At 45.1% G+C, this 72089-nt stretch overlaps 1 protein-coding gene across 5 annotated transcripts; it reads right to left on the bottom strand.

The window, feature by feature from the left end:
• Positions 1-33959: 33959 nt before the first annotated feature.
• Positions 33960-49705, bottom strand: ZNRD2 (zinc ribbon domain containing 2). 5 transcript variants are annotated; one of them, XM_075836890.1, is made up of 5 exons: positions 49524-49705; positions 43510-43579; positions 41215-41363; positions 41037-41121; positions 33960-34552 (listed from the first exon to the last, which is right to left on the bottom strand). In XM_075836890.1, exons 2-5 carry the CDS (start codon positions 43520-43522, stop codon positions 34245-34247), a joined length of 555 nt encoding a protein of 184 aa, XP_075693005.1. In that variant the 5' UTR covers positions 43523-43579; positions 49524-49705; the 3' UTR covers positions 33960-34244. The 5 variants fall into 5 exon arrangements, with proteins under 5 accessions (XP_075693005.1, XP_075693007.1, XP_075693004.1 ...); XM_075836892.1 differs by having other exon boundaries at positions 43510-43576; XM_075836889.1 differs by having other exon boundaries at positions 49530-49705.
• Between the last annotated feature and the right edge of the window lie 22384 nt (positions 49706-72089).

Genomic DNA, 72089 nt, shown 5'->3' with positions numbered 1-72089 from the left:
AAATATATCTATCAATGTGATTGGTGCAAATTTTAATTACTTTTTGTGGTGTTGTAGGTAAGAGAATCAAAAGTAGGTTATTAGGAGGTCATTTCATAACTCCTTCTGACACTGAAGATACGAATGATTTACATAAGAAATGCAGATCTTTGGCCATCAAAGGATGTCCACTTGTAGGGGTGCACTCGTACTTACCTCTCCCCCTGGTGCAACGCAGGAACACAGGCTCGTCGGGCGGCACAGCAGTCGGCTCCGGACGGAGGAGCATCTTGGGCGTCATGGCAACGGCCGCGCTGCCGACAGCCATGACGCATGCGCCCAAACAGGGCGAAGTCTCGCGACGCCGGGACTGTAAGGAGGGAGGACCGGATGCTGGGGGGGGGGGCGGGAGCGTGGAAAAAGCGCGCAAAAAACGGGAGGGAAAGAAGGAGTAGGAGGAGGACGATCAGTGTCCGGACAGCAGAGAAGCAGGAGAAAGATACAGGGAGAGAAGCGGAGTGATAGAGAGAGAAGAGGCTGTAGAGGCTGTTGGACTCACAGCTGCAAAGAAGAGGGTTAACAGTGTGGCAGCAGGAGGACATTGAGAAGGAGGATCGTGCCTTCCTGCAGGGGAAAGGAGCAACAGGAGTGCACCAAACGGAGGACTGCCTGAACAAGAGTGGAGTGGAGCATCAGCATCCACTGCAGGTACCAGCCACACACACACGTAGCCCAACTAGGACCCTCAGACCTCCCCAGGCAAAGTCCATTAGCCGCATGTAACCCTGCATGGAACTGTTATTGCTAGAACACCGCATGTAACCCTGCATGGAACTGTTATTGCTAGAACACTGCATGTAACCCTGCATGGAACTGTTATTGCTAGAACACCGCATGTAACCCTGCATGGAACTGTTATTGTTAGAACGTCGCATGTAACCTTGCATAGAACTGTTATTTACGGGAGCAGGAGCAGACAGAAGGAACGGTCGGGTTGACGGGACTTTGTTGGACTATTAGCTGGACTTCGTGTAACTCGTAGCGTCAGCCCGCCAGTTCAGTTGCGTCCTAGGTGGTCCACCGTTCGGACCACCGACTGAGGAGAGAGAGGGTTTGTCATGAAAGGTAGCGGATAGCTCCGCAAGGACCCGTGACGGTGCTAGTAGGTACGTTAGTCGCTGATTCCCATGACGCGATCCGTGGGCCGAGAGTGTGACTCTTACCCTAGGGTAGGCTGCCAGTAGCGGGTAGCTCCCGCCGTGACTGACAGCGGCGTTTCCTTAGCCAAGCCGGCAACGTGGGGTCAGGCACAACCTCTCTCCGGGGGACTTCCAGCGGGATCGAAGTCCTCAACCTCAGGCTTCCTGTCTGCTCCATAGTAAAGAAGTTATTGTTATTTGTCCGCTGCAGTAAAGAAGTTGCCCAAAACCGAAGGTGTGTCTTGTTCATTGCGTACCAACCGCGGTAGTTCCTCCTACATAAATTGGCGTAGTCGGCAGGATCCGAAACCTCGCCGCGATGGAACCATCCAGCAGCAGGACACTACCGCCGACCCCGACCGTCATGATACCCATGGGGGCCGCCCTGATGAACATTCCCAAGTTTGACGGAAAGAGTGTATCGATCGCAGACTGGACGGAACGAGTTCGTACTGCGGCCCGGTTATTCCAGGTACCTGTGACCCACCAAGCCGACCTGGCATTTAACTCACTCGAAGGGGACGCGAGACAAGCTGTCTTGGTTCTACCGCTAGAACACCGCGACACGCTAGAAGCAATCATCAGCCGATTGGAATCCCTCTATGGAGACGTCACGTCAGCCGCCGATCTCCGGAAGAAATTCTATACCAGGGTACAGAGGAACGGAGAATCACTCCAACAATTCGCGGTAGGATTACAAGGAATGTGGAGTCGACTCGTAAGGAAGGATCCAGCGGGGTGCGCAGCCGTAACGGAGCCGGACCGAATAGTGCGAGACCAGTTTGTATCCGGGCTGGACAGCCGGACCCTGAGGCGCGCCGCGAGAGACCTCGTCCGGGTAACCCCCACCGCCACGATGAGTGAGGTGTTACGAGAAGCGCTCGAAGTTCATCGAGAGGAGTTGGGAGAGGCTAGCATGGCCCTTCAGAAGGTGGGTACCCCCGAGCCATCTTGGAAAGGTAATGGACGCCCAGAAGCAGTGTTCACCGAGTTCGCCCGGGATGTCAAGGAAGCTATCCAGGAATTAAAGACAGATGTCGCCCAACTGAGAGTAATGGCAGATCGACCGGAACAGCTCCCTCGGTCACCCAGAGCGACACAAGGAGGGCCTCGACGCTGTTGGCAGTGTGATCAGCCGGGTCATTTCGCCAGAGATTGCAGGTTGAGACGCTATCCAAGACGGGAACAGCCACCTTTAAACTAAGGTACCCCGCCGCTGAGGGCCAAGCTGCGGGCATTCCATCGACGGGCCCGAAAGGAAGGGTGGAACTTTTGACAGGAAAATGCCCCATAGTTACAGCCATGATCGGGGGGGTTAACGTTCCTTGCCTTATTGACACTGGTTCGGAGGTAACCACCATGACCTATCAGTTGTTCCATGAACAGTTCCAAGGTCGACAGACTCTAGAAGCCCCTTTGATTGAACTTACGGCGGCTAATAGCCTGCCAATTCCCATTGCCGGTGTTACGTGGTTAGAATTAGACGTGTTTAATCGTAATTTTCCCCGTGCTGGTATTGTGGTAGTACATAATTGTGCAAGGCCGGGTATACCTGTTATAATTGGCATGAATGTGTTACAGGAAATACATGGCATGATGTTCAACGAGACGAGCGGTAGCCGGTGGGAGGAGCTAGCAGCCGATCGGACCGCCCGGCAAGCTTTATTTCATGTGCATCAAATCTGCCAACGACAGGCTGACTTGAAGACGCTACAGGGGCGAGTGGGGTCGTTGAGGGCCCCAGGTAAAGTGGTGCTGCAAGTACCACCTCTACAGGAAGTCACCATTCCTCTCTCCGTAGGAACCCATCATCGCTTAAGGGATGCCGTGGTCATGGTGGAACCCATGCGAAGTCTCAAGAGTACGCCACCCTGGGTGGTGGGAAGAACGGTGTGTCGGATCACCAAAGGAATGGCGACCGTCAGAATGCTGAATCCGACCCAAGGGGTTGTCGAGATACCGGCCGGCACGGTGCTAGCTAATGTTGAGATGGTTAGGGCCGAGGACGTGACGGACCCGGCCATGGCCGAGACTTTACAAGAGGCATCGCCAAGAGATGAAAGGAGTGAGGCCGACGTGAACGAGCAGACTGATCGACTGTGGCGCCAACTTGAACTGGACGGAATAGCCCCGGATACCAAGTCGGAGGAGCAACTGAGGACGCTTCTGCAACGCTTCGGCTGGGTTTTCGCTCGGCATGAAGAGGACTTTGGATGCACCACTACCATCGAACATGGGATTCACACGGGGGCGGCGCCTCCCATCCGAGAGCGATACCGCAATATACCTCACGCTCTGTATCGGGAGGTAAAAGAGCTTCTGCAGAAGATGTTAGACGGGCAGGTGATCAGAGAAAGTCAGAGCCCATGGGCAGCCCCGATTGTCCTGGTAAGGAAGAAGGATGGATCGCTCCGGTTTTGTGTGGATTACCGCAAGTTGAACGCTTGCACGCATCGGGACGCCTACCCCCTGCCGCGAGTGGAGGAATCCTTAACAGCCATGCAGGAGGCGCGATACTATACGACGCTCGATTTAGCCAGTGGGTATTGGCAGGTACCTATGAAGGAAGAGGATAAGGAGAAGACGGCGTTCATTACTCCGTCAGGTTTGTTCGAATTTAATCGGATGCCGTTCGGCCTAACTAATGCGCCCAGTACTTTCCAACGACTAATGGAACATTGTCTGGGAGATCTAAACTACGAGTCAGTCTTGATCTACTTAGATGATATCGTTATTTTCTCAAAGACTTTCCCAGAACATTTGCGGCATCTACAGGTCGTGTTGGAGCGATTGGGAAAATATGGCCTCAAACTAAAACCCAGCAAGTGCCGACTTGGTCGCCGACAGATCAAATACCTAGGACATGTTGTGAATGCAGCGGGAATTGCACCTGACCCAGATAAGATCAAAGCCATACAGGAGTGGGCCGTTCCACAGAACACCACGGAAACCCGAGCCTATCTCGGATTGGTCGGTTACTATCGGAGGTACATCCGAGACTTCTCAAAAATTGCAAGTCCTCTGAATCAACTCCTCTGTGGACAACCCACCCAAAAGAAGGGGAGCCGAAGCCCCAGTATAGTGGAGCAATGGCAGGAGCCACAGCAAGCGGCATTCGAAGCGTTGAAGACACGGCTGGTGACAGCCCCCATCCTCGCATTTGCAGACTTCACCCAGCCATTCCGGCTCTACACTGACGCCAGTCTGAAGGGACTGGGAGCAGTCCTGGCCCAACAGCAAGGAGACGTGGAGCGCGTCATCGCCTATGGTAGCCGTAGCTTGCGTCCATCAGAACGTAACCCAACCAATTACAGCTCGTTCAGGCTTGAGTTATTGGCCATCGTATGGGCCGTGACCGAACGGTTTGCCGAATACCTGGTCGGAAGTCAAGTGGAAATTTACACGGATAACAATCCCTTGGCGTATCTTGAGACGGCAAAGCTGGGGGCGATGGAACAACGATGGATAGCCCGACTGGCCCGATTCAACTATACCATTCGGTACAAGCCTGGTAAGAACCATACCAACGCCGATGCACTCTCCCGACAGCCGTGTGAGACCCCGGTCGGAGAGGTGGACGATGAACGAGAAGAAGTAGAGATACCCCCACTACGCGTGGTTCATCCTCCAATGCAGCAGCAACGGGTAGTGACAGCAATACAAGGGATTGAGTATCTTGCTGAAATGTATGATAGAGGCGAGTGAGAGAAACGGCAACAGCAAGACCCGGACATCCAAATAATCGCCAAATGGGTACGTCAGCAGGAAAGGCCCACGGCAGCCGAGCGAAAGAGGTTGTCAGCACCAGCTAAAGCATTAGCTCGGCAGTTGGAACGACTAGGATACCATGATGGAGTATTGTATAGAAGAGTGTGGGCACCACGGGAATCTCGCGACATATGGCAGTTGGTATTGCCCATCGCAGATGTCAAATCCGTGTGCAAGTGGATGCACGAGAACCGAGGTCATTTTGCGGTGGAAAAGACTGTACAGATCGTCAGGAATCACTTCTATGCTCCAAACCTGGAAGCAATAATGAGAGATGTCTACAAGGAATGCACAGAGTGTGTCTTACACAAGGCGACAGAACAGCCGGAGAGGCCCATGACTATCGTGACTGGTGAGCCACTAGAACTACTGACGGTAGACTTCTTAACAATCCAAGAAGTCACCTCGGGGCAACGATATGCGTTAGTATGCTTGGATAATTTTTCTAAATTTGCCGTGGTGATTCCTACGCAGGACCAGACTGCTCCGACGACTGCAGCGGCGTTGTGGAAGCATGTGATCCGTCCGTATGGATGCCCCAGATGCATCTTGTCGGACCAAGGAGCGAATTTCGAGTCGGATCTCTTCCGGGAGCTGTGTATCTTACATGGAATCCGAAAATCCAAGACGACCCCATATCACCCACAAGGGAATGGGGCTTGTGAAAGGTTCAATCGCACCTTGCTGGGGCTATTAAAGACCATCGGAGACGAACGACAAGAATGGTGGCCTGAGTATGTGGACGACCTGGTATGGGCCTATAACAACACTGTGCATCGAGCTACCGGGTATACCCCATATCAATTGATGTTCGGCCGACCGAGCCGGGGTCCGTTGGATCTTCTGTTAGGGACACCGGAGGTTGAAGTCCACCGATCCCCCTCCCACTGGATCCAAGAACATCAACGGCGGTTGAGTGCAGCAAAGGGCGAAATGGAGAGAGCTCGACCCACAGAGAGCCTACCCCCTTTGGAAGAACGACAGCGAGCATTTCATACTGGAGATCGAGTGTTGGTGCGGAATCGCAGGGCAGCGCGTGGTCGTAAGCTGGAGCTCCGATGGGAGAGGAAACCATATGTGGTGGTAAACCGTGTTGACCCCGGGCTTCCTGTGTATGAAGTGAGACCAGAAGGTGACCAGGGACCGAGTAGAAGGCTGCATCGCAACCTGTTGCGGCCATGTACCTTTCTGACACCCGAACCAGTCACGTCATCAAGGCCAGAAGAACCGCAGAGTGCTCCACCGACAAATATTGACGGAGATTGGTGGCTGGTGGTTCCATCAGACGACCCTAGTGTATCCTGGGCATCACAACCAACAAGGACGGAAAACCTAACGGAGTGCGTGGAGGCACCTGCAACGGAATTGAATCGTGGACTGCGTTACCCCCAGAGGTGTACTCGCAACCGACAACCGGCCTATTTGCAAGACTATGAAGTTTAGTGCAGAGGACTGCACTTGATAACCAAGGGGGAAGTGTAGGGGTGCACTCGTACTTACCTCTCCCCCTGGTGCAACGCAGGAACACAGGCTCGTCGGGCGGCACAGCAGTCGGCTCCGGACGGAGTAGCATCTTGGGCGTCATGGCAACGGCCGCGCTGCCGACAGCCATGACGCATGCGCCCAAACAGGGCGAAGTCTCGCGACGCCGGGACTGGAAGGAGGGAGGACCGGATGCTGAGGGGGGGCGGGAGCGTGGAAAAAGCGCGCGAAAAACGGGAGGGAAAGAAGGAGTAGGAGGAGGACGGTCAGTGTCCGGACGGCAGAGAAGCAGGAGAAAGATACAGGGAGAGAAGCGGAGTGATAGAGAGAGAAGAGGCTGTAGAGGCTGTTGGACTCACAGCTGCAAAGAAGAGGGTTAACAGTGTGGCAGCAGGAGGACATTGAGAAGGAGGATCGTGCCTTCCTGCAGGGGAAAGGAGCAACAGGAGTGCACCAAACGGAGGACTGCCTGAACAAGAGTGAAGTGGAGCATCAGCATCCACTGCAGGTACCAGCCACACACACACGTAGCCCAACTAGGACCCTCAGACCTCCCCAGGCAAAGTCCATTAGCCGCATGTAACCCTGCATGGAACTGTTATTGCTAGAACACCGCATGTAACCCTGCATGGAACTGTTATTGCTAGAACACCGCATGTAACCCTGCATGGAACTGTTATTGCTAGAACACCGCATGTAACCCTGCATGGAACTGTTATTGTTAGAACGTCGCATGTAACCTTGCATAGAACTGTTATTTACGGGAGCAGGAGCAGACAGAAGGAACGGTCGGGTTGACAGGACTTTGTTGGACTATTAGCTGGACTTCGTGTAACTCGTAGCGTCAGACCGCCAGTTCAGTTGCGTCCTAGGCGGTCCACCGTTCGGACCACCGACTGAGGAGAGAGAGGGTTTGTCATGAAAGGTAGCGGATAGCTCCGCAAGGACCCGTGACGGTGCTAGTAGGTACGTTAGTCGCTGATTCCCACAACGCGATCCGTGGGCCGAGAGTGTGACTCTTACCCTAGGGTAGGCTGCCAGTAGCGGGTAGCTCCCGCCGTGACTGACAGCGGCGTTTCCTTAGCCAAGCCGGCAACGTGGGGTCAGGCACAACCTCTCTCCGGGGGACTTCCAGCGGGATCGAAGTCCTCAACCTCAGGCTTCCTGTCTGCTCCATAGTAAAGAAGTTATTGTTATTTGTCCGCTGCAGTAAAGAAGTTGCCCAAAACCGAAGGTGTGTCTTGTTCATTGCGTACCAACCGCGGTAGTTCCTCCTACACACTGTCTGACAAATGTTTAATTGGCTCTTTCCTCACCAAGGTGTGAGATGTGCTGATTAAGAATTTGTCACCAGGGCATGTATCTAAAGTTAGATAGCATTCTCACCTAGGGCTGACCAAACATCCTGACCAAACATCTAAAGCTATGCAGATGTGTGCCTGTGGTGTGTCTGTCTGGGGACCAGGAGAAACATGGGAGAATGGCATGGTGTTCAAAGAAAGTATGATACATCAAGGCAAACCCCATCATAACTTATATTTGTAATGACCCACATAGCTAGTTATGATCGGGGAAAATAGCCCTCATATATATGTCAAATTCACATCCCTACACTCAGAGGAACTACCTGGGATTGGCTATTGGCTAAAAACATGGGCCTATTATAGTGGTGTTTGATATGCCCTGGTTGGTAAATGTCTGCACAGGTGAATGCAGGTAATATTATATTTCTAGGGGATTCCTGCAAGGACACATGATCACTTTTATGTTTCTCTATAGAAATACAACTGTGTAATGGGAGGAGTATGCTTCATTATCATATGAACAGCCTCCTCTCAGTGACATCACCAGCCAGTGAACTGGAGGGAAAAAACTGGGTTTAAAGGGCCATGAGAAGGGAGGGTCAGTGTCAGTCGATGGGGATCCATATCTCGGTTGGAGTGACTGCCCATATTTTCAGCTGTCCCCACAGCCAGGATATCGCCGCTGTACATCAGTAAGGTTTTGTTCTGTTTCTTTTATCCCTTTTATTTTCATAAACTGTTGATTGCATTGTAACTGTATGTATATTTTTTATCTTTTAATCTGACAACTATTTTATGTATTGCACTGCACTATTGTGTATTAAATTTGAAATATTTATAAGTCTCTTCCTTGTAGTCTTACAGAATTTAATCTTCCGAAGGTGAGGAACGTTACCTGTATTTTATGTTCAATTTAGATAACCTGTGTTATTGGAACTGGTGTTAAGGGAACATAGAGACTTAGGCCCCTATTGCCTAGATAAGTATAGGTGGTGGTAGCATACTGTGGTATAAATTATTGGGGTGTTGGAAACCTATGTGAGTAATTTAGCATAATCCTGTCATCTAGAGTAGGTGGGCGTGGATTTATGAGGTAAATTAATAAACTCAGTAGTGTAATTCACCCCTGTGATGTGACCTGAGATCGGCGATCGTCACACTTTTTATTGAAAATAATTTTTACTTTTTGAGATATAGCTGCTTTGTATCCTGTATACAGAGCAGCTGTATCTAGTGCTGAGACCTGAATCCATTAAGTTGCCTATTATTGATCACATCTAAGTTATGAACTTAGATGTAATCGGTAACAGCTCAAATCCGTCAGTCCCGCTGACCTGGCGGATACAGGATTCAGCGCTATATACAACTGCTCTATATACAGGATACAAAGCAGCTGTATCTCAAAAAGTAAAAATTATTCTTAATAAAAAGTAATTAGAAAGTTGCACCAATCACACTAAAACCCCTCCCCTTGCAGTATAATAACAACTGGGGGGATTATACTGCAAGGGGGGTACTGACTCTGACTGCTGTCGGGGGGGGGGGAGCTATACTGCATTCAGCTTCCTGCCCCCACTAATTTAAGTGATGAGGGGGTTGTCTGAGCATCTTACTGACAGCCGAGGGCTCTATGGGGCTGAATAATCCCCCCATAGAGCCCTCACTAATTACTATACTGCAAGGTGGGGGTCTGGGTGTCTAACTGACTGCTAAGGGCTCTAAGGGGCGGATTCCCCTTAGAGACCTCATCAGTCAGTTAGACGCTCAGAATCCGATAACCTTGCAGTATGGTAGCTAGTGAGAACTCTATGGGGAAGATTATTCCCCCCTATAGAGCCTTCCGCTGTCAGTAAGATGCTCAGACCGCCCCTTGTAGAACCCCCCGCCCTTCAGCATCAGCCGATCTCTTTTAAATTAGAGGGGGCAGGTTTATGGGGAAGGATTATAATGCGCTCAGTTTCATGACCCAACTAATTTAAAAGGTTGTCGGCCAACGCTGGGGGGCCGGGAGTATACTGCAAGGGGGGGATCCCCCAGCTTCGGCCAACCGACCCCTTTTAAATTAGTTAAGGCAGGAACATGAGCGCTGTAAGTGCCGCTCAGTTTTTAATATAGGCCACCGCTCACCTCGTGCGTCTCGTCACTTCTCTTCTTCACTCGATCTCTCCTCCTGCAGACCTGCTCCTCTCTGGCGGCGCAAGCTGTGTACAGCGTCAGAGAGGAGGAGTGTTACAGACGTGCACATCATGTGGCACGTCTGCTAAGTAAAATAAGGCATGCCCCCTCCCCCCCGGTCCAGTCTGTCCCTGGCTGAAAATGCCGCCCCCCATTTTCGATGAAGGATCAGCGGCGCCCGTGCATACTCCGCTGCACAAAAATAGGACACCATATGTCTCCTTGCTGAAGCTCGTGGTCCTGAACCGCTGCTCCAGGACTCCTAGTTCCGCAGTGGCTCCTGGCGGCTCGTCAGGGACTTTCGAAGTGAGGGAGATCCTGGCCACAAAGAAAGTGGGAGGAAGGACGTTTTATTTGGTGGATTGGAGGGGATTTGGTCCAGAAGAGAGGTCTTGGGAGCCAGAGGAGAACATTGATGCCCCTGTCCTCGTGAAGAGATTTCTCTCCCGCTCTGGCCCCAAGAAGAGGAGGCGTAAGAGGGGGGATACTGTAACGTCCATGGCCGCGGACCGTAGTTCAGACTTACCCTCTGACGGCCGCGGCCATGGACGTCTGTGTTCTCAGCGGCACTCCCTTCCGGGTTCTGAGACTGTTTCCCGCGGCCACGCGTGCACGGCCTTAAAGGGCCAGTACGCGTCCAGTTGTTAAAAATCAGTAATTAGCCCAGAATGCTGCTGGACTACAAAAAGGGCTCTGCCCATTTGATCTTTGCCTGAGCGTTGTTGTATACCTAAAGTTTGTCTTGCAAAAGGTCTCCTAGTATTTTCCAGTTCCCAGTGTTACCCGTTCCTGCTGCCTGTACCCTGTATCCCTTGCTATCGTGCCTCTGTGCTACCTACAGTGAAAGTCAAGTTGTGTCTTCCGCTGCATCTACTGTGCCATCTACAGTGAAAGTCAAGTCGCATCTTCCGCTGCATCTACTGTGCCATCTACAGTGAAAGTCAAGCTCTGTCACCGCTACTGTCTACATTTCCTCAGGTACCCTTTCTGGACTATACACATTGTATTGTACCTAGTTGGCCAGCTGCTATCCCGCTACGCGGTACAGCCCAGTGGGTACACAACCCGCGCCGTGACACTAACATGTTCAGCTTTACCTGGGATAAAAACTCTCTCCCCTATTTGGGGAAAAAACTTACTTTCCACATTTCAAATTTATTTGATCTCAATTATGGTGCTCTTTTAGACAATATTGGCACGGACATTAAAAAACTGAAAACTCAGGGTATTTCATGGATGGGTAGGATCTCTACGTTTAAGATGGTTATACTGCCAAAAATCTTGTATGTATTTAGAAACATCCCCATTTTCTTGCTTATAGCTTATCTTAACAAACTTTAATCGATTGTACTAAATGTATATGGGGTAAGATGAGACCCAGAGTTAAAGAGGCTCTGTCACCAGATTTTGCAACCCCTATCTGCTATTGCAGCAGATAGGCGCTGCAATGTAGATTACAGTAACGTTTTTATTTTTAAAAAACGAGCATTTTTGGCCAAGTTATGACCATTTTTGTATTTATGCAAACGAGGCTTGCAAAAGTACAACTGGGCGTGTTTACAGTAAAAGTACAACTGGGCGTGTATTATGTGCGTACATCGGGGCGTTTTTACTTCTTTTACTAGCTGGGCGTTAGGAATGGGAGTGTATGATGCTGACGAATCAGCATCATCCACTTCTGTTCGTTAACACCCAGCTTCTGGCAGTGCAGATACACAGCGTGTTCTCGAGAGATCACGCTGTGACGTCACTCACTTCCTGCCCCAGGTCCTGCATCGTGTCGGCCACATCGGCACCAGAGGCTACAGTTGATTCTGCAGCAGCATCAGCGTTTGCAGGTAAGTAGCTACATCGACTTACCTGCAAACGCCGATGCTGCTGCAGAATCAACTGTAGCCTCTGGTGCCGATGTGTCCTCGCTTGTCCGACACGATGCAGGACCTGGGGCAGGAAGTGAGTGACGACACAGCGTGATCTCTCGAGAACACGCTGTGTGTCTGCACTGCCAGAAGCTGGGCGTTCTGAAGAGAAGTGGATGATACTTCTCGTCAGAACGCCCAGCTAGTAAAAGAAGTAAAAACGCCCCGATGTAACACACATAATACACGCCCAGTTGGACTTTTACTTTAAACACGCCCAGTTGGACTTTAGCAAGCCTCATTTACATAAATACAAAAATGGTCATAACTTGGCCAAGAATGCTCGTTTTTTAAAAATAAAAACGTTACTGTAATCTACATTGCAGCGCCTATCTGCTGCAATAGCAGATAGGGGTTGCAAAATCTGGTGACAGAGCCTCTTTAAAGGAAAGGTGTCATGATTTTTTTATTTTTATTAATTTGTGCTTTTATTTAACAAAATTTTATATGTACTTTATTTTTTTCACATGAAATGTTTTTGTTTTTTTTAATTAATACTTTATTGTCTCTTAACGACACATACACAGTTGCAAAATCTGGTGACAGAGACTCTTTAAGTCCAACATTTTACACTTAACTCACCATGAAGGGGGCTTAAACACTCCCTCTGTTCTCCACTATTACAGAGCAGTGACCCTAGACCAAATGAGGTCACTCTGGTCAAAAGATCGATCAAAATTGTGGGTTGATATTGAACTTTACTTCTTAGACAACCGCCTTTTGAGACCTCACTTAATTGCATCCACAACTTTTGGAACCAGTTTTAACCCCCCTCTACTAACTTTGCGAGCGATCTCGTTGGTTTGGAAACGAATTTCTAGGAGAGATGAAAACTTCGAATTTGACTTATATTCGGAACCTCTAAAGGTCTTAGAAGTGGCAATACCTGGGTTACGTCTCCCCCTCTGGAAAGAAAGGGGTATTCTTAAGGTAGGAATTCTTTGGGACAATGGCCATTTTGTATCTTTTAAATTTTTAAACACCACGTATAATGTTCCACCCACGGAATTCTTTAAATGTTTGCAAATTCGTCATCTGCTTCATGGTTTATCTCCTTCTTCTTCTCCGTTAGTACCTAGTCTTTTCAATGTTTGGTTACAGGCTCCTCACCTTTGTAAAAAAAGGCATTTCAAGATGCTATCAGTTGATAAAACAGGAGAAGATAGACCCAATACTTCATCAAAAAGAAATATGGGAACACGATCTGAAATTACAAATTTCAGCAGACCAATGGTTATATTCCTTCAACTCTATTATTAAAACTTCAAAATATCTTTCACATTTGGAGAACTCCAGAATTTTTTTTTTTGCCATTGACACTGCACCCCAGTAAAACGTCAAAAAATGTTTCCTATGTTTTCTTCTACTTGCTGAAAATCTAAGGCACTAGAGGGAACTTACCTCCATTTATGGTGGGAATGTCATGTAGTTAATGCCCTTTGGTTTGGAGTGTTTAAGCTATTATCAAGACTATATAAGGTTCACATATCCCCAGACCCAGCCTTGGCGTAATTAGGTTCAGGCCTAGAACTATTTCCTACTGATCATATCACAACCATATCCCACCCCTTAATCACGACTAGACTAAATATTGCTCAACATTGGAAGGATGAATGTCAACCAACATTGAAAATGCTAATTAAGGGCATAAATGATAACTGTTGGCATGAGTTAACATATGCCTGTGCTAATTCCCATGGTTTTGTACTAACATCTACATGGAGGTTATGGCTTGATAGCCCGCACAATACTACTCCCCTTTCTTGTTTCTAGATATTCTCGTAACTGTGGATAAGTACCCCTCCTCTTCTTCGTTCCAGGTTCTACTTTCTGTTCATACCAACCAAAAGTGTTATATATATATATATATATATAGGCGAATATATTTATCTGTCCATACAGATTTCCATCTGGTCTAATCTATACTTTGCTTTACATTGACCATCATTGTATTACCATTGACTCCTTTTGTTATGTAATTATCATTTGAATGTTCTCAAATGTACTTACCATTTTTTGTATTTGATATGTCTTTCAATATAAATCTAATGGGATAAAAAACAAAAAACTTTCCTGGGTCCAGCGCTTGAGATGCAATGTCACCGAGCTGGGCCCTATATCTAAGCCTATCATACGTGATAAAGTCTGCTGAGTCACTGTATCTAATCCTATCCATAGCTATAGGGTCGTAGTGCTTTAGATATGCTGTCTCCCATATACACACACATATACATACACTACCGTACAAAAGTTTGGGGTCGCCCAGACAATTTTGTGTTTTCCATGAAAACTCACACTTTTATTTATCAAATGAGTTGCAAAATGACTAGAAAATATAGTCAAGACATTGACAAGGTTAGAAATAATGATTTTTATTTCAAATAATAATTTTCTCCTTCACACTTTGCTTTGCTCAAAGAATGCTTCATTTATCAGCAATTACAGCATTGCAGACCTTTGGCATTCTAGCTTCTTAATTTGCTGAGGTAATTGGGAGAAATTTCACCCCATGCTTCCAGAAGGCCCTCCCACAAGTTGGATTGGCTTGATGGGCACTTCTTGCGTACCATACGGTCAAGCTGCTCCCACAACAGCTCTATGGGGTTGAGATCTGGTGACTGCGCTGGCCACTCCATTACAGATAGAATACCAACTGCCTTCTTCTTCCCTAAATAGTTCTTGCATAATGTGGAGGTGTGCTTTGGGCCATTGTCCTGTTGTAGGATAAAATTGGCTCCAATCAAGCGCTGTCCACAGGGTATGGCATGGCGTTGCAAAATGGAGGGATAGCCTTCCTTATTCAAAATCTCGTTTACCTTGTACAAATCTCCCACTTTACCAGCACCAAAGCAACCCGAGACCATCACATTACCTCCACCATGCTTGAGAGATGGCGTCAGGCACTCTTCCAGCATCTTTTCAGTTGTTCTGCGTCTCACAAATGTTCTTCTGTGTGATCCAAACACCTAAAACTTCGATTCGTCTGTCCATAACACTTTTTTCCAATCTTCCTCTGTCCAATGTCTGTGTGCATTTGCCCATATTAATCTTTTCCTTTTATTAGCCAGTCTCAGATATGGCTTTTTCTTTGCCACTCTGCCCTGAAGGCCAGCATCCCGGAGTCGCCTCTTCACTGTAGACGCTGACACTGGCGTTTTGCGGGTACTATTTAATGAAGCTGCCAGTTGAGGACCTGTGAGGCGTCTATTTCTCAAACTAGAGACTCTAATGTACTTGTCTTGATGCTCAGTTGTGCAGCGGGGCCTCCCACTTCTCTTTCTACTCTGGTTAGAGCCTGTTTGTGCTGTCCTCTGAAGGGAGTAGTACACACATGTTGTAGGAAATCTTCAGTTTCTTGGCAATTTCTCGCATGGAATAGAACTTCATTTCTAAGAATAAGAATAGACAGTCGAGTTTCACGTGAAAGCTCTCTTTTTTTAGCCATTTTGAGAGTTTAATCGAACCCACAAATGTAATGCTCCAGATTCTCAATTAGCTCAAAGGAAGGTCAGTTTTATAGCTCCTCTAAACAGCAAAACTGTTTACAGCGGTGCTAACATAATTGCACAAGGGTTTTCAAGTGTTTTCTAATCATCCATTAGCCTTCGAACACAGTTAGCAAACACAATGTACCATTAGAACACTGGAGTGATGGTTGCTGGAAATGGGCCTCTATACACCTATGTAGATATTGCATTAAAGACCAGACGTTTGCAGCTAGAATAGTCATTTAGCACATTGACAATGTATAGAGTATATTTCTGATTAATTTAATGTTATCTTCATTGAAAAAAACTGTGCTTTTCTTGCAAAAATAAGGACATTTCTAAGTGACCCTAAACTTTTGAACGGTAGTGTATATATATATATATATATATATATATATATATATATGTATATACACACACACATATACATACACACTTTTGGGGGGGGGGGCAGATGTATTGGGGCTATTGCCCCTGATGTTTTAAGACCATAGCGACGCCCCTGGCTGCTAGGGCTGCATGGTTGGGTCACTTAGGAGCCCCAGAGATGCAGCTGAAAGCTGCGGGCCGTCGGCCATAAGAAGAAGTGGGGGGGGCAAGAAGGACTTTTGCACCAGGGCCCATGAGCCTTTAGCTACGCCCATGGTATTGTATGAAGATGCAATACATTACATAGAGAACATAATCACACACAGCCGCATCCTTCTCCTGCCTTCCCTGGGTACTTTGCACATGTGGCCAGTAATGTGTATGTCTGTAATCCACAGAAAAGATTCCTAGAATATCTATACGTACACATATAAAGTCTGCTGTAATGTTATATACTTTTGAATTTTTTTGACAGGGACACTTAGGGTGTGGCTTCTTTAGTGGGTGTGTCTTATGGGGCATAAAAACAAGAGTAGATAGTCCGACTCCCATACTGCCCCCTGCAGAAATTTCCACAGTGCCCACTGTAGATTGAGAAAGATCCCAGTAAGCCATATTGAGACGGTGCCTACCTAGGTGGGGGGGGGGGGGGGGGGAGAAAGGGTAAACACATCACTTTTTTCATCCACTACCTTGGAGTGCTGCCTCAATTATTTTGCTTGCTATATATGTGTGTATATATATATATATATATATATATATATATATATGTATGTATGTGTATATATATATATATATATATATATATTTGTGTGTGTGTGTATATATATATATATATATATATATATATATATATATATATATAAATATATATGTTTGTGTGTGTATATATATATATATATATATACTGTATATATATATATATATATATATATATATGTATACTCTACCGTTCAAAAGTTTGGGGTCACCCAGACAATTTTGTGTTTTCCATGAAAACTCACACTTATATTTATCAAATGAGTTGCAAAATGACTAGAAAATATAGTCAACACATTAACAAGGTTAGAAATAATGATTTTTATTTGAAATAATAATTTTCTCCTTAAAACTTTGTTTTCGTCATAGAATGCTCCATTTGCAGCAATTACAGCATTGCAGACCTTTGGCATTCTAGCTGTCAATTTGCTGAGATAATCGGGAGAAATTTCACCCCATGCTTCCAGAAGCCCCTCCCACAAGTTGGATTGGCTTGATGGGCACTTCTTGCGTACCATACAGTCAAGCTGCTCCCACAACACCTCTATGAGGTTGAGATCTGGTGACTGCGCTGGCCACTCCATTACAGATAGAATACCAGCTGCCTGCTTCTTCCCTAAATAGTTCTTGCATAATTTGGAGGTGTGCTTTGGGTCATTGTCCTGTTGTAGGATGAAATTGGCTCCAATCAAGCGCTGTCCACAGGGTATGGCATGGCGTTGCAAAATGGAGTGATAGCCTTCCTTATTCAAAATCCCTTTTACCTTGTATCTCCCACTTTACCAGCACCAAAGCAACCCCAGTAGACGTTGACACTGGCGTTTTAATCGAACCTAGAAATGTAATGTAACCCTATACATTGTTAATGTGCTAAATGACTATTCTAGCTGCAAACGTCTGCTTTTTAATGCAATATCTACATAGGTGTATAGAGGCCCATTTCCAGCAACCATCACTCCAGTGTTCTAATGGTACATTGTGTTTGCTAACTGTGTTAGAAGGCTAATGGATGATTAGAAAACACTTGAAAACCCTTGTGCAATTATGTTAGCACCGCTGTAAACAGTTTTGCTGTTTAGAGGAGCTATAAAACTGACCTTCCTTTGAGCTAGTTGAGAATCCGGAGCAATACGTTTGTGGGTTCGATTAAACTCTCCAAATGGCTAGAAAAAGAGAGCTTTCATGTGAAACTCGGCAGTCTATTCGTGTTCTTAGAAATGAAGGCTATTCCATGCGAGAAATTGCCAAGAAACTGAAGATTTCCTACAACGGTGTGTACTACTCCTGTCAGAGGACAGCACAAACAAGCTCTAACTAGAGTAGAAAGAGAAGTGGGAGGCCCCGCTGCACAACTGAGCAACAAGACAAGTGCATTAGAGTCTCTAGTTTGAGAAATAGACGCCTCACAGGTCCTCAACTGGCAGCTTCATTAAATAGTACCCGCAAAACGCCAGTGTCAATGTCTACAGTGAAGAGGCGACTCCGGGATGCTGGCCTTCAGGGCAGAGTGGCAAACAAAAAGCCATATCTGAGACTGGCTAATAAAAGGAAAAGATTAATATGGGCAAAAGCACACAGACATTGGACAGAGGAAGATTGGAAAAAGTGTTATGGACAGAAGAATCGAAGTTTGAGGTGTTTGGATCACACAGAAGAACATTTCTGAGACGCAGAACAACTGAAAAGATGCTGGAAGAGTGCCTGACGCCATCTCTCAAGCATGGTGGAGGTAATGTGATGGTCTGGGGTTGCTTTGGTGCTGGTAAAGTGGGAGACTTGTACAAGGTAAAAGGGATTTTGAATAAGGAAGGCTATCACTCCATTTTGCAACGCCATGCCATACCCTGTGGACAGCGCTTGATTGGAGGCAATTTCATCCCACAACAGGACAATGACCCAAAGCACACCTCCAAATTATGCAAGAACTATTTAGGGAAGAAGCAGGCAGCTGGTATTCTATCTGTAATCAGGGCCAGCCCTAGGATAGATGGCACCCTGTGCAAAATAATCTTTCGGTGCCCCACCCCATCATTAAAAATGCCCCATAAAAAAATTATAATGCCCCTTTAGTGCCCCCATACAGTATAATAATAATAATATTTAATAATATAATATATTACAACCCCTTCAAGGACACAGTATTTTGTCCTCTAATTGTGCCCACATTATTATACCATCTGTAGTACCCCTACACAGTATAATGTCCGCTTATCGGCCCCCACACAGTATAGTGCCCCCCTGTAGATTTTGCCATATAACCTCCCTGTAGACAGTGCCATAATCCCTCACCTCCTTATTGTAGATCATGCCATACAGCCCCCCCATCTCCCCCTTGTAGACAGTGCCATACAGTCCCCCACCTCCCCCTTGTAGATCGTACCATACAGTCCCCGCACCTCCCCCTTGTGCCCCCAAACAAAACCAAAATTGTACTCACCTAGGCCCCTTTCCCATGACGAACTGAGCTGCTCCATGACGGGACCCTGTAGCCTAGTACAGAGTTTCCCAACCTTTTCGGACTCGAGGCAGCACTGGAAAAACAAAATTTCCTCAGGCCCCCCCTACCAAAAATTTTTTGAGAAAGACAGAAAACGGCTAAGAACAAGCACTCCCCTCGTAGGGCATGTGCACACACGTTTTTTGTAAGGCAAAAAAAATTTGCCTCAAAATTCCTTCAGCAACTGACAGCGTTGTGTTTTTTTTTTTTTGTGTTTTTTCTTAAGCTGTTGAAGCGAATGCAAAAGACGCAGGAAAAAAAAGCTCCAAACTGGCGCCGCAGGTATTTTCTGCCTCCTATTAATTTTAATTGCAGGTCAGAGGTGGAAACCACTTGGAGACCATCAGCCCCCCACTCACAGAAAAATGACCATCAACCCCCCCCCCCCCACGCACAGCAAAATGTCCATCAGCCCACCACTCACAGTAAAATGACCATCAGCCCCCCACTCACAGATTCCCCCTGTAGGTAGCACCACACAGCCCCTTGTAGGTAGCGCCACACAGTCCTTTGTGGGTAGCGCCAGACAGCCCCCTTGTAGGTAGTGCCAGACAGCCCCTTGTGGGTAGCGCCACACAGCCCCCTTGTGGGTAGAACCACATAGCCCCTTGTAGGTAGCGCCACACAGCCCCCTTGTGGGTAGCGCCAGACAGCCCCCTTGTAGGTAGCGCCACACAGCCCCCTTGTAGGTAGCGCCACACAGCCCCCTTGTAGGTAGCGCCACACAGTCCCCTGTAGGGAGGGCCACAAAGCCCCCTGTAGGGAGTGCCGCACAGCCCCCTGGTAGGAAGTGTCGCAAAGACACCTGGTAGGGAGTGCCACACAGCCCACAGCCCCCTGGTAGGGAGTGCCACACAGCCCCCTGGTTGGTAGTGCCCACAGCCCCCTGGTTGGTAGTGCCCCACAGCCCCCTGGTTGGTAGTGCCACACAGCCCACTGATTGGTAGTGCCCCACAGCCCCCTGGTTGGTAGTGCCCCACAGCCCCCTGGTTGGTAGTGCCCCACAGCCCACAGCCCCTGGTAGGTAGTGCCACACTGCCCACAGCCCCCTTGTAGGTAGTGCAAGGACTACGAAATAACCCTGATAGCTGGCTGGCAATAGACATTCAAAAAAGGACAACTGTGCAGGAGCACACAAAATACCCAGCTTTCCCAGCTAGCAAATAAATGTGTGGAAATAAACTAAGTTATAACTTTTATTTAGTCTGAGTAAAGGATTAATCCTTTTAGCTAGATTAAATAAAAGTTATATCTTAGTTTATTTCCACACTTTTTTTTGATACCCGGGAAAGCTGGGTATTTTGTGTGCTCCTGCACAATTGTCCTTTGTAGGTAGTGCCACACAGCCCACAGCCCCCCTGTAGATAGCAACCCCCCCTTCCAGTATAGATAGCGCCACTGTAGCTCCCTGAAGGAGCGGAAGCCCCGTGTGGCTGGGGATTTCGCTCCTGGAGCGCTGCTTGATGCCTCTGTCCATATATGGACAGTGACATCAGTGAAAACTCCTGAGGCGGAATCCCCGTCCACAGCGTTGCAGACGCTATGACCGTCGATTCCACTCCAGGAGAAGCTCCTGTCGTCTGTGTCCATGACGTCATTGGCTTCTCGTGGAGTGGAATCCCCGGTCATAGAGTCTGCAACGCTGTGACCAGGGATTTTGCTTCAGGAGTTTTCCCTGATGTCACTGTCCATATATGGACAGAGGCATCAAGCAGTGCTCCAGGAGCGGAATCCCCAGCCACACGGGGATTTTGCTCCTTCAGGGAGCTACAGTGGCGCTATCCTGGAGGGGGGGGGGGGGTTGCTATCTACAGGGGGGAACTATAGCAGAGCAGGAAGGTATCTCCCTGCTCTGCTGTCTACTAGCTCTGCTAACTTCGATACTGTTTCGATACTGTGCATCCCCAAACGGTTCGATACCGTTATTTCATGTATTTTGATACTGAGCTGTGCGGCTGCACAGCTCAGTATAGTAACACATTAATGTACGAGAGCGGGGCTGCGGCTGTGTAATACAGTCATTGCCCCGCTCCTGAGTCCTGACATGTGCGCGCTGTCAGGATGATGTGATGCGGCCAGCGCTGCACTAATGAGCGGTTGCACTGAAGACAGAACATGGCGGCCGCACTGCAAAACACCCCCATGTTCTGTCCTCAGTGCCTGAACCGCTGCTCATTAGTGCAGCGCCGGCTGCATCACCTCATGCTGACCAGGCACGCACTTAAATGTCAGTAGCGGGGCAATGGCTGTATTACACAAACGCAGCCCCGCTCTATAACGGCGGAAATGAGAGAAACCTCATCTCCGCCGTTATTTCCCTGAATGCTGCGATCAAAGCTGACTGCAGCATTCAGGAGAAAATGAGAACAGGGGATGCCCCTTGGATCGCATCAAAGGAATTCCTGTGACGCGATTGAGGGTCATACCATATATGGGCAGACAGCCCAGGGTCCATTGAAGGACCCCAGGGCTGTCCTACCATATTTCCTGTTAGGGAATACTTAGGTATGTCCTAACAACTGTCTGTGTACTATCCGTACACAGGCTAATGTACTGGGATATAGTACATTAAAGTTTAAAAATAAAGTAAAAACAAATTAATATTAAATAAAAACAATACACATACACATTTTTTACAATAAACATTAAAATAAGTCTCAATACATAAAATATACACATTGTAAAATATTTAACCTTGGCGCAGCCGTAATGACCTGCGCAACAATTTTTTTGCGTCATTTATGATGTGTACGCTGTAAGAAACAAAACAAAAAAAAACTGCTTTCTATCACTTATTGTGGGGCACGAGGTGTGATTAATTTAACCTCCATGTGCCTCACATTAAGTAATTAACCCCATCATGTACCTTACACATTAACCCATTATGACTGAGAAACATGATGGGGTTAATTACTATTAATGTGAGGCACATTCAAAATTCATCATCACACCTCGCGCCTCACATCAGAAAATGGAATAACTTTTTTTTTATTACTGTTGGTAAAGTATCGTTTTGGTATCGAAATCGCAACACTACACGAAGTATTGGTATCGAAGTCCAAATTCTGGTATCGTGACATTCCTAAGCGCCGCTGTAGCTGAAGGGAGCTACAGTGGCGCTAGTAGACAGCAGAGCAGGGAGATATCTCCCTGCTCTGCTATAGTGCCGTCGCTACCGCTATAGCAGCCACAGCAGCTGCTAGCGGCGCCACCGCCCTCATGCCCGCTGTCACCGCTAGCAGCCGCTATGGCTGCTACAGCAGTAGCGATGGCCACTAAGTGAAGCACCCGGGTCAAACTGCAGTTAGTGTGTGTATCCCCGCTGGTAGTTGCAACGGCGCGGGGATACACACACCCGCTGGCGCCCTTCTTGCCGTGTGGTGGCTGGCGCCCTGTGCGACCGCACTGGTCGAACATAGCTAAGGCCTGCCATGTCTGTAATAGAGTGGCCAGCGCAGTCACCAGATCTCAACCCCATAGAGCTGTTGTGGGAGCAGCTTGACCGTATGGTACGCAAGAAGTGCCCATCAAGCCAATCCAACTTGTGGGAGGGGCTTCTGGAAGCATGGGGTGAAATTTCTCACGATTACCTCAGGAAATTATCAGCTAGAATGCCAAAGGTCTGCAATGCTGTAATTGCTGCAAATGGAGCATTCTTTGACGAAAGCAAAGTTTGAAGGAGAAAATTATCATTATTTCTAACCTTGTCAATGTCTTGACTAGATTTTCTAGACATTTTGCAACTCATTTGATAAATATAAGTGTGAGTTTTCATGGAAAACACAAAATTGTCTGGGTGACCCCAAACTTTTAAACGGTAGTGTACATATATATATATATATATATATATATATATATATATATATATCCAAACACATACACGTATTCATATATACACACGCACACACATATATACACACGAACACACATACATATATATGTACACACATATATATATACACACACACACACAAATATATATATATATATATATATATATATATATTATTGTAAACAGTCAGTAGGAAGACTGGTAGAGGGTAGGTATGTGCCACTGAGATTTCTTATCTCAGTGGTGTAAATCTCAGAGAAGTTTGTTGCTCAGCAAAGTTACTTGGTGAGCAGGGGTTTTTTAAACTGGATTTCAGGGTCTGGGATTTAGGAATGGCTGTAGATATTCTGGGAGGGATGGCCATTCCCATATCTCCACTCCAGGTTTTGGTTCTAGAAGTTCTGAGTCTCAGCTGGCCCTGATTAAAAGGGAAGCTGACAGTGTGATGGAAAGAAGTGTGGCAGAGAGTCAGGGTATGTTCACACGCAGTGGTTTCAGGCGTAATTCGGGTGTTTAACGCCTCAAATTACCCACAACCTGTTAATTTACGCGTCGCTGTCAAAAGATGGCGCGTAAAATTACGGTTCGTCAAAAGAAGTGCAGGACACTTCTTGGGACGTTTTTGGAGCCGTTTTTCATAGACTCTATCGAAAACAGCTCCAAAAACGTCCGTAGAAAACGCAGTGAAAAACTAGAGTTGCTCAAAAAACGTCTGAGAATCAGGAGCTGTTTTCCCTTGAAAACAGCTCCGTATATTCAGATGTTTTTTGTTAAGCGTGTGAACATACCGATTAACAAAATTTTCAATAGAGTCTATGAGAAAACGGCTCCAAAAACGTCCTAAGAATTGTCCTGCACTTCTTTTGACGGTCCGTCATTTTATGCGCCGTATTTTGACAGCGTCGCGTAAAATGATAGCTCGTCTGCACAGAACATCGTAAGACCCATTGCAAGCAATGGGCAGATGTTTGCCGAAGTATTGGAGCCGTCTTTTCAGGCATAATTCGAGGCGTAAAACGCCTCCATTACGTCAGAAAAGAGGTCGTGTGCACATACCCTAAGGAGGAAGGAGACTCTGCTTCCAACAAACACCTAACAAAGGACACTTGCACAGTCAGGTGGTGGCTGCTACAGGGTGAGGAATTTCCATATTGTTTTTCCACAAGTTATATTGTTTCGTTTTTGTTTCGCTATGCCCGGTGGAGACAAGCTCTGTGCAGAAGGATCTGTTTTTTGTTTGGTGCAAATAAAAAGTACCCGCTGCAAATGTTTACCCCGTTTTCTTGTGCGTTCCTGCTCAATACAACACCCCAAGTGGGACGCCGGCTCACAAAATATATGTATATATGTATATATGTATATATATATATATATATATATATACACACACACACACACACACACACACTGTATATATATGTATACACACACACACACACATTGTGTGTATATACACACACACACATTGTGTGTATATACACACACGCGCACACGCACACACACACACACACACACACACATACATACATACATACATATTCTACTCATCTATAGTCCACAGAATAGATTCCTAGAATATCTATATGTACACATATAAAGTCTGCTGTAATGTTATATAGAGGAAAAAAAGGGAGATTCGATCCAGCGCTGTATGGTGGTTTAAAAAGGAATCCAACTTTTGTTGTAAAAAAAACAGGTAAAATATGAAGAGACAAAGTAGCGAGGTGGTTTATATGGTAGATGCCTACGCATTTCAAACACTGCTTGTGTCATTAATCATTGCATTTCGAGAGTCATAACTTTTTATTTTTACCTTGATGGAATTGTGTGAAGCCTTGATTTTCATGGGACTAGCTGTAGTTTTTATTAGTATGATTTTGGGGTACATGCAATTTGTTAAGCAGTTTTTGCAAAAATTTTTGAGAGGTGAGGAGACCAAAAACCAGCAATTTCAGCACTGTTTTGTATACATTTTACAGCGTTCACCGTGGAGTATAAACATGTTAACTTATTATGTGTTTCGATACAATTACGGCGATACCAAATGTATATAGTTTTTAAATGTTTTACTACTTTTACACAATAAAATCTCTTTTTTTTTTTTCTAAATAAAATGTTTTGGTGTCACCATATACGGAGAGCCATAACTTTTAAAAAATTTTGTCGACGGAGCAGTGTGAGGGCTTGTTTTTTTGTGTGACAACTCTAGCTTTTATTGGTACCATTTTGGGGTACTTGTGACTTTTTGATCACTTTTTTTTCCCTTTTATTTTTTATTTTTTTTTGGAGACAAAGTGACCAAAAAGGAAATTGTGTCATTGTTTTTTAAAAATTTTTACGAGTTTCACCATGCGGGATAAATATGATATTTTTATAGTTCAGGCTGATACGAACACGGCGATACATATTTGGTATATTATGTTTTCATTCATTTTTTTCTAATTATAAAGCACTTGATCAGGGAAGCGGCGATTGTTGTTTTTATTACTTAAAACTTTTAGTTATTTTTCTAAAACATTTTTTACACTTACTAGGGGACTTGAAGGTCTGATCTTCTGATCCCCTGTACAATACACTGCACTACTTATGTAGTGCAGTGTATTGTAACTGTCATTTTTCAGCAGTACCTAATAGGAATTCATACATGGCCAAACAGGAGGCCATTGTCTGGCTTCCAGGTTGCCATAGCAACCATCGGAACCCCGCGATAGTGCATGGGGGGCCGACGGGGTTCAGAGAGAGCTCCCTCCGTGTCAACCACTTAGACGCTGCGGTCAATATTGAACGCGGCACTTAACTGCTTAAACAGCGGCGAACGGCGATAACTAATCTCCGCCATTGCATTGGTATGTCTAATGTAAATTACAGCCAGCAGCCCCTGTACGCCATTTGCATTAAGACACGGTTAAAATGGGCGTACAGTTACGCCCATATGCGGGAAGGGGTTAAGGCATAAATAGAATAGTCTTCAATGGCCAAATGAGTCACCTGACCTCAAATCTAATCAAGCAGAAGGTGAGTGCAGTAAAGGCCTTACAAAGCATCTCAAGGAAGGAAACAGCATTTGGGAATATCCATGGTTTTCAAACTTAAAGGGAATGTGTTGCCAGAAAAACATGTTTGTTTTTTTTTAAATTAAACATTTAGTGTGTGGGTGATTAAACATTGTTCAAATTTTTTTTATTTTTTTCACGAGTCAGGAAATATTATAAATTAATTCTAATTTATAATATTTCCCATTTCTGGTCACTAGATGGAGCTATTCCCAAAATTGCAGCATTGCAAAATTGGGTAAAAAGCCCTCGCTCTAGTGAGCTCTCAGCATCCCCCACCTCCTTTATCCTGGCTAGTGCCGGGATAAACGAGGGGTTTGAACGGTGTAACCTCCTACACTGTGTGTCAATATTTTTTGAGCTAACACACAGTGTAGTAGGTTTACATACAGTAGTAAACACACACAAACACGAACATACATTGAAATCTCTTACCTGCTCCTGCCGCCGCGGCTCCCTCCGGCCCGTCCGCTCCGTCTGCTGCCGCTGGTCCAAGTGCACAAGTCCGGAAGCCGCGACCGGAAGTAGTAATATTACTGTCCGTCCGCGACTTCCGGTCCACAGGAAAATGGCGCCGGACGGCGCCAATTTCAAATTGGACTGTGTGGGAGCGGCGCATGCGCAGTTCCCACACAGACGCCGTACACAGAAGTGGATGGGACGGGACCCGTTCGCAGTCCCTATGGGACTGTGGCTGCCGTATTCCATGTCTGTATGTGTCGTTAATCGACACATACAGAAATGGAACAAAAAATGGCAGCCCCCATAGGGAAGAAAAAGTGTAAAAATAAGAAAAAGTAAAACACAAACACACAAATAAATATAAACGTTTTTAATAAAGCACTAACATCTTTAACATATAAAAAAAAAAATTGTGATGACACTGTTCCTTTAAAGGAAAGGTGTCATGATTTTTTTTTTTTATTAATTTGTGTTTTTATTTAACAAAATTTTATATGTACTTTATTTTTTTCACATGAAATGTTTTTGTTAATTAATACTTTATTGTCTCTTAACGACACATACACATTTGGAATACGGCAGCTACAGGGCATAGGACATAACGAATGGGACCCGTTCATTACATCCTCTGCCATGCATGTTTTTGTGTGGGGGGTGTTCGCCGCTGCATGTGGGGGGTCGGGGTTTGTGTGCATGGGGAGGGCGTGCTTTGACGGCACATAGGTTTACATATACCTAAATAATTTTTATGTCAGCTAGGATAATTTGGCCCTTTTGAGTCGGTGATGTGTGTTCTGCACACAAGGGTTGCTCTGCCTTTTTATGGTACAGGTTCTGCTGCTTAGCTAGAGATCCCGGAATGATCTCCACCATATACCTGTTTGTTGATTATATATCAGCATATTGGTTGAATGAGGATTGAGACTTCAGTCTCCCCGCAGGTTTATTTGTGGGGGAATCTTTTGTCTACAGGGACGCAATGCTTTTAATGCAACTTTTGACCTCTGGGATCTAATATGGATCTTAACATGTACATGTATTCTGTTGGCGAAGCACACTACCCCTGATTCAGATGCTGTCCCTATATGACGTAATCCATATAGATTAATGTATACTGGCATTTTGCCCTTAATAAAGATGGTGGATTTTAACACCATGTTGTTTTACTTTGTCATGGCAACCTTGGAACACGAGGATGACCTTACCCAATAGACAGCTAGGATGTGGGCATGTGCTGTCCGGCGTGTGAAACGCCCAGATTCAGGTAATTAGCACATGAGTCATTCAGTCCATGAGGTTTGCATTCAACTCAGTCTGGTGAGTGTCAGCTGTTTTTATGTTTTATTATTTAATCACTAATGACACCTAATCTACAGAACATACGTGTTTACATGGATATGGTAGATAGTACACATTTGTAATCTTTATTATTATATGTCCAGATGAGACTCTTAAATCACATGTTTTTTGGTACATGGTCACATTGTGCGATTTTTATGTTTTGTATAAATTGCTATTAATCACAAACTCTTGTTTTTTTAACTGTGTTCTCTGTATTTATACTCGTGTGACACTATCACTGTTTGCTTAAATGCTTCCATTGAGGAAGTGAAACGTTGCATTTGTTGGTTGAATAAACTTCACTTTTTCTTCGTGAGTGCTGCTTCCATGCTCTTGTCTTTTTGTTATACATCATATGGGGAGAAGTCACTCCTATCATTTGAAGCTTAGCACCGACCATTTATTTGGTAATTTGCACTTGTGCTGCTCCTACCTGCCTTACTATTTTTAATCCCATCATGTGATATCCTGTCTGCTCAGCCACTGTATCTAATCCCATCATGTGCGATACTGGCCGCTAAGCCACTGTATCTAATCCCATCATGTGTGATACTGTCTGCTCAGCCACTGTATCTAATCCCATCATGTGCGATACTGTCTGCTGAGCCCCTGTATGTAATCCTGTCCATAGCTATAGGGTCAGAGTGCTGCAGATATACATACATGCACACATATTTTTTCGTGAAAAGCGGCGGTGTGTATTGCATCGGGTAGTTGACAGAGTGCCGTCAAGTTTGGTGTGGGGTCGTTGTAGCGGTGGCGTTTTGTGTGTAGGTTGTGAGTAGCGGTGGCATGTTTTGTGTGGGGGGGGGTTGGAGATGAGCGGCGGCATGTTTGGTATTTGACACTCGTTCTCCGGAAACATTTTTTTTGTTGGTGACGGTGTTGTGATTAGCGGTGGCGTGTTTGGTGTGGGGTAGTTGGCAGAGAAGTGGCGGCCTGTTTGGTGGGTGGGGGGGTGTTGTGATTAGCGGTGGCGTGTTTGGTGTGGGGTAGTTGGCAGAGAAGGGTGGCGTGTTTGTATACAAATAACTAGAATTCTCCAAATGATCTGTAGATAATTGGTTTATTTGTAATTTTTTTTTCTTTTTTTAGTGTTCTTATTTTTTAGAAGGACTGCACCAGTCAAGAGTGAAGACCTTGAGACCGTAACTGTGGAGAGCAGATCAAGATGACCGCAGCAGCAAGCGGAGCGGCTTAGCACGGCGTGGACGTACAGGCGGCTATGAAGGATCAGCGACGCCCGTGCAGACTCCGCTGCAGAAAAATAGGACAGAGCTCTGTTGCACGCACGCACACACACACATGGGGGGTGGTCGCGAGGGGGGCTGTGAGAGAGAGAGACAGACACACACACCTTACCTGCAGTGCGGCCAGTCTTCATAATGGCGCCGGCTTTCCCCCTACAAATCAGTTTCTATGCCGGGTCGCTCTGAACTGCACTTGTACAGTACAGAGCCAGGTTGGCAGAGGCAATGGTCGGGAGCCTTTCATTGTGTCCTATGCACTGTAGCTGCTGATTTAGAAATGTTTAGTTTATAATACGGTACTTTAGAGTACTGTGGGATGAGGTGTATAAGCTCTGTCAAGGATGTGATAGGGGAGGTACATGTTAGGATGACATCATCCGCATTCAGACCTATTTTATGTTCAGACTGACCTACTTAAATACCCGAAATGTGTTGGGAACTACGTATAAGTTCTGCAAATGGTTCCATACAGAAAGTAAATATTAGAGGGGATAAAGGGCAATCCTGTCTAGTCCCATTAGTAATAGAACTAGATAGGAAACCAGAAGCGAGGACACAGGCAGGCGTGTGAAGAGTAAAGTGAAAGAATAGCCGTTTTACTGAAAGATTGAAAACCGAATTTATCCAATACCCCCTCCAAATATAGCCAATTAACCCTATCAAACGCCTTTTCGGCAACTAGGGAGATGAAAATAGACAGGGGTTGCAGAAACTTCAGCAATTTGAATAAGATATAAAATCCTATGAGTGCCATCACTTGCTTGACGACCTCTAACAAAGCCTACTTGGTACAATGCTATCAGGGATGGTAAATAGTCATTCAGTCGAATAGCTAGAAGTTTAGCATAAAATTTAGAAGGGATATCGGCCTAAAATTAGCTGGTGAGTCTGGTATTTTCCCCGGCTTAGGAAGGGTAATTATAAGGGCTTGCAGCATTTCTTGGTGGCTTTTGAGTAGAGGCAATTCCTATAAATGTATGGCGAAGGGATTTCTGAAAAAGCTTTATAATATTTATTCGGTAGACCATCAGGTCCAGGTTTATTTTATTTTGATTGAAGAATTAAGTTCTGTATTTCCTCCAATGTAATAGGGGCATTTAAGTCATTGAGTTGTGTTTCGGATAAGACTGGGAATTTTACTCGGGACAAAAAAGAATTAACCATATCGTTAGCCACTTCTGGGAGGCTTTTACCATCTTGGAGATTATATAACGAGCTATAATATTTTGCAAAACCTTCAGTTATCTTTTGAGGATCATATATTTTTGACCCTTCTGATGTCTTTAAATAAGAAATTTTAGTTTTGGATGTATACTATTTCACTCTTTTAGCTAGTATCTTACTCGGCCTAACCCCTTGAACATAGAAGTTCCATTTAAAGAGGCTCTGTCACCAGATTTTCAAACCCCTATCTCCTATTGCAGCTGATCGGCGCTGCAATGTAGATTACAGTAACGTTTTTCTTTTTCAAAAACGAGCATTTTTGGCCAAGTTATGAGCATTCTTATATTTATGCAAATGTACCTTTCTTATGGACAACTGGGTGTTTTTAATCTTATTTCCAACTGGGCGTGTATTGTGTTCACTACATCTGGGTGTGTTTACTTGTTTTACTAGCTGGGCGTTGTGAATGGAAGTGTATGATGCTGACGAATCAGCATCATCCACTTCTCTTCGTTACCACCCAGCTTCTGGCAGTTCAGACACACAGCGTGTCCTCGCTCGTCCGACGCGATGAAGTTCCTGTGGGAGGAAGTGAGTGACGTCACAGCGTGATCTCGCGAGGACACGCTGTGTGTCTGTGCACTGCCAGAAGCTGGGTGGTAACAAAGAGAAGTGGATGATGCTGATTCGTCAGCATCATACACTTCTATTCACAACGCCCAGCTAGTAAAACAAGTAAAAACGCCCAGATGTAACGAACACAATACACGCCCAGTTGGAAATAAGATTAAAAACGCCCAGTTGTCCATAAGAAAGGCTCATTTGCATAAATATAAAAATGCTCATAACTTGGCCAAAAATGCTCGTTTTTGAAAAAGAAAAACGTTACTGTTATCTACATTGCAGCGCCGATCACCTGCAATAGGAGATAGAGGCTCTGTCACCAGATTTTCAAACCCCTACGTTTTTTTTCAAATTTTTCTCACATGAGACAAGATGGTGTGTATGCAATTTATCTCAAACTCCTTATTCCTTTCCATTTTAGCTTTGGCTGCTGCTTGAATAAATAAACTCCTCACAAAAGGCCACAAAAGTTCCGGGGTGGAAGTCGTAGAAGAATTAATAAGAAAAAAATATTTTAAAGCATGTGCTATGGAAGATTGAAGGGAGGGGGATTTTAAAAGGAAAGTATTCAGTCTCCAAGTGGATCTAGGTATGGCATTATACTTATCAGAAAGCGTTAATTCAAATCGGTGCGTGATTTGACCAGGTTATCAAGCCAATCCTGGAGGAAAGTGAGTGTAGTGATACTGCCCTATCACTTAAAAAGAAATCAATCCTGGAGAATTCTCTATGAGAAGAGTAGAATGTGTAATCCCTCTCGGACGCATGTTGGTATTTCCAGATGTCATACAAATCCTCCTCCCTAACTAAGGACTTTAGTTCCGGCGGAATCTATTACCACCTGCAGTGCGATCTAGATCATCATTTAATCCAACATTGAAGTCACCACAAATTAGGAGACCGCCTTTTGTATGGACTTCGCCTTTGCGAGCAATTTTTTTATAAAGGGAATTTGTCCAATGTTCGGAGCATAGAGAGATAGTATGTATACATATGTTCACATATAAGAACTATGTATCTACCATGTGGGTCAGAAAAAGAACTGAAACATTTGAATGCAATTGTGTCCCTTATCGCAATAACCACCCCAGCTTTTTTTAACATCCTTAGATGCATAATATATATATTTCTTATTTTTTTTTAATAAAGTAGTATCTTTTGGAGATAAATGGGACTCCTATACACACAAGAAATCGCAGATTTGAAAGCCTCTTTCCAAAGAAGAGCTTTCTTGAAAGGAGAGCTCAAGCCGTGGGCATTAATGGAGAGGAATTTTACACCCATTGTAATATATGGGAGATGTCCTCAATCGGTTCATTATAGTAGGGAAACCAATGTATGCTTAATTGAAAGAGTAAAAGGAGAGGGTAACAAACGTAGCACAGCAGAGAAATCTAAACACAAACTAAAGAACAAAGTCAAGAATTTGTAGGTCAACATATTTACCACACAAAAAATTCCCTCTTACAGGGAAAGGAGTAAAGAGGCAAAAGTTCGACAATTCACATAGCTGCCAGCTACAGAGACGTAGGAAGAGAGAAGTAGCATCCAATGAACATGGAAAAGCAGCGACAAATTCCCTGCAAAAATTATTCCATTTTCACTAGTCTGAAGATTTTCTTCTTGATCAGCTGAACTTATCAGACCATAAAGAGGTTATAAATTCCGGTCTTGTAGCGTTCCTGCAAGGAGGACTCTGTGGGAGGGTAACAGACCCCAGGAGTGTAGGATCTCTCTCACGTCTGGGGATAGGCACACATGTTGGTTTCCATTTTGAGATGATGAGTTTCACTGGAAATCCCCATTTATATAAGATACCATTATCCCGTAGAGTTTCAGTCAGCGAGGCATATTCCCTACGTCTTAACATAGTTGCTGCAGAAAGATCAGGGTACAGGGCTATGTCTTTGAAATCGTACCCCGATCTACCAGAACATTTGTGTCCATAGAAATTCATCCTTTATATGAAAGAAATTAATACGGGCGATCGTGTTTCTGTGATGCAATGTGTTTGGGTTTAGGGATCCTATGTATCCTGTCAATACAAAGAAAGTTGATGAAGAAATCCTCCAGCTCGCCGTTTAGGTGGTCTTCAGTGCAGGCTGCGCCCAGATCTCTGTGACGGCACACGGTGGAATCAGCAGAGAAAAGGAGAAGCGGTGATCCAGAGCAAAGTAATTTAAAAGGAAGCACGGTTCCAATTTTATTTTGAAAAACTTCTTTAAAAAAAGGACAGACACATCAGGGGCTCCATATAGGAGCGGAATCCCCGGGCAGAGGGATTCCGCTCCTACAGGGAGCTACAGTGGTGCAATCTACAGGAAGGGGGTGGCGCTATCTGTGGGAGGGGGATTTTGCCATTTACAGGAGGGTGTTGCTATCTACAGGGGGGTAGTGTTCTCTACAGGGGGTGTTATATACAGAGGGTGTGGCACTATGGCATTATATGGGGACTACCTACAGGGGACACTGTGGCGCTAACTACATGGACACTGTGTGTGGCACTATCTACAGTGGGAACTGGCAATATCTACATGGGGACTGTGGTGTTTTCAGGGAGTTGGGACAAAAAAAACCCTAACGATTAAAATTAAGTAATGGTCAGACGACCAGGAAATGGATTCAAGTTTTGAGAGACATTGATGCAAAACAGCCATGAAAATCTGACAGCTGATCCATTGTTAACTGCCCTTTTTTTTTTTCCCACTGTCGTGTGTGTATATAGCCTTATGACCCTCTTCACTCTCCCCCTCACAGCGATCCAGGGTGCCAGAGAGAAGACTAAATTATTACAGAGCTGTACAGTGAGAGATTATATATATATATATATATATATATTTATTTAGAGAGAAAAAGGTGTTTTCCACATTTTTAGTTGTCTGCTCATAATAAAAATTTAGAACACAGAATTAAACTAAAACTAATCTAGAAAATGAAAGCCTCATAAGTCTTGTAAAAAATAAATAAAGTAAAAATAGTGATATTCAAAGCGGTTGCAAAGATATTATCGTTTAAAGAAGTGTATATCAGAAATGGAAAATTTGACCTGAACGCAGGGGCATTAATGACAGTGAAAGAGTTACAATACTTTTTGGTCAAAACACGTTTAAGAAAAAAAAAAAAATTTAAATATAAAAAAATTGTACACTAGAATCTGTGGGAGAAAAACAAAAAACAAAACAGCCCCTTATGTACAGGATACAGGATCTACTGTAATATTGCAAACACTACAGTTGGATGGTGTATAGGCAGTTACAATTACGTTTACAAAGTATAAAAGAGCCAACATCCATGGTGATGAGAGAGCATACTTTTATTTTTATCCATCCAATGTGATCGAACGTGAGTAATATTTGTAAAGCAGCAAAGTAGCTAAAACATTCAATACAACACTTGGCTAAAAAAAAGCAAACGTGAAAGCAAAAAAGTCAATGCAAGAATATTTAATAATTACAAATATATTTATAGCAAACTTGACACAAAAAACAACCAGTGAGTTAATGAACTGGAAAGGACATCAGCAGGAGTTTGCAAGAAGTAAGTTCATTTAGTCTCTCACTGAAAGCACCACTTACGTTTTCAATGTCGGAGATCTCGAAGTGACTTCAGACTCTGGGCACAAGTGCCAATGAGTGCACAAAGCTGGGAGCTGTACTCCACAGAACTGGTTTCTTTCAGCTGGTGAGTGGCCCAGCTTATCTTCTCTAGAAGAGCATCCTCAGCAGAAACGACAGGATCAGAAACATCAGTAGCGGTAATGGCAGCTACAAGGCCAACATCAAAGTTGGCTACAGGGGTAACCGCTGCTGGCATATCACGGACAGTGTTGTCTTGTAGAGAAAGTTGATGCTCTCGCACCTGAGACAGTGCAGCTTGAGGATTAAGGACTAAATAAAAACATTAAAAAAAAAAAAAGTCAAATGGGTTGGGGAGAATAGGACATTGCATACTAGAGCTAGCAGTTAAAAGAGGCTTCCAATTAAACACTTATGACATGACAGACAATGGCGGCCTGGGCACTGGGACTCCCACCAAAGAGTGACCGGTCAAGTTCCACATAGGGAGTTGGCTGCAAACTATGGAGTTGTGCTTTATTTCAAATGATCAGGCGTTAAATGGGTTTTCCCACCATAGTAAGGTATGCTAAAACGCTAGAATGCGCCATTACCTAGAGATTGTTGGGAGTCCGTTCTAGTTATTGCGTGGTCTCAACAGTAGAAGGAGCCTTAGCATTAATAAAGCAGTGGCCTCTATTTTTTTTTTGAGAACTGGGTAATTGACGGTGCTGTGCAGGTACTGCTACTAGGGTTCACTCATTTGAATTTTCAGTCTTCTGCACAGCACCCGGTTGGAAGCAGCACAGTATAAAGAAAATGCAGAAGCAGCCTCTTGTAATCGGCGGTTGCGATGGTATATCCTTTTCTTAACCCCTTAATACCGAAGGTGTTTTAAACCTTAGTGACCAGAGCAATTTTTGCAGTTTTGCTATTCACAGATGTAACGCAGTATAACTCTGTATGTGTTATGTATCGATGTGAATTTTGCAGTTTTCTTGGGACATGTAGTGCTTCCTTTCTGTGGTATATATATATATATATATATATATATATATATATATATATATATAGGTAAAATTTTTGTTACTTTTTTTTATAGCCGTGGAAAGACAGAAAAAAAAGAAATTTAGATTTTTCAACATTTAAAATGTAACAGTTTGAAAAGAAAAGTAATTGTATCATACAAATGTATTGAAATATATTTCTTCATTTATCCTGATCATAAGGACAACGGACTTGGAGCTGTAATTTCTTTTTTTTGACCAGAAATATAGTCTAAAACACAAGTGCCCCTTTTTTTCAATTGCGCAATAAAATGTCTTATTTTAGTTTTTTTTACACCATGGTATTAATTTATGGGTAATGGACTTGAAGTCCAATAAATCATGGTAAAAAAAAACATTGTGTTCTACAAACTAGACACTCTAAAGTCTATTTCTAGCGGTTCAATTTCTGTTTTAACCCTTCACACTTTTTACAGAATTTGTCCAAACTTGGGCCCAAAAAAATGTAAATTGCATTTTTTTTTTTTTTTACAAAAGTGTCACTTTTCGTAAGCCATTTCAAAACACCATATGACAATACTGGTAAAAGTGACACCTTTCCACATTCTGCTATTTCTCCCGTGTACGGTGATAACAAATATGTGTGTCTAATCTATTATAAGGACCCGTTATAGGGCATATCATAGGAGTCCATTTTGGCTTTTGGAGGCCTTTTTACGCCAGAGCTGATTTTAGGGAACCACGCTATATTTGCCTTGATACTGCAGGTCATTTTGACAAGTAGAAATGTCCTGCTAATATTCATTTAGGGGTATAGTCAGTATTTTTAATAGGTGGAAAGAAATAAAAAATAGGTTTTTCCAGAAAATACTGTATTGCTGCATCTTTACAGTGAAACATTATCCAATAAGCAATCCTCCTCTTTTGGTTCTCCCTACAAAAACAGGGTGAAAGTAAATGTTGGTAATATCACGGTCTTTGCCTTCATAGATTCTAAAGGCAGATGTGTGGCCTGTACCGCTCTCACAGAGCTTGTAGATTTTAACCCCATATTTTGCTCTTTGAGGGGATGTACTGGCGGAATGAGAGCCTGCCTTTGTAACTCATCAGCGATTCATCCACCGCTAGGTTTTTTCGGGGTTGTACACCAGCATAAAGGACGCCTTCTATCAGGGGCCTTATTTTATACAGGTGGTCACAGCCTGGATCACTACGGAGGGGCTGGTGATAGTCGTTAAAATTAAGGAAGCGCATTAGCACTCCATATCTGCTTCTGGTCATAGCGGCTGGAAAAACAGGTGTGGCATGTGTAGGGCTTGTTGCCCAATATGACCGGATTGAGGGCTTTTTCACTAACCTCATGTTGAGGATGAGCCCCAATTTTTTTTTAGGTTCACCAGTATTTGTGGGGTGCCACTGCTTTGCATAGGAGGACGTTGGCTTTTCAGCAATGAATTGGCGAGCATACAGATTGGTTTGGTTAACAACCAGCTCCAATAGTTCATCTGTAATGAATATTTAAAAAAAAAAAAAAAAGAGAGCTGGAAAATTTTCCACATTAATATTTGTCCCTGGTGTGGCAATAAATTCTGGGATATTAGGGGAAAAGGACTCTGTGGGTACCCACTCAATGTATCCTGGGGGAATAGAGTGGGCCGTGTTTTGTGGTACTTCTGCGACATGCCCTGTGCTTGTGGACTCTGCAGCTTCTGGGTGAGTCATCATGTCATTAACACTTTAATGTACTAGTCCCTTATTTATCACTTTGTATATTCACATGTACACTGGCATTCATATTTAACTTTCAATAATGTATTCTGTTTTTGTATCATCAATTTTATATTGGATTTTGTCTTAAGCACTGTTTAATTTCAATTGGGCTTTGCAAGCCTTTATATACTTATGACTTGATGTGTGTTTTTATGCTTGAAAAAAGTCCAGTTGGACTGAAACGTCGCATGGGTGAATAAATAGCTCTTGCTCTTTTTGGAAGTGCTGCCTCTGTCCATTCTTTGTCTGCAGGACCGCGGACCAGGTCTATTTGAGGCGTGCACCCACTTGCAGTCCAGTGCTGTGGAATCTTTTCGTTTTGTGGACTCTGCAGCGACACTTGCATTTGCGGTTTCTGTATCGCTTTCAATCAGTCAGAAATTAACATGGCGTATGCCTCTTCCACCGTGAACCTTTTATGGGCCATTGTAATTACACACACGTACAACAAAGACTGTAACCAGACGCAGACAAATGTTGTTATTTTTTCTTAACTTTTTTTTTACACAGACAAAAATACACGGACGTCACAAAAACACGCTCCACAAAAAACTGATGTCGAACACACACACGTAGACTATAAAACGTTTTTTTTTTTTGCACAAACAGACAGACGTCACACACGTACGCTACACAAAAACCCTAGGCTAAACCTAGACTAACTCTAGAATAGAACCTAGAATAACCCTAAGGGCACGTTCACACGTGGTGGAATTCTCCAGCGGCCGTTTTTTACAGTTGTTTCTATACATTTTTAGGAAAGTTAGTGCAGACGTTGCGGAAAACTCCGCTGCGGACCATAGGCTGCGGTGCAGAATTTTCCCTCCGCAGCATGCACTGTCTGTTGCGGAGAAGAAGCGGAATTTCACTGCGGATTTCAGCCTTTGCAATGCAAAAACTGAAATATGTGGCAAGTCCGCTGTGTTTTCTGCAACGTCTGAATTACCTGTCAAATATGCAAATGTTGGAGCAGATTCGTTGCGTAATTGCCCCAAATCTGCACCAACATTTGCAGCGGAAAAACTCTGCCATGTGTGAACGTGCCCTAAGGATAACCCTAGCCTAGGTATACAATTGAAGTTTATATAAAGTTTATATATTACATTTTTTGTAATTTTGTGTCTTTGGTGTCACAGTAAAATGCTCTCTCTGTCTCTTGTCATACAGAGTAACCAGTGTGAGGAGAGACCGGTAGGAGAAACACTTCGTTTTTCATTTTGTGATCACTGTGAATGGTTCTCACAGTGATCACATGAACGGAGACCACTGTTATTGGTCTCCGATCATCACCCTGAAGCCAAGGCTGTTGCTAACAGCCTTGGCTTCAGAGGCAGATTACCCGATGACCGGGAAAACCGCTCCGATGCGGCCCCCTCCCTCCCAAACCACTCAGATGTGGTGCTTGCTATTGAGCGCCGCATCTGAGGGGTTAAAACTGATTGGAGACCACTGCTAGTGGTCTCCGATCGTTGCCTTGAAGCCCGAGGCTGTTACGAACAGCCCGGTCTTCAGGAGATCCCCGCGAAAACTGCTCTGATGCGGCCCCCTCCCTCGCAAACCACTCAGATGCGGCACTTGCCGCATCTGAGGGGTTAAATACGATCGGAGACCACTGTCAAAAAGACAGTGAATTTTTGTTTTTTTTCATCTTCGCCTCTTTTTGTATTTTCTATTGACAACTGTATGAGGACTTGCCTTTTTTGCGGGACGAGTTGTATTTTTTTTTTTTAAATGAAATAATTTAAAATATACCATATAATGTAAAAAGGTGTGTAGCTTGGGACAAAAATAAAATAAAAAAAGGTAATTATGCCATATTTTTGGGTTTTAGTTTTACAGCATTCACTGTGCGGCAAAAATGACATGTTCGCTTTATTCTGGAGGTCAGTACGATTATGTAAATGCAAAATTTGTATGATTTATATTACTTTAAATAGTCTTGTGTCGCCATATTTGGAGACCAACGGTTTTAATTTTCCGTTGATGGAGCGGGAAGGGCGTGTTTTTTGAGGGGCGAGTTGTAGTCTTTATTGGTACCATTTTGGAGGTACATATGACCTGATCACTATTTATTCCATTTTCTTAGGGTAGCGAGGTGACCATAAAACAGCAATTTTGTCATGGTGAATTTTTTCTTCCATTGTTCACATTTTATGTGAAAAATGGCAAAAAGTATTTTTTATTAACCCCTTCCCACCGCAGCCATTTTTTGGATTTTCACTTTGTTTTTTTCCTCCCCACCCTTCCAAAAGCCATAACTCATATTTCCATCAATATTTCCGTATCGGGGCTTGTTTTTTGCGGGATGAGTTGTGGATTTTCTCAGCACCATTATTTGTACCATATAATGTAGTGGGAAACGAGAAAAAAAATTAAATATGTGGGGTAGAATAGGAAAAAAAAACAGCGATTCCTCAACATTTTGGGTGGTTTTGTTTTTATGGCATTCACCGTACGGTAAAAACGTCATGTTAACCTTATTCTGCGAATCAATACGATTACAGCGATACCAAATTTATATAGTTTTCTTTATGTTTTACTACTTTTACAAGGAAAAAAAACGGATTGTTAAAAATAAAAGTTTTGTCACCACATTCTGAGAGCCATGACTTATTTTTCCGTCGATTTAGCGGTGTGAGGGCTTATTTTTTGCGGGGTGAGCTGCAGTTTATATTGGTACCATTTTTGGGTACGTGAGACCCTTTGATCACTTTTTATTTCATTTTTTGTGGGAGATGAAGGGACAAAAAAAAAAAAAAAACAGCAATTCTGATGTTTTGAATTTTTTTACGGTGTTCACCGTGCGGACTAAATAATGATATAATGTAATAGTTTAGACTTTTACAGACGCGTCGATACCAGTTATGTTAGCTTTTTAATTTTTTTTTGCATTGTGCTTGAGGGAAAAGGTTTTTTTTTTAGCTTTTTTTTTTTTTATTGGTTAAAAAAAAAAACAACACTTTATTTTACTGTTTTTTTTTTACTTGTCCCCCTAGGGGACTTTAACCAGCGATCATTAGATCGCTTGCACGATATACTGCAATACTAATGCATTGCAGTATATTGCGATTCTGACAGTCTCCTATGAAGCCCTGCCGGACCTGATGGCACCCAGGCTGTCATGCCAACCAATGGCACCCCCCGATCTTACCGCAGGGGGGCCGTTGGGACGTTACAGGGGGGGGGGGGTCGCCCCCGTTTTTAGTCATTTAAATGCCGCGATCACTATTGAACGTGGCATTTAACGGGTTAAACAAGCGGGATCGTGCTCGAACGGGATCCCGCTCGTTACCCGGAAGTGTCGGCTGTAACACACAGCCGACACACTCGCTCTATTGAGCGGGCTCAGCCCGTGAGCCCGCTCCATGTTCCTCCACCCGGCGTGCGCCGTATATATACGGCGGATGTCGGGAAGGTGTTAAACCTTTCTTTACTTTTTCGTTGTTGTTGCAATAGGAGACTTTACTATGCGATTGATTGCTCATGCAATACACTACAATACTTACGTATTGCAGTGTATGGCTTTTTTTCTGTCCTCTGGCAGGGCTTAATAATAAAGCATAGAAGGCTAACCTGGAGGCCATGGCAACTGCTCTGCACACCACGATCAGGGTACAGAGAGAACCCCCATCCGATAACCGCTCAGATGACATGGTCGCTATTGACCGCGGCATTTGAGGGGTTAAACGGTCAGGATAGGTAGTTATCCCGGCTTTGGTTGAGATAAATGCGCACATTTTTCCTGCAAGGAGGCAGGTGTCAGCTGCCGCATATGGTGCCGGCACAACTCCTGAGCCATATTGTTAGAATGCCTATCTGCCAAATATGTAAAGCAGATGTCATTATGAAGTTAAATAGCATGAGTGGTTTTACATGCAGTACTGCACGGGAGGGATAATTTGTTTCAGCAGAAAACAGGCCAGATCTAAGAACAATTTTTGTTGTGGGTTTGCTGGTGCAATTCTGAAGTTCACTGTTGATGTCAAGTGTGAATAGAGCATTACCAAGAAACATTACCATAATTAAAAATAATAAAATACCTGGGTTGTCCTTTTCAGTATCGGAATCAAGCTCTTGACACGAGATGCAAAGTAATTTTTTCTGTCGGTCTTGTAATAATATAGTCTGCAGAGGATATAAAGGGGGAGGGAAAAAAATAAATGAGTACAATGTACATAGGCTAGAAAACCGTATGGTGTTTACCTAGCGCTCACTCACGCCACATGTCTCGCAGCTATCTCCAAGCATTCTGTATCCCTTCAATAAGTAATTTCCCATCATCCTGCTAATCTTATCTTCGCGCTCACGTCGGGCTCTTAATATTTTCATATCGGACTCAGATGGGGGAGACCACGTATCATCATCTCCTGTAAGAATAAAAAAAGGAGGCAGAAAATAAAACAAATTGCATTGGAAGTAGAAGGCAGCAAGATAATAATATAGAAAATAGACCAGATAACAGAGATAGGAAGACAATAGCCCAGAACAAAGATAAGGAATCGACTCTGGTAGAAGATACAAGAAATCAAAAATAAAAAGATGGCACACAAGATCGCAGAACAGCTGTATTATAGTGTAGATATATATATATATATATATATATAGTTCTGGTTGAATTACTCTGCCAATTAAAACTTCTGCTCTCAAAGTGGTGCATAGTTTGTGATAGATTGGATACATGATAGTTTAGATACTTGTTGTGTTCCATGTCAGGGTTCTCCTTCTCTGCTCCAGCCTTGGCGCTACACTGAAGTCTGACACACACACATTGTAATGTTACATGTGTCATATTCAGCGCAACGCCAAGAGGGAGAGCCCAGAAGGCAGCTGCTGTCCACTGACCTCAGGTCAAATCTTCAAAGTAGACATGGGAGCCTGAAAAGACACCAAAAGCACCAGCCATAACTTCAGTGAGTATATGTTTTTGGCGCCTTTACAGCTACCCAATACCACCCTGCATCTCCTACCCACGCCACAACACGCAGGGATTCACACAACAGGGTTCGGGTGTTGGGTGTTAAAAACCGCCATCTAGGTCCGTTTTTTACGCCCGTTTTGCATCCGTTTTCTACCCATTCCAAGTTTTCCGTTTTTGACAAGTTTTTAAAAAACAGATGAATTTTAAGTGTAGATAATGCCACAGCCCCCTTGTAGGTTGGCGCCACACAGCCCCCTTGTAGGTTGGCGCCACACAGCCCCCTTGTAGGTTGGCGCCACACAGCCCCCCTGTAGGTTGGCGCCACACAGCCCACTTGTAGGTTGGCGCCACACAGCCCACTTGTAGGTTGGCGCCACACAGCCCACTTGTAGGTTGGCGCCACACAGCCCACTTGTAGGTTGGCGCCACACAGCCCACTTGTAGGTTGGCGCCACACAGCCCACTTGTAGGTTGGCGCCACACAGCCCACTTGTAGGTTGGCGCCACACAGCCCACTTGTAGGTTGGCGCCACACAGCCCACTTGTAGGTTGGCGCCACACAGCCCACTTGTAGGTAGCACCCCCCCTTTTCCTGTAGATAGCGCCACTGAAGCTCCCTGAAGGAGCGAAATCCACCTTTGGCCGGGGATCCCGCTCCTGGAGCGCTCCACTTGATGTCTCTGTCCATATATGGACAGTGACATCAGGGGCAACTCCTTAAGCGGAATCCCCATACACAGCGTTGCCGACGCTGTGACCGGGGATTCCACTCCAGGAGAAGCCTCTATCGTCTGAGCCCATTTACGGACAGTGACGTTACTGGCTTGAGTGAAATCCCCGGTCACAGAGTCGGCAACGCTGCGTACGGGGGTTCCGCTTCAGGAGTTGCTCCTGTTGTCCATATATGATATATGAGGAGATACCTCCCTGCTCTGCTATACTGGACCGCCGTAGGAACCGCAGTGGCAGTTAGCAGTGCCGCTTGCCCGATGTCGCCGCTATGGCTGCTACAGCGGTAGCGACGCCACTGAGTGAAGAAGCGGCCGGGCTGTAACGCGACTGCCGTGTCGCCGGGCCCGAGCGTTTCTGAATTAAGCAGGGGAAGGGAGCCAGCACAGCGTCCCCTTCCACCTGCTGGGGTGATGCGCCACGTGCAATGGCACAGGTCGTACACCCCCAGGGGCCGGCCTTGGGTGGGAGGGTAGTCGTCAGGGTCTCTGCCTGGAGCGGAATCAACGGCAATGCTATGATCGGGGATTGCGCTCCTAGCTCACATCCACCTTCCCGCCGGGTGCTGCCGGAAGGTGGATATGGCAGCACCCGATGTTCATCCAGCCACCATTAAAATAGATAGGATACAGTGCCGGACCTCCCTGGGAGCCGGAACCAAAAACGCTGCAGGTAACGTATTTAGATCTGGCTCCCAGGGAGGTCCGACGCCACAACTGATGTCCCCCATGCCAGAACAGATCCCATAGAATGCTATGGGATACGTTCTAGCATCAGTTTGCCTCCGGCTTTTCTTCAACATGCCGGAGGTAAACTGAAGCGGACGCCGGACATATGTGAACGGCCCCTAAGACAGTCTTACTCACCCTGTAATGCCATGCTGAAAAATCCAGAAGAAAAAGCCAGGTATCTGGAATGTCTCGTTCTTTAGCCCTACTGGGAAGTAAAAAGGAATAGTTAACAAAATAAACAAAAACTTACTAAGCAAATTACTGCACAAACACATAACCCTTTCCTGCCGCAGAAAACGCCTATAATGTAGTAGTGCTATTAGCACTGGAAGGGTCCAAAGGATAGGTTATGTACAGATACACTACGGCTATAATGGAGTCAAGTGCTTACAGATCATTAAAAAAATTAAAGAAAAACTTTGCTGCTTGGAATATAGTTTAGTCCCAGCTGTCGATTCTGAAGTTCTTCCTATTCTCAGAGAACTAGGTTAGGCCTCATGCACACGACCGTAAAAACTCCCGTTATTACGGGTCGTAATCACGACCCGTAATAACGGGCTCATAGACTTCTATTGGCGACAGGTGCCTTCCCGTTTTCTCACGGGAAGGTGCCCGTGCCGTTGAAAAAGATAGAATATGTCCTATTTCAGGCCGTAATAACGGCACGGACAGCCCATAGAAGTCTATGGAGCTCTCGTAATAACGGGTGGCTACATGTGTGCACCCGTCATTACGGCAGCGTTGCTAAGCGACGTCAGTAAATAGTCACTGTCCAGGGAGCTGAAAGAGTTAACTGATCGGCAGTAACTCTTTCAGCACCCTGGACAGTGACTACCGATCAGTATAAACCTGTAAAAAAATAAAAATAAAAGACGTTCATACTTACCGACAACTTCCTGCTTCCTCCAGTCCGGTCACCCGCCCGTTGCCTTGGTGACGCGTCCCTCTCGACATCCGGCCCGACGTCCTGGATGACGTTTCAGGCCATGTGACCGCTGCAGCCAATCACAGGTCAATCACAGGCTGCAGCGGTCACATGGACTGCCGCGTCATCCAGGGATGTCGGGCTGGATGTGAAGAGAGGGATGCGTCACCAAGACAACGGCCGGGTAAGTATGAATTTCTTTAACTTTTATTACAGAAAAGGCTGTCCCTTCTCTCTATCCTGCACTGATAGAGAGAAGGGGATGCCGATTAGTGCAGTGCTATTTTGCCGCCAAAAACGTGCTCGTAAATACGGGTGGAATACGTGTGACACCGGACCCATATTTACGGGCACGGGTTCGTAAATACTGGTGCAAAACGGGTGGAATACGTGTGACACCAGACCCGTATTTACGCCAGTATTTACGGGTGGGAAAAAATACGGTCGTGTGCATGAGGCCTTAACTGTAGAAACAAATGAGCAGGAGCGGTTTCCCCCATTGGACTGGACAAAAAAAAAAAAAAGATTTTACAGTGAGTACTCCAAAAATTCTACTGTCTCGTTCATCTAATTGAGGGACATGGACTGTGGGACGTCCCAAAGCAGTGGGAACTGAAGAATAAAAGGATCATCCACTCTACAGATGTTTGCAAAACCTTGCGACCAAGGGAAGAATCCGCTGAAGCGAAGTAAACTCCATGTAGAACTTGGGAAATTTGTGCAGAGATGACCAGGTAGACAGCCGCCTTGCACACCTGAATAGCAGAAGCCTGATGGCGCACACCCCAGGAGGCACCAACCACCCTGGTGGAATAGGCTGCTATGAGCATTGGGGTTCCCTCCGCTTGACACGTACGTAAGACCTCGCAAATATTTAAACGAATCCAGCAAGCAATAGGGTTTGCGGGCTCTAATGCTACTTTCTCTGACCTTCCAGAACCACAAATATGGAATCAGATCTGTGGAAAGAGGAAGTTAGGGATAGGCAGAGCGGCCCGCAAAGCACTTACGACATACAAATTGTGAAGAGAGCGTTCCTTAAGATGTACCGTCACAGGGTAGAAGGATGGCAAAACAATATCCTCATTAAGGTGAAGGCCAACTTGGTCAAAAAGAAAGGCACTGTACGAAGTGATGGAGCGTTAAACATTGGGAATGACAAGACAGGGCTGTCAATTTAGAAACCCTCTAGATAGAGGTCACCATCACGAGAATAACCACCTTCTAGATGAGAAGAGGTTCAAACCTTTTTCTATGGCCCTTTGTCATCCATTTTTCATGGGCGATAAAAAAAAAAAAAAAAAAGATGGATTTCATTAGTCAGGGGGTTCTTATTGTCCCAACCCCCTGAAAACACCACATTGCCAATGTAGATAGTGCTACAGTGCCCAAATATAAAGTGAAAGTGCCAGATCCCAAATAGATAGTGCCACGGTGCCCATGTAGATAGTGCCTCACAGTGCCCATATAGATACTATGACACCCCCACATATAGTGCCCATGTAGATAGCACCACTGTAGTTCCCTCTAGGAGCAGAATCCCCAGCCAGAGCGTAGCCGACAATCTACGGGGGTGGTGGTGCTATCTACAGGGGGGTAGGGATGCACGATGCATCGAAACTTCGATACGGTTTATCCCTAAACGGTTCGATACTGTTATTTCATGTATTTCGATACTAAGCTGCGTGGCCGCACAGCTTAGCATTGTAACACATGAATGTATGAGTGCGGGGCTGCGGCCGTGTGATAGTCATTGCCACGCTCCTGAGTTCTGACAAGTGCACGCCGTCAGGATGATGCGATGCGGCCAGCGCTGCACTAATGATCTGCGGCACTGGAGACAGAACATGGCGGGCGCACTCCAAAACACCCCCATGTTCTGTCTTCAGTGCCTGAACCACCGCTCATTAGTGCAGCGCCGGCCGCATCACCTCATGCTGACCGCGCGCACTTGTGGTCAGGAGCGTGGCAATGGCTGTACTACACAGCTGCAGCCCCGCTCTATAACGGCGGAGATCAGAGAAACCTCTCCTCTCCGCCGTTATTCCCCTGAATGCTGCAATCACAGCTGAACGCAGCATTCAAGCGGAAAATGAGAAGGGGGGATGCCCGTTGGATCGCGTCACAGGAATCCTGTTGTTAGGGCATACTTCGGTATGTCCTAACAACTGCCTGTGTATTAACCATACACCGGCTAATGTACTGGCATATAGATATATACAAGTACATTAAAGTTTAAAAATAACGTAAAAACAAAGAAATTTTAAATAAAAAAAAAAGTACACACCTTTTTTTACAATAAACATTAAAATAAAAGTCTCAATACATAAAATCTACACACATTTGGTATCGTCACGACCGTAACAACCTTCAAAAAATTATTTTTTTTTGCGAAATTTAGGTGTACGCTGTAAAAAATAAAATAATAACTGCTTTCTTTCACTTATTGTGAGGCGCGAGGTGTGATGAATTTAACCTCCATGTGCCGCACATTAATAGTAATTAACCCCATAATGTACCTCACACATTAACCCATTATGACTGAGAAACATAATGGGGTTAATTACTATTAATGTGAGGCACATGGAGGTTAAATTCATCACACCTCGCGCCTCACATCAGAAAATGAAAGAACTTTTTTATTTTTTTATTATTGTTGCCAAAATATCGTTTTGGTTTCGAAATCGCAAGACTACACAAAGTATCGGTATCGAAGTCCAAATTCTGGTATCGTGACATCCCTACATGGGGGTGGTGGCACTATCTAGGGCAGTGTGAAACTATAGTCCCTGCTTCCCCACGGAACTGCTGTTCCGTACTGTATCATTTTGTTCAGAGCAGTGTCATGGGCAAGCAGAGACAGAACAAGGAGCAGACGGGGACAGAACTGGGCACAGCCTTTCAGACGGGACGGACCAGGCAGGTGACGAGGCGAAGCTTCCTCCTGCAGAACGGCGCAATTAGAGAATCGATTCAATGATTCTGTAAAAAAACTGAATCATCAGAGGCCTTGAGGGCAAATTAATTTGATTACACGGCCCAGCCCCAACTACATATACATAAAAATATCTATCTATCTGCAAGGGAGGGGTGGGGCTGCGATCTACATGTGGGGGTGCGGCACTGTCACTATATGGGGGCACTGTGGCGTTTTCAGGGGATTGGGACCAATAAAAAAAAAAAAAAAAAAAAAAAAAACGACAAAGAAAATCCGTTTGGAGACACTGATGCAAAACGGACAAGAAAATACTGACAGTTGATCAGTTTTTAATGACCATTTTTTTTTCAGTCGTATGGATGTAGCCTAAATGATGATGCCAGGAGTCCCGTTCAAACGTACCGTGGTCAGGCCATAAAATGCGGCTGACACACGGTCGTTTTTCATGGTCTAATCACGATTGTGTGAATCCGGCCTTAAAGAGGCTCTGTCACCAGATTTTGCAACCCCTATCTGCTATTGCAGCAGATCGGCGCTGCAATGTAGATTACAGTAACGTTTTTATTTTTAAAAAACGAGCATTTTTGGCCACGTTATGACCATTTTCGTATTTATGCAAATGAGGCTTGCAAAAGTCCAAGTGGGCGTGTTTAAAGTAAAAGTACAACTGGGCGTGTATTATGTGCGTACATCGGGGCGTTTTTACTTTTACTAGCTGGGCGTTCTGACGAGAAGTATCATCCACTTCTGTTCGTTAACACCCAGCTTCTGGCAGTGCAGACACAGAGCGTGTTCTCGAGAGATCACGCTGTGACGTCACTCACTTCCTGCCCCAGGTCCTGCATCGTGTCGGCACCAGAGGCTACAGTTGATTCTGCAGCAGCATCAGCGTTTGCAGGTAAGTCGATGTAGCTACTTACCTGCAAACGCTGATGCTGCTGCAGAATCAACTGTAGCCTCTGGTGCCGATGTGTCCTCGCTCGTCCGACACGATGCAGGACCTGTGAGTGACGTCACAGCGTGATCTCTCGAGAACACGCTGTGTGTCTGCACTGCCAGAAGCTGGGCGTTCTGAAGAGAAGTGGATGACACTTCTCGTCAGAACGCCCAGCTAGTAAAAGTAGTAAAAACGCCCCGATGTACGCACATAATACACGCCCAGTTGGACTTTTACTTTAAACACGCCCACTTGGACTTTTGCAAGCCTCATTTGCATAAATACAAAAATGGTCATAACTTGGCCAAAAATGCTCGTTTTTTAAAAATAAAAACGTTACTGTAATCTACATTGCAGCGCCGATCTGCTGCAATAGCAGATAGGGGTTGCAAAATCTGGTGACAGAGCCTCTTTAATGTCATTTATAGAAATAAAACCCCATCATGGGGCCGGTACTGACAGGGCCCTGCTCAGACTTCAGACACTATGATGTAATCTCTCTCCAAAGTGCCCGCTCGGCGCTGTCTGCCCGGCCCTGCTGCAATTTACACTGCTCTCGCCTGCAATGTCTGAGACCGGCTGAGGTGGTGACGGGCAGAGAGGGATGGCAGTGCATCATTGAGTATAGATTCTATTAACCTGTTCCCTGCCGGGGGAACACAGAAGCTATAATCAATTAGATATACATTTTTCCAATTGTGTTCCTGATAAAAAAAAAAGTATTTGCAGAGGTTAAAAGTTGTGAAATTACCTACAATTATTATAGCAATATATGTTAAAAAGTTATTTTATAAAGAAAATAATTTGTTAAAGTGTAGCTAAACTTTTTACAAACTTCTGACATGTCAGAAGTTTGGATTGGTGAGGGTCCGAGCACTGAGACCACCACCAATCGCTAGAACGGAGCAGCTGAAGCGTTCGTGTGAGCGCTCAGCTGCTTAGTGTCTGTTCGGCTTTTTTCGGAAAGTCGATGTATCGGAGTACAGGCTCATAGACTTTCTATGGAGTCCGTACACGATACATTCATTTCCGGAAAAAGCCGAACAGACACGAAGCAGCTGAGCGCTCACACGAACGCTTCAGCTGCTCCGTTCTTGCGATTGGTGGGGGTCTCCGTGCTGGGACCCCCACTAATCCAAACTTCTGACATGTCACTATGCCATGTAAGAAGATTGTCAAACATTTAGCTACACTTTAAATTATCTATTGGTACTACTGTTAAATAAACGAAAAAAAAAGATGAAAACTGAGATTCAAATCGGAGAGAAGTGTGTGCGTGTGTTCAGAGAATCTCGACACGGCTAGAAGCCAATTCTATACCCGACTATCTCATTAATACTGCGGCTTACCCTCACCTTCTTATAAGCATCAACACACGAAGTAAGACGTTAGTTCAATGAGGATTTGCCTGCCTTCAACAAAGATGGCCGCAAAATCTTCTTCCGTCGTTGGCCCCGCCTCTTCCGCTTGACGCTCTTGCTTTTACGTTTTACGCCTGCTCCTGGGATTTGTGGCTGAGGCGGGAACTCGAGTGCGGTATTGAATTACGTGGCACGGAGATCAAGTGATGACGTGGCTTCTCGCAGCTGTGAGGGGATATCGAGCTTTCTGTCCAGCCGTGCTGCGCTCAGCTCTGGAATGAATACTCAAAATTCTCACAATTCAAATGATTATAGAAGAAAGTGTAATCCCGCCATATTCCTGGAAGAGCACAAGTAGAATATAAATGTCAATGTGTGAACTTACTATGTAACCAAACATTGCTCTGCCGTTAAACGTCGCCTATTGTATGATCGTGTCTCTGTGAAGGTTAGAACTGAAGACAACCATCAAACAACAGCGAGCGTCTCCCCTGCACCGTCTCCCAATGTCCGTTCTAAACCTAGGCTGAGAGCCACTACACTCCAATTCCTTGAGGGTATGTTCACACGACCTATTTGCGGCCGTTTTTCGGGGCGTAACCGGCCGAACGATCGGAAGCAGAACGCCTCCAATCATCTGCCCATTGATTGCAATGGGAAAAACGGCGTTCTGTTCCGACGGAGCGTTTTTCGCGGCGTTTTTTTACACGTAAAAAAAACGGCCGCGAAAAAGAAGTGCAGGACATTTCTTGAGACGTTTTTGGAGCTGTTTTCCATAGACTATTGAAAAGAGCTCCAAAAACGGCCGTAAAAAATGCAGCAAAAATCGCGAGTGGCACAAAAAACGTCTGAAAATCAGGAGCTGTTTTCTCTTGAAAACAGCTCCGTATTTTGAGACGTTTCTGACTCTGCGTGTGAACATACCCTCTGGTCTGTTTGGGTATGTTCACACGTGCACGTCCGTTACGACAGCTCCTGAATTTCAGACGTAATGGCATGTGCAGGCGTTTTTCGCAGCGTCCATTACGGACGTAATTGGAGCTGTTTTTCTATGGAGTCAATGGAAAACGGCTCCAATTACGTCCCAAGAAGTGACAGACACTTCTTTGACGCGGGCGTCTTTTTTACGCGCCGTCTTTTGACAGCAGCGCGTAAAAAAAATGACCGTCGGCACAGAACATCGTAAAACCCATTCAAATGAATGGGCAGATGTTTGCCGACACTTTCAAGCAGTATTTCCAGCAAAAAACGCCCGAATTACGTCGGTAAATAGTGCGTGTGAACTTACCCTAGGGCTGGATTCACACGAGCATGTTCGGTCCGTAAAGGACGGAACGTAATTCGGCCGCAAGTCCCGGACCGAACACACAGTGCAGGGAGCCGGGCTCCTAGCATCATAGTTATGTACGACGCTAGGAGTCCCTGCCTCGCTGCGGGACAACTGTCCCGTACTGTAATTAGTTTTCAGTATGGGACAGCAGTTCCACGGAGAGGCAGGGACTCCTAGCGTTGTACATAACTATGATGCTAGGAGCCCTGCTCCCTTCTGTGTGATCGGCGCTCGTTTGCTTCTTTCACAAGGAGCTAGTGTGGGGACGAGTGTTCGTTACTACGATCGTTTGTCCTCATACATTTTTATCATGTCGGCAGCACGTCTCCCAGTTTACACAGGTAGATGTGCTGCCGACAACGAGAATAGTTTCTGAATCTAAAACGATGCAATCAGCCCGATAAATGTGCGTTTGTTCGTTCATTGGGTGATCGTTGCCCTGTTTACACAGGGCAGTTATCGGGAATGCGCGTTCTGTAAACGCTCGTTTGGCCGCTGGAAAGGGGTTTTCCCATCTTGGATATTATTTATGACACATCCACAGGATATGCCAAAAAAGTCTGATAGATGCGGGTCTCACCTTTGGGACCCGCACCTATCTCTAGAACGGGGCCCCCTAAACCTCGTTCTAGCGTGCTTGGCTTCGCTGCCTCCCGGCTACTTCCTGGTTAGGTGGTCAGGAGTTACGGAAACTGCCGAGTGCTCGCTGAGCTATTCTGTTTCGGTAACTCCCATAGAAGTGAATGGGAGTTACTGAAACAGCGTAGCATGGCGAGTTACGATATTTCCAAAACTCGGTAGCTACGGAAACAGTGTAGCTCGGCATGCTACGCTGTTTCCGGAACTCCCATTTACTTCTATCAAAAATAGATATTGGGATGCACTCCTCAATCAATTGGCGTGGTGCTAGTAAGGTAGGGACGAGAATCCCACAATATTGGAAATATATAACCCCAGCACACACAGAGGTACGCAAAAGATCCAGATGCAAACCAATTTAAGTTTTATTGCAACAAAAGATGGTAAAGTTGAGGTGGAAAGCGACTTGGTAAAGACGTTTCGGCCGAACCTCGGCCTTTGTCACGCTCGCTGTAAGACGATATCACTGGTATGGGTTGTCCGCCAGTGATATCGTCTTACAGGGGGCTTTTTAGACGTTTTTGCAAGTTTTTTGGCGCTTAAGTATTACTCCCATTGACTATGGGAACATTTGGCGCGCTTCATGTGCCAAAGAATTGACAAGATGCTTCTTTTTTTCCGCAAAAAATCATGTTGTATGTACTAACGGCGCGCTTGTTCACCACAGGGTCTCCCTCTTGACTGTCATCATTAGCCTTTTACCAGCTGCCATTGTAAAAACACTCCCAAAATGGAGCTGGCTAATTAGCAATTTGAAGACACCTTTTCCTGGCTTGTAGCCAAAAATAGGGAGGGAGTGTCTCCCTTTCACATTTACAGCAGCTGTAAATCAGGCTGCTTTGCCTGTTTCACATTCCTGTAATTCTGGGAAGTGATCCCTGTGGTGGCCAACTTAGGAAAAAATGTCAAATTATTATTTAATTTTTAATACCTTCCACCTTGTGGAAGAAAAAAAAAATACAGCAAAAAAAACCGTAAAAAATCGAATAAAAATGTGACTTATTTAAAAAAAATGTTTTAATTACCAACACATTCCCTTTAAAGAGGCTCTGTCACCAGATTTTGCAACCCCTATCTGCTATTGCAGCAGATCGGCGCTGCAATGTAGATTACAGTAACGTTTTTATTTTTAAAAAACGAGCATTTTTGGCCAAGTTATGACCATTTTCGTATTTATGCAAATGAGGCTTGCAAAAGTACAACTGGGCGTGTTGAAAAGTAAAAGTACAACTGGGCGTGTATTATGTGCGTACATCGGGGCGTGTTTACTACTTTTACTAGCTGGGCGCTCTGAAGAGAAGTATCATCCACTTCTCTTCACAACGCCCAGCTTCTGGCAGTGCATACACAGCCGTGTTCTCCAGAGATCACGCTGTGACGTCACTCACAGGTCCTGCATCGTGTCAGGACACATCGGCACCAGAGGCTACAGATGATTCTGCAGCAGCATCGGCGTTTGCAGGTAAGTCGATGTAGCTACTTACCTGCAAATGCTGATGCTGCTGCAGAATCAACTGTAGCCTCTGGTGCCGACACGATGCAGGACCTGTGAGTGACGTCACAGATCTGCACTGCCAGAAGCTGGGCGTTCTGAAGAGAAGTGGATGATACTTCTCATCAGAACGCCCAGCTAGTAAAAGTAGTAAACACGCCCCGATGTACGCACATAATACACGCCCAGTTGTACTTTTACTTTTCAACACGCCCAGTTGTACTTTTGCAAGCCTCATTTGCATAAATACGAAAATGGTCATAACTTGGCCAAAAATGCTCGTTTTTTAAAAATAAAAACGTTACTGTAATCTACATTGCAGCGCCGATCTGCTGCAATAGCAGATAGGGGCTGCAAAATCTGGTGACAGAGCCTCTTTAAGTTCGGTTACATAAAACACATGTAGTCCGGGTCTTACGTCCGTAAACTGATTCTAAAATGCAGCCCAATCCGATTAAGGGTTTTTTCAGGTCAACAATATTACTAAGGCCCCATGCACATGACCGTAGAATTCATCCGTAATTGCGCACACTAATTACGGTCCGCAATTACCTACCCATTAATTTCTATTGACCTTGGACACCTTCCCGTATATATTTACTGTAAGGTATCCGGGCCATAGAAAGCCTCCGCAAAAGATAGGACATGTCCTATCTTTTGCTTTTTACGGACCGTGCTCCTATACTTTGCGGGTGGCTGTCCGCGGCTAGCTGTGCCCATAATCGCAGATTGTGATTACGGACACGGCCGGCCGTGGACAGGCACCCGCATTTTTGGCCCGTGCTCACATAAAAGTATGTAATTGCGTCGCTACCGCTGTAGCAGCCATAGCGACTGCCAGTGCCCAACCGGGCATGGATGGAGGACTGTGATGGCGGGCGACACGGGCCCCCTCATGCCGCGAGCCCCATAGCAGCTGCTATGGTTTCTACAGCGGTATTTACACCGCCTCCTAGACAGGCTCCCTCGAGAAGCAGAATACCTGGGAAGAGCGTCGGTAACGCTCTGCCCGGGATTCCACTCCTGGAGGAGCCATGTCGGCAGCGTCAGCACTCGGTCGCCAAGTGGGCCTCGGTACTGGCCCGGGTTCACCGGGTGCTGACACTGGCCCTGAATATTTGGTGTGACCACCCTTTATCTATATATAGTCTGCATCGTTGGGTCACTTAGGAGACCCAGCGATGCAGCTAAAAGCTGCGGGCTGTCGGCCATGAAGAGAATTTAGTGGTGTCCAAATGTGTTTCCCGTGTATGATCATAGTGACATGCTCACAGATATTACAGCTAACACCCTGCTATAATGGCGGGGGCAGAAGTTATCTCTGATCCCCACCATTAACCCCTTAAATGCAGCTGCATTTAAGGTGTTTGTAGCTAATAGGCACCCGAGCGACGAGATCGCCGGGGTGCCGATGGCTGCAATGACAACCTGGATGACTAACACTGACCTCCCAGTCTGCCTATTATGGAGGGCTGTGATGGCGGGCGACACGGGCCCCCTCATGCCGCGAGCCCCATAGCAGCTGCTATGGTTTCTACAGCGGTATTTAGCCTACTAGGTCTCGCACCGACTAGAAGATGGAGCTGGCTCAGAAGCTGAGCCTGTGTCATCAGCGGCGGGTGTTAGCTTTATGTTACAGCTGACACCCTGCTGTAATGGGAGGGACCGGAGCTAGCTGCCTTCCCTGCCACTAACCCCTTAGATGCAGCGATCAAATGCGATTACTGCATCTTAGTGGTTTGTAGCCACATCAGCACCCCTGCTATATGACCGCAGGGGTGCCGACGGCTGCTATTGCAACAGGAGGCCTAACATGTGGCCTCCTGGTCTGCTAATTACGGAAGCCGATTAGGCCACGCCCAGAGGCGGAGCCTAATCGGCTTGCTGTCAGTGAACTACTGACAGTTCTAATACATTGCACTACATAGGTACTGCAGTATATTAGAACATAAATCAGACAGTTAAACCTTCACATCCCCCAGTGGGACTAAAAAAAAAGTGAAAAAATGTAAACAATAAAATACAAATTTCAAGTAAAATAAAACACAATCACCCTTTTTCCCTTATCAAGTCCTTTATTATTGAAAAAAATAAATAAACCATACATATTTGTATTCGCCACATCCGTAACGGCCTGTTAACTATTAAAATATTATGTTATTTATTCAGTGAGGTGAACGCTGTAAAAAAAAACTAAAAAACAATGCCAAAATTGCTGTTTTTTGGTCACCTTTCTTTCCAAAAATGTTGGAATAAAAAGTGATCAAAAAGTTGCATGTTTCTCAACGTAACAAACATCTATGGTTTATTGTATTCGTTTTTTTTACCCGATTATTATACCTCCTGATTATGACCTAATGTATTCTGCCCAGCTCACATATGCCCCACATTGTCAGCTGAAATAACAGTCAAACCCCAAACAAAACTACAACCAAGCAAAGTCCACATTCCAAAAGCCAAATGGCGCCTCCTCCCTTCCGAACTCTGCAGCGTGCTCAAACAGCAGTTTACTTCCACATATATGGTATCGCCATACCCGGGGGAACCCTTTTAACAATTTTTGGGGTGTATGTTTCCAGTGGCACAAGCTTGGCACAACATATTTGCCACTAAAATGGCATATCTAGGGAAAAACTGCAATTTTTACTTTGCACCATCCACAGCGCATTAATTTATGGAAAAGCCCTGTGGGATCAAAATGCTCACTACACCCCTTAATAAATGCCTTGAAGGGTGTAGTTTCCAAAATGGGGTCACGTCTCAGGGGTTTCTTTTATTATTTCACATCAGAGCCCATTGTGAACCAATGCTTTGTAAATCGCCAAATTAGGCCTCAATTTCGCATGGTACTCTTTCACTCCTGAGCCCTATTGAATGTCCAGGCAAAATATTAGGGCCACATGTAGGGTGTTTCTAAAACTGGGAAACACAGTATAATAATTAGATTGCTGTCTTTTCATTGTAGCACAAACTGGGCACCTCATTTTAGCATATATATGGAAAATTGCCATTTTCACTCTGCAACATCGAATGCACACAAATTTCTGAAAAACACCTGAGGGCGTTAACATGCTCACTACACCCCTAGATGAATACCTTGAGGGGTGTAGTTTCCAAAATGAGGTCATTTCTGGGGGGTTTCCACTGTTTTGGTCCCACAGGGGCTTTGCAAATGCGACATAGCGCCCAGAAACCAATCCTGCAAAATCTGCACTCCAAAAGCCAAATGGCGCTCCTTCCCTTCTAAGCCCTACAGTGTGCCCAAACAGCAGTTTATGATCACATATGTGGTATTGCTGTACTGTTAGGGTGCTTTTCTCCTATTATTTGCTTAGAAAATGAAACATTTTTAGATAAAACTACGTTTTATTGGAAAAAAATTTTTTTTTAATTTTCAGTACCCAATTCTAATAAAATCTATGAAACACCTGTGGGGTCAAAATGCTCACTATACCCCTAAATTAATTCCTCAAGGGGTGTAGTTTCCCAAATGAAATCACTTTTGGGGAGTTTCCACTGTTTTGGTCCCACAGATGCTTTGGAAATACGACATGGTGCTAAGAAACCAATCCAGCAAAATCTGTGCTGTAAGGCTGGATTCACACGAGGTCATTACGTCCATAATTGACGGACGTATTTCGGCCGCAAGTCCCGGACCGAACACAGTGCAGGGAGCCGGGCTCCTAGTATCATAGTTATGAACGATGCTAGGAGTCCCTGCCTCGCTGCCGGACAACTGTCCCGTACTGTAATCATGTTTTCAGTACGGGACAGTTGTCCCGCAGCGAGGCAGGGACTCCTAGCATCGTACATAAGTATGATGCTAGGAGCCCGGCTCCCTGCACTGTGTTCGGTCCGGGACTTGCGGCCGTAATACGTCCGTCAATTACGGACGTAATGACCTCGTGTGAATCCAGCCTAAAAGCCAAATGGCGCTCTTTCCCTTCTGAGGCCTGCCGTGTGCACAAACAGCAGTTTATGACCACATCAGGGGTATTTCCGTACTCCAGAGAAGTTGCTTTACAAATGTTGGGGGATTTTTCTTCTTTATTCCTTGTGGAAATTGTTTTTGTTAATTCTAAAACAACATCTTATTGGGAAAAAATAAAATGTTTCATTTTCACGTCCAAATTCTAATAAAATCTATGAAGCATCTGTGGGGTCAAAATGCTCACTACACCCCTAGATGAATTCCTTATGGGTGTAGTTGCCAAAATGGGGTCTTTTTTGGGGTATTTCCTTTGTTTTGGCATCACAAGACCTCTTCAACCTGACATGGTGCTTAACCCCTCCCCGCTCCTGGACGTACTATTAGGTCATGGTAGCTGTATCGTTCGCCCTCCATGACCTTATAGTACGTCTCGGGAGTAACGGCCATTTCGGCCGTCCTCCCGACACATACAGGAGCTGTGACAGCTGCTGTCTCGTGCAGCAGCTGCCGCAGCTCCTACAGCGGGGACCGATCGCTGTGTCCCCGCTGATTAACCCCTTAAAAGCCGCGTTCAATAGAGATCGCGGCTTTTTAGGGGTTAAGCTACCATCTCCGGCCTGCTACACGATAGCGGCCGGCGATGGTGACTATGGCAACCGGACACCAAACAATGGCGTCCAGCTATGCCATCGACGGAAGCCTAGTGGGTCCTGATAACGTCAGGACCCACTATGCATGCTGTCAGTGAGTAGCTGACAGCTCTAATGCACTGCACTACGCATGTAGTGCAGTGTATTAGATTAGCGATCAGGGCCTCTTGCCCTCAAGTCCCCTAGTGGGACAAAATAATAAAGTTAAAAAAAGATGTGTAAAAATAAGAAAATAATTTTTTTTCCTTATCAGTCCTTTATTATTAATAAAAATAGATAAATAAACAAATAAACTATACATAATTGGTATCGCCGCGTCCGTAACGGCCTGAACTACAAAATTATTTCGATATTTATCCCGCACGGTGAACACCGTAAAAGAAAATAATAATAAACCTTACCAGAATCACAGTTGTTTGGTCACTTCACCTCCCAAAAAAATGGAATAAAAAGAGATCAAAAAGTCGCATGTACCTAATGATTGAAACTACAGTTCATTACGCAAAAAAAAAGTCCTCGCACGGCTTTATTGATGGAAAAATAAAAAAGTTCTGGCTCTTAGAATATGGTAACACAAAAAGTGAATGATTTTTTACAAAACGTATTTTATTGTACAAACGCCATAAGACATAAAAAAAACTATAAAACATCTGGTATCGCCGTAATCGTATCGCCCCGCAGAATAAAGTGAATATGTCATTTATAGCGCACGGTGAACGCTGTAAAGAAAATAGAATAAAAAAACAATAGTAGAATTGCTGTTTTTTAGTCACCATGCCACCTAAAAATAGAATAAAAACTGATCAAAAAGCTGCATGCACCCCAAGAAAACTACAATGTATTCCTCAAGGGGTCTAGTTTCCAAAATGGGGTCACTTTTGGGGTGTTTCCACTGTTTTTGCACCACAAGACCTCTTCAAACCGGACATGGTGCCTAATAAAAAGGAGGCCTCAAAATCCACTAGGTGCTCCTTTGCATCGGAGGTCGGTGCTTCAGTCCATTACCGCACTAGGGCCACATGTGGAATATTTCTCAAAACTGCAGAATCTGGGCAATAAGTATTAAGTTAATTTCTCTGGTAAAACCTTTTGTGTTATAGAAAAAAAATTGTATAAACAGGATTTTCTGACAAAAATAAATATGTAAATTTCACCTCTACTTTGCTCTAAATTCCTGTGAAACACCTAAAGGGCTCATAAACTTTCTAAATGCTATTGTGAATACTTTGAGGGGTCTAGTTTCTAAAATGGGGTGTTTCATAGGGGTGTCTAATATATAGGCCCTTCAAAGCAACTTCAGAACTGAACTGGAACCTAAAAAATAAATAAAAATGAGGCAATACTTCAAGACGACCCCAGTTTTGACCGTTTGTATAAACGGAGACCCCTATTAGACCGTTTCAGTGCCTGGTTTTCCCAAGCATACACCCCCGAGAATTGTATTTCTTTTGATGAGTCCTTGGTACATTTTAAAGGGAGGCTTCAATTCCGCCAGTACCGGTCGGGTAGGAGGGCAAGGTATGGCGTGGGGATGTATAAGCTGTGCGAGAGTGCATCAGGGTATACCTACAAATTTTTATACCAGTGTCCCACTCTTCAAGAGCCTCGCTTCCAGAAGTCATGCGGCATGCGGCACTGCTAGAAGAAATCTGGGAGGCCTCCCTAAGACTCTACTTGGGCAAACACTCAGAAGGGGAGAGTGCAGGGTACAATCTAGCAGCAACATATTGTGTGTCAAGTACAAGACAAGAGAGATGCCACACCAGCACCCATGTACCTGTACGAGGTACCAGTACAGAGACCCCCAAACCAGACTGCATCCTGGACTACAATAGGTACATGGGAGGGGTGGACTTGTCAGATCAAGTCCTGAAGCCCTACAGCGCCATGCGGTGTGGTATGGTATAAGAAGCTGGCCGGGCACATCATACAGATGGCATTATATAACGCTTACGTGCTTTTCGATGTGCAGGCCAGACGGGAACTTTCCTGGAATTTCAAGAGGTGGTTATCAAGAAACTAATTTTTAGGGACCAAGAATGGGGGGCGTGGCCTAGCGGTGAATGTGAGAGGACGTGTGTGACCGGAGCTCCTGCTGTTTTCATCCTGTAAGGTCCATATATCCCGTAAAATTCGGGGAAAACAGCTTCCCCAGGGTCCTACCAGAGTCTAGAGGTGGAGGAGCACGAGTGCCCGTCCATAATGACGCGCTCAAAGAAGCAGAAATCGCCGCCAGCGAGTCCCGGATCCCGCGCTCAAGATGGCGCCGAGGAGAAGGAGGGCCGCAATAGAGGCCTCCGGCAAGAAGTAGCAGAGAAGCTGGAGAGGTTCGCCCGCACGCCGAGAGCAGGGGGGGCGGCGGCACAGCAGCGAACGTCGTCTGGAGATCAGGCAGCTGGAGGATCATCTTATGGATCCAGGTACTCTCCTTTGGCGGGGGACATGAGAAGTGAGGAGGAGGAGGAGATGAGCGGCGCCATGCAGGATCAGCCAGGCGCTGGAGGGAAAAGTGGAGCAAGGAAGGAGGAACCCTCCTTAAAAGACATTTTGGCAGCGGTGAAGCAAAATTCTATGGTCCTTAATACCTTAGCAAGCCAGATGGGTGGATTGAAGGAGGACATTTTGCTGCTCAGGAACGACCTGCAAAAAGTAGCGGAACGCACCACTGCCGTGGAGGGGAGAGTCTCAGACATGGAGGATGCGATTCCTCACATAAAGCAGGATGTACAAGCACACTCGCAGGCAGTGGCGACATTGCTGGCTAAGACAGATGACATGGAAAATCGGTTGAGACGGAATAACGTTCGCCTAGTGGGGGTTCCAGAAAGAGTGGAGGGAGCGAATCCTGATGATTTCTTTGAAAAGTGGCTGATAGACACATTTGGCAGAGAGGAATTGACCCCTTTATTTGCGGTGGAGAGAGCGCACAGGGTGCCGACCAGACCCGGCCCTCCGGGGAGGCTGCCGAGACCGGTGCTGATAAAGATTTTACATTACAAAGATAGAGACAAGATCCTGAGGAAAGCTAGAGAGCGTCAAGACATCTCCTTTAATGGGGTGAAAGTGTCCTTCCCGGATTTCTCTATGGAAGTACAACGGAAAAGATCACAGTTTATGGATATAAAGAGACGCCTAAGGGCGTTACAAGTGCAATATTCAATGATGTATCCTGCCCGTCTGAGAGTGGTGGCGCTGGGCACAACTTCCTTTTTCGAGACACCGAGAGAAGCGGTTAGATGGTTGGATAGCCATGAAAGTCAGCTGAGACCGGCGGAGGCAGAGGGACGGCGTTGATCCGGAGCAGACCGGCTGACAAAAGGAGGCTGGGGATGCGGGACTGAACCAGGTGTCGCAGAAAATTGCAAGATATGGCATTGAGGGTTCCTGGTCATGTTTGGAGTTGGAGGGCATGGCTGCGGTGAACGCGGAAGACCGGGAGCGGAGGAATGTGTTTATGGACATTGAGGGGTACCGATATGTTGAAGGGATGGTTGTTTATTTGCAAAGAAAAGGCAGCGGGAGGGATGGTCAGTTACGCGGGAAACGTGAATAGCGAGTTATGGTATTGTTGAATGTACGGTGGGCGGAGTTGACCTGCCGACGCTTGTTATGGGTAATGGCAGATACGTTCTGTCGCCCCAACCCTTGGAAAGGGGTAGGTTTACGGGGGAGGTTACAGGGGGGGGAGGGGAGGGAGGGAAAGATGACCCAGCCGGTCGGATATGTAAAATTACGAGAACAGGAAAGGATGTGTTGGGATCACTTAATTGTTTGTCCTGGAATGTACGGGGCTTGCGGGAAACCAGAAAACGGCAGGCGGTATTTGATTTTGTTAAGAAGCAGGAGTCGAGGGTGATAGGACTACAGGAGACACATATGACTAGGGATTCAGTCTCCATGATGCATAGGGCCTGGGTAGGCCATAGTTTTCATTCTTACCATACTACATAGGGGGGTGAGTCTTCTCATACATAGGGCAGTGCCATTTATATGTCATGACTCCTTCCAGGATGGGGAGGGGCGGTATGTGGGGGTACACTGTACGCTGTATCATTGGAATTGTGTGTTGGTGGTGTTGTATGTCCCCCCTCCATTTTCTAGCGGGTGTATCAAGAAAGTGGTGGAGGAACTGGCTAGGTTCCCGGAGGTGCCGTTACTAGTGATGGGGGATTTTAACGCGGTATTGAATACTAATATGGATAAATTCGGCATGACAGGAGGAGGTTTAACAGCGTTTGGTCATCTCGTTGCTGAAATGGGTTGGCGGGACATATGGAGGGATAAACATCCAAATAGGTTTCAGTATTCTTGTGCGTCTTCCACGTATCAGTCTTTATCCAGGATAGACCTAATCTTGTGCTCACCGGCAGCGGTACCCTTTGTAGCCCGGATAGAATACTTACAAAGAGCTTTATCGGATCATTCTCCTTTGTTAATGAAGGTAGAGACGGAGGGGAAGACAGGGCAGGGGCAAGGGTGCTGGAAACTCAATGCCTTTTGGCTGAAGTTGATAGATCATAAACAAATTTTAGACCTCATAAAGGAATATTTTCAATTCAACTCGGGAACGGTACCGCAAGAGATACTGTGGGATGCGATGAAGGCATGGCTGAGAGGGGTGTTCATCCAGCACATTTCGGCAGTAAAAACACGGTCTAGACAATTAGGGGAAGCGCTGTTGGAAAGGGTAACGGAGACAGAAAGGCTACATATAGCAGATAACACACCAGACACACTGAAGCATTGGGTGGAGGCGCAGCGGTTGTTAAAACAGCATCAGTTGGAGAGGGCAGATAACAAAAGGATGTTTTTAAAACGCCAATATTATGAGGAGGGGGAAACCACTGGACGGTTACTGGCAAGGATGGCGCAGGCTCAGAGGGAGAATAATTATATACACACTATTAGGGGGGAGGGGGGGAAGTCGGAGACGGATACAGGACAGATTTTAAAAGTTTTTCAGCAGTTTTACTCAGATTTGTATGCCTCTAGAGCAGAGCACACACCCCAACAGCTGGAAGAGTATATAGGGGAGATTGACCTTCCCAGGTTGGGAGGGGAGGAGAGAGGGACATTGGAGGAGCCCATATCTCTGGAGGAGCTCAAGGCAGCCATAGGGATACTAGCCAGTGAAAAGGCGCCGGGGCCGGATGGTCTTCCGGTGGAAGTTTTTAAGGAATATGGGGAGGAACTCACGCCTCAGTTAATGGCCACTCTTTTGGATAGTTTTGATAAGGGGCGGCTCCCGGAAACAATGTACGAAGCAACTATAGTAGTTCTGCCTAAAGAGGGGAAAGATCCCCAGCTCCCGGGCTCCTATAGACCAGTTTCTCTATTGACGGCGGATATTAAAATCATAGCAAAAGTATTGGCGCTTCGACTAACTAAGGTAGTGGCTGGGGTGGTACATGGGGATCAGGCCGGCTTTATGCCATCCAAATCGACGGCGGTGAATCTGAGACGGCTGTTCTTGAATTTACAAGTTCTTCCGGATAATCATGGGGGGAGAGCCATTCTGTCCTTAGACGCGGCTAAAGCATTCGATTGCGTGGAATGGAAATATTTGTGGTCAGTTCTGGAGAAAATGGGATTTGGCCCTAATTTCATAAAATGGGTAAAGTTGTTATACGTAGCCCCGACTGCAAAGATAAGGGTGAATGGGGTACTATCGGATCGGTTCGCGCTGGCGCGGGGAACGCGTCAGGGATGTCCATTATCTCCGTTGTTGTTCGCGTTGGCGGTGGAACCATTGGCGTGTGCAGTGAGACAACATGAACATATTCAGGGGTTGAGATATGGGGGGGTGGAGGAACGAATTGCATTATACGCAGATGATATGCTGCTATTCATGGCGGATACCGAGCGCACACTACCGTTAGTGATGGCCCTAATTAAGCGGTTTGGGAAATATTCGGGATTGCTCATTAATTGGTCAAAATCGGCTCTAATGCTCATGGACCCGGGGGTTATCCAGACTGGGGAGGAGGAGGTGGAGATACCGGTGGTCACGGAGTTTAAGTATTTGGGGGTTAGGGTGACGGCGAAAGCACAGGATTATATGTCCCTTAATGTAATGCCACTGTTAACAACGATAAAAGCCAAAGTAGAGGCGTGGAATAAGTTACCGCTATCGGCTCTGGGTAGGACGAATCTGATTAAAATGATCCTTATGCCCCAGGTGCTGTACGTCCTACATAACTCCCCGGTATGGATCCCCAAATATTGGTTTAGGAGGTTGCACAACCTTTTTAGGGACCTAGTATGGAAGAAGGGGGTACCCAGGATTAAACTGGAGAAACTACAATTGCCTAAAGAGGAGGGGGGCCTGGCTGTGCCCAATGCTTGGGTGTATTATTTAGCTGCCCAATGTCAGCATTTCTGGGGGTGGGAGCAGGAAGAGACCTGGGGGTCCAGTGCGCACATCCTATCATATCTGGGGGGGGGGAGAACCCGTTGGCAGGACTGGAAGCGCACAGCTATAAACGGATGGCGAGTACCAGACCCACTCTGCTTCTTATACACAAGGTGTGGTGGCAGTGCAAGCAATTGCTGGGGATAGGAGAGTGCACTAAATATACACCACTCTGGAGGAATGCCTATCTGGGGGAATTGGGTAAATTGGAAGGGATGCAGGGGTGGGAGCAGCAAGGCATAATACGATTGAGTCAGTTGTACGAGGGAGGCATACTCAAATCCTTTCAGCAAATAAGGGAGGGGTTTCAGCTGGACTCCCGCATGTTCTATCAGTACCTGCAGATTCGGCACGCTGTGCAGACACAAGCGGCCAGTGTAGACATGGCAATACATGCCGCGGGAGTGTTGGAACATATTGCAAAAGCAGTAACGTCAAAAGGATTAATTTCATTGGTTTATCGCAGGTTATTGGCAGAACATCTGGGGGATCCTATGGCACCAGTGAAAGCTATATGGGAGAGGGATGTGGGTCCTATTCTGACAGACCACTGGGAGGCGGTATTGGCAGCAACATGTACTTTGTCCATTAATGTAGCACAACGAAGATCGCAGTTGTTTCTGATACATAGGGTGTATAGGACCCCGTGGGTGCTGAAACAAATGGGATTAAGAGCAGATGCCAAGTGCCCTAGGTGCCCGGAGGAAAAAGCAGACATCCTCCATATGTTCTGGACATGCGGGAGGTTGGGGACTCTGTGGACGGAAATATCGGAGCTAGTGGGGAGAGTGTTTGAGGTACAGATTCCATGGGATCCTGTGGTAATACTGCTAGGGTATGTTGGGGATTTGGAGGGGGATAGGATGTCAGGTGTGGCAATCGCTAAAATACTATACCAAGTTAGGAAAGGAATAGCAAAGCACTGGCTGGATGCGGAGCCACCCTCAAAACAAGAAATCATAGGGGCACTTAACTCACAGGTTCTGATGGAATATAGGATATACTCCAAGAGGGGGTCCAAGGTCAAGTTTGAAAAACAATGGGCTAGGTGGATTGATCAATCTGGGTATGCTTCTGCGGAGCTAATGACACTACGGTCACACGTTCAGGTATAGGGCTACTGACGGTGGGGTACATACGGAGAGCAGGCGAAGGATGGGGAATGGAAAAGGGGAAGAGAAGGACATAGGATTGAAAAAATGGTATCGAGAAGACCGGCTGGGGGGATACAAGGGGGAGTTGGGGGAAAGGGAATGTTTGGTTGGAAATAAATAATTGGGTCTGTGGAAATTTGCTTATACACTGTATGAGAAAGTACAATGACCTGTAAAGATGTGAAGTTTGTTGAATAAAATTGAACTGATTAAAAAAAAAATAAGAAGGGGGGGCACCCAGTACTTCTGGAAGCGAGGCCACACGCATCGTACCAGGGCAACACTTTCCAGGAGAAGTTCCCCAAACTGGCAAGAAAGGAAAACGTCAAAAGAGGTACAAAGTCTGCTATAAGAGGGGGATAAGGGAGGACACAATATATCAATGTGACACGTGTCCCGAAAAACTAAGGCTCCGTGTGAAAGAGTGCTTCAAAATGTATCATACATCCCTTGATTTTTAATCCACCCCAGTTTTACTTACCCTGATGCACTCCGCACAACTTATCTGTAGCGTCCATGGCCGCGGGCCGTCGGGTTCACTTATCTCCCGATGTCCGCGGCCATGGATCCGTGAGCGCTGGTTCCCGTCTCCCTCCTAGGAGATGCCAGCACTCACTTCCGCTCCGTTCGGCTGTGTCCCGTAGGGTGTGCGCACACGCTCGCGCCCGGCCTTAAAGGGCCAGCGCGCGCAAATAGGAAATCGTCATCAACTGCCACGATTTCCTGGTCTTTAAGAAGGCCCCTGCCACGTTCGGAGGAATCTGCCACATCCGGAGGAATCTGCCACGTCCTGTGTCATCTGCCACATACGGAGGAATCCACCACGTCCTGTGGCATCTGCCACGTCCGGAGGAATCCGCCATGTCCTGTGTCTTCTGCCACGCCCGGAGGAGTCCGCCACGTCTGGCGCAACTTGCGGCTCCTGTGTCATCCACCACGTTTGGCGCCATCTGCTGCACCCATCTCATCTGTGCCAGAGCTGCGGCCACCATCTGGACTATTCAGGTACCCTTGTGCGGGACATTGTATTACTGGGGTGTCCTGTTGTTTGGCCAGCTGCCTCCCCGCTGCGGCGGTACGGCCTAGTGGGTCCACTAACCCGCTTCGTGACATTATCCCCCTCATCTTTACCTTCTGAGCCCTGCCATGTGCCCATGCAGCTGATAACAGCCACATGTAGGGTATTGCCATACCCGTGAGAACCCACTTTACAGTTTATGGGGTGTATGTCTCCGGTAAAAATGCTCACTACACCTCTAGATTAATGCCTTAAGGGGTGTCGTTTTTAAAACGGGGTCACTTCTTGGGGGTTTTAACTGTACTGGTACCTCAGGGGCTTCTGCATACATCACTTCGCACCAGAAAATCCCCAGTAGGCCAAATGGTGGTCCTGTCCTTCTGAGCCCTCCCATGGGCCCAAACGTCAGTTTATGACCACAAATTGGGCATTGCCGCACTCAGGACAAATTGGGCAACAAAATGGGGTATTTTATTTCTTGTGAAAATAAGAAATTTTCAGCCATAACTACATATTATTGGAAAAAAATTATTTTGTTTGAATTCCCAGCCCAATTCAAATAAGTTCTGTGAAAAAACGATGGGGTCAAAATGGTCACAACACACATAAATTAATTCCTTGAGGTGTGGAGTTTCCAAAATGGGGTCACTTCTGGTGAGTTTCCATTGCTTTGATACCTCTGGGCCTCTGCAAATGCGACATGGCACCCGAAAACCAATCCAGCAAAATCTGCACTCCAAAGAACACACAGCGCTCCTTCCCTTCTGAGGCCTCCCATGGGCTCAAACGGCAGTTTATCTCCACAAATGGGGTATTGCTGCACTCAGGACAAATTGGGCAACAAAATTGGGTATTTTGTTCCCTGTGAGAATAAGAAATTTTGATAAAAAATGACATCTTATTGGAAAAAATGACATTTTTTTAATTTCACAGCCTAATTCAAATACGTGCTGTGTAAAAACTGTGGGGTCAAAATGATAACAACAACCATAAATTAATTCCTTGAGGGGTGTAGTTTCCGAAATGGGGTCACTTTTGTGGGATTCCTATTGTTTTGGCACCTCAACACCTCTTCAAACCTGGCATGCTGCCTAAAATATATTCTAATAAAAAAAGAGGCCTCAAAATGTACTAGGTCCTTCTTTGCTTCTAGGGCTTGTGTTTTAGTCCACGAGCACACTAGAGACACATGTGGCACATTTCTAAAAACTGCAGAATCTGGACAATACATATTTAGTAGTGTTTCTCTGGTAAAACCTTCTGTGTTTCAGAAAAAAATTGAATACATTTGAAATTCAGCAAGAAATATTAAATTTGCAAATTTCACCTCTACTATGCTTTAATTTCTGTGAAATGCCTGAAGGGTTAAATAAACTTTCTAAATGCTGTTTTGAAGACTTTGAGGGGTCTAGTTTTCAAAATGGGGTGTTTTATGGGGGTTTCTAATACATAGGCCCCTCAAAGCCACTTCGGAACTGAACAGGTACCTTAAGAAAAAGGCTTTTGAAATTTTCTTAAAAATATAAGAAATTGCTGTTTATGTTCTAAGCCTTGTAACGTCCAAGAAAAAGAAAAGAATGTTCAAAAAACGATGCCAATCTAAAGTAGACATATGGGAAATGTGAACTAGTAACTATTTTGGGTGGTATAACCGTCTGTTTTACAAGCAGATGCATTTAAATTCTGCAAAATGCTATTTTTTATACATTTTCTCTAAATGTTGCAATTTTTCACCAATAAACACTGAATATATCGTCCAAATTTTACCACTAACATAAAGCCCAATGTGTCACGAGAAAACAATCTCAGAATCGCTTGGATAGGTTTAAGCATTCCGACGTTATTACCACATAAAGTGAAATATGTCAGATTTGAAAAATGGGCTCTGAGCCTTAAAGAGGCTCTGTCACCAGATTTTGCAACCCCTATCTGCTATTGCAGCAGATAGGCGCTGCAATGTAGATTACAGTAACGTTTTTATTTTTAAAAAACGAGCATTTTTGGCCAAGTTATGACCATTTTTGTATTTATGCAAATGAGGCTTGCAAAAGTACGACTGGGCGTGTTGAAAAGTAAAAGTACAACTGGGCGTGTATTATGTGCGTACATCGGGGCGTGTTTACTACTTTTACTAGCTGGGCTTTCTGACGAGAAGTATCATCCACTTCTCTTCAGAACGCCCAGCTTCTGGCAGTGCAGACACAGCCGTGTTCTCGAGAGATCACGCTGTGACGTCACTTCCCCAGGTCCTGCATCGTGTCAGACGAGCGAGGACACATCGGCACCAGAGGCTACAGATGATTCTGCAGCAGCATCGGCGTTTGCAGGTAAATCGATGTAGCTACTTACCTGCAAACGCTGATGCTGCTGCAGAATCAACTGTAGCCTCTGGTGCCGATGTGGCCGACACGATGCAGGACCTGTGAGTGACGTCACAGATCTGCACTGCCAGAAGCTGGGCGTTCTGAAGAGAAGTGGATGATACTTGTCATCAGAACGCCCAGCTAGTAAAAGTAGTAAACACGCCCCGATGTACGCACATAATACACGCCCAGTTGTACTTTTGCAAGCCTCATTTGCATAAATACAAAAATGGCCATAACTTGGCCAAAAATGCTCGTTTTTTAAAAATAAAAACGTTACTGTAATCTACATTGCAGCGCCTATCTGCTGCAATAGCAGATAGGGGTTGCAAAATCTGGTGACAGAGCCTCTTTAAGGCCAAAACAAGGCTGCGTCCTTAAGGGGTTAAAATATAATCTAAAAAAAATAAGGCCCCAAAATCCACTAGGTGCTCCTTTGCTTCTGAGGCCTTCTAGGGCTACATGTGGGAAATTTCTAAAAACTGAAGAATCTGGACAATAAATATTGAGTTGCAGTTCTCTGATAAAACCTTCCGTGTTACAGAAAAAAATGGATTAAAAATGAATTTCTACAACAAAAATTATTTGTAAATTTCATCTCATACATTGCTTTAATTTTTGTGAAACACCTAAGGCCATGTTCAGACGTGGCAGAATTTTTCTGCAGGAAATATTGGTGCAGATTTGGGACAGTTACGCAACGAATCTGCAGCAACATTTGGATATTTGACTGGTAATTCAGACGTTGCAGATATCACAGTGGACTTGCCACAGATTTCAGTTTTTGCATTGCAAAGGCTGAAATTCGCAGTGAAATTTCGCTGCTTCTCCGAAACATAATGTGCATGCTGCAGAGGGAAAATTCAGCACAGCAGCCTAATTTCCGTACAGTTATTTTCCACAACATCTGTACTAAGTTTCCTAAAAATGTATAGAAACAAATGTAAAAAACGGCTGCAGCAGAATTCCACTGCAGACTGTCCACAGCGGAATTCAACAGCAATTCCGCCACGTCTGAACGTGGCCTAAATCGTTAAGAAACTTTCTAAATGCTGTTTTGAATACTTTGAGAGGTGCAGTTTTAGAATGTGGTGATTTATGGGGGTTTCTGTTGTATGGGCCCCTCAAAGCCACTTCACAACTGATCTCGTCCCTGTAAAAAAATTTCTGGAAAATGCGAAAAGTTTTTGCTAAAGTTCTAAGCCTTGTAACGTCCTGGAAAAATAAAAGGATGTTCAAAAGACTATACCAATCTAAAGTAGACATCCGGGAAATGTTAATTAGCAACTATTTTGCGTGGTATAACTATCTGTCTTCCAAGCAGATACATTTAAATTTATAAAAAAGAAAATTTTTTCAATTTTTTACAAAATGTGTTTTTCACAATTACTTACTGAATGCATCAACCACATTTTACCAATAACATAAAGTTCAATGTGTCACGAATAAGCAATCTCAGAATCACTTGGATAGGTAAAAGCATTCCAAAGTTATTACCACATAAAGTGAGACATGTCAGATTTGAAAAAAATCTGCTTTGCCTTTAAAGAGGCTCTGTCACCAGATTTTGCAACCCCTATCTGCTATTGCAGCAGATAGGCGCTGCAATGTAGATTACAGTAACGTTTTTATTTGTAAAAAACGAGCATTTTTGGCCAAGTTATGACCATTTTTGTAGTTATGCAAATGAGGCTTGCAAAAGTCCAAGTGGGTGTGTTTAAAAGTAAAAGTCCAAGTGGGCGTGTATTATGTGCGTACATCGGGGCGTTTTTAATACTTTTACTAGCTGGGCGCTCTGAAGAGAAGTAACATCCTCTTCTCTTCAGAACGCCCAGCTTCTGACAGTGCAGATCTGTGACGTCACTCACAGGTCCTGCATCGTGACGGTCACATCGGCACCAGAGGCTACAGTTGATTCTGCAGCAGCATCAGCGTTTGCAGGTAAGTCGATCTTTAAGGAGGCTCTGTCACCACATTATAAGATAATTTTTGACCGAGTTATGAGCATATTTAGATTTATGCTAATTACTTTCTTAATGCCCAACTGGGCGTTTTTTAACTTTTGACTAAGTAGGCGTTGTAAAGAGGAGTGTATAGCGTCATACACTTCTCTCCATTCATGTCCATTTGTATTGAGCAGAGCGTGATCTCGCTGTCACATACACCCACATTAACTTTACTGAAGTGTCTTGAGTGTGAAGACATTGCCTCCAGCCAGGACACGATGTCTATTCACACTCCCGACACTTCGGTAAAGTTTGTGTGGGACTTAATCGCTGCACAGTGTGATCTAGCTGTGGTGTGATTTATAGCGTGATCTCGCGAGATCACGCTGTGCAGCTATTAAGTCCCACACAAACTTTACAGAAGTGTCGGGAGTGTGAATAGACATCGCGTCCTGGCTCGAGGCAATGTCTATTCACTCTCAAGACACTTCAGTAAAGTTAATGTGGGTGTATGTGACAGCACAGCATGGTCTCGTGAGATCACGCTGTGCTGAGTACAAATGGACATGAATGGAGAGAAGTGTATGATGCTGATTGGTCAGCATCATACACTTCTCTTCACAACACCCACTTGGTCACTAGTAAAAAAACGCCCAGTTGGGCATTAAGAAAGTAATTAGCATAAATCTAAAATTGCTCATAACTTGCTCAAAAATGATAGTTTTTTCAAAATAAAAACCACAGTTGTTATCTACATTACAGCGCCGATCAGTTTATGTAGGATGTAGGTTATGTATAATCTGGTGACAGGGCCTCTTTAAGGTCAAAACAGGCTCAGTCCTGAAGGGGTTAAACGATAATATCTTTGTAACAACTTTGAATATCAAAACTATTTTTACTTTGTTTGTTTTTTTACAAGACTTATGAGGCTTTCATTTTCTAGATTAGTTTAATTAACTCCATGTTTTTATTATAAGCAGACAAATCACTACAAATGTGAAAATGTGGTCGTCTTCTCTCTATGTCAGCTTGGCTCGCTGTGAGCGGAGAGAAAAGAAGGCTATAAGGCTATATTCACACGACAGTTAAGAAAAGGTAGTTATAAAAATGGATCAACTGTCAGTTTTTTATGGCCTTTTGCATCAGTGTGTGTCTAAAAAATTTTCTCTATTTCCCGACCGATTGACTGTTTTTAACTGAAGTTTGCCATCCATTTTTCTTGGCCTTAAAAAAATGGATGAGTTTCAATCGTCTCGTTTTTTTTTGTCCCAACCCCTAAAGTAATGCCCCTGTAGATAGTGCCACAGTGCCCTATGTAGATAGTGCCCACTTTAGATAGTGCCACAGTGCCCACATATTGTGCCTCAGTGCCCACTGTAGATAGTGCCACATAGATGGCACTGTGTGGCACTAGGTGGGCACTAACTGCAGTGGGAACTGTGGCACTGTATGGGCGCTATCTACATGGGACACTGGCGCTATCTACATGTGTGGCATACATAGCACCACACCCTCCATTAGATAGTGCCACCCCCCAGTATATAGCGCCACCCCCTGTAGATACCACCCTCCTCCCTGTACACAGCACCCCCTCTGTAGATAGCACCACTGAATCTCCC

The sequence above is a fragment of the Rhinoderma darwinii genome, chromosome 9 (genome assembly GCF_050947455.1).
Source record: "Rhinoderma darwinii isolate aRhiDar2 chromosome 9, aRhiDar2.hap1, whole genome shotgun sequence".
NCBI classification, from domain to species: Eukaryota; Metazoa; Chordata; class Amphibia; order Anura; family Rhinodermatidae; genus Rhinoderma; species Rhinoderma darwinii.
This window is presented reverse-complemented; position numbering and strand designations above follow the sequence as displayed.

Excerpts from the sequence above, each read along its gene's own strand:
- ZNRD2 (XM_075836890.1), bottom strand. Across the intron at positions 41,122-41,214 it reads ATAGCTGCGAGACATGTGGC|ACTATATTATTACAAGACCG; the intron begins GTGAGTGAGCGC and ends TATCCTCTGCAG. Across the intron at positions 34,553-41,036 it reads TACTGAAAAGGACAACCCAG|TCCTTAATCCTCAAGCTGCA; the intron begins GTATTTTATTAT and ends GTTTTTATTTAG.